This window comes from Antechinus flavipes, chromosome 5 (assembly GCF_016432865.1).
Source record: "Antechinus flavipes isolate AdamAnt ecotype Samford, QLD, Australia chromosome 5, AdamAnt_v2, whole genome shotgun sequence".
Lineage (NCBI taxonomy): Eukaryota > Metazoa > Chordata > Mammalia > Dasyuromorphia > Dasyuridae > Antechinus > Antechinus flavipes.
This window is the reverse complement of record NC_067402.1, coordinates 280,964,565-281,036,653: the sequence shown is the minus strand read 5'-3', so window position 1 is coordinate 281,036,653 and position 72,089 is coordinate 280,964,565. Positions and strand designations below refer to the sequence as shown.

The following is a 72,089-nucleotide window of genomic DNA, read 5'->3' as shown; positions in this document are numbered from 1 at the left end:
TCAAGAGAAACCTGGTTTCAATCTTGCCTCTGATTTCCTAACTCTGGGATCATGAGCCTCAGTTTCATCATTTTTAATTGGGCATGATAATGCTTGCAAAACTCACAGAGTTTTGGTGAAAATAAAATGAGATTCTATGTGTAAGTATTATTTAATATTATAATATGGATTACATCTAGCATTTCTGTAGTGCTTTAAAGTCAGCAAAGTCAACTCGTTTGAGCCTCACAATTATCCCTATTTTACAGATGAGGAAACTGAGGCAGACAGCAGCTAAATGGCTTGCCCAGAGTCACACAGTTATGAGGTCACTGAGTGAGGATTTGAACTCAGGTCTTCCTGACTTTTCCCTCAGCCCCTGGTGTTTCCTTCCTCCTCACTCTTTTCCCTTCTACAGCTATCCCTTTAATCTCTCCAAACTGCACACTTTGCTTTCATCCAAATTAGGCCCAATTTATTGTTGCGCTCATGCAGCCCCTGCCAAGTATTGTAAGAACTCAATTACATGCCATCTTCCCGGGATTTCATTATCTCAAAGCCTCTCAGCATGGCACAGAGCTGGGCTCGCTGTTACAGGATCTTAGTTCAGATTTCAGTACGGACTCCATGTTAAGTTCTCCAAACTCTTGTGGTCTGCCCCACGGTACTGGACCATCAAGAAGATTCCTGACTTCCTAGTCCCGACATTCCCATCTTCAGCATCCTGCACCCCTTTGGCAGCCATTCTCCTGAAGTCTACAGATCCCAACTCGGAATAATATTTTAAAATACATAAAAAATACAGAGGTTTCCGAAGGAAATCAATCATGTTGAAAAGAGGTAGAATTGTTTTTCACCCAAGTTCCCAGAACCCCTGAAACCTACCCATACACCCCCGGGTAGGAAGCCTGTCCTAGAGACCACCCTGTTTCTCCTTCTCAGGGACAGAGCATCATGGGCTTCTGAGTTCTCCTCTCTGGATGTGGTTCTTGTTCCGACACGGGAGGACATCTGTCTCAGGACATCTATCTATGGAACAAGTAGCCATGAGTGAGAAGTGAGAAAAAGAACCTGCTTGGCTGGAATCCCACTCCAGGTGCTTACTGGCTATGTGACAAGAGGTTACTCTGTGCCTCAGTTTCTTTGCTTGTGATTCATTCTGTAATCTTACTGAGGACTCGGTAATTTCAAAGGTCCCTTTCGTTTGGGAAGGGAGATACGCTTCAGGGAACTCTACTAGGAGACAGACAGACTCACCTGGGACTCCTCAATGAGAGTCTCTGAGTTAAGGGAAGGGGACGAGCACAGAACTTCAGCCTAACATGTGGGGAGCCTCCATCCATCTTTCCCCAAGATGCTTTTCGTTTGAGTGTTCTTTTTCTTATCTGTGATTTAGTTTGCTTAAGGAACTCCTTGGCAGTTGGGCAGCACCAGGTGCACAGGATCAAGAAGACGCCTCTTGAGCTCAAATCCATCCTCCCACAATCACTAGCTGTGTTTTCCTAGGCAAGTCCCTTCAGTCTGTATGCCTCAGTTTCCTCATCTGTCAAGTGAGCTGGAGAAGGAAATGGCAAATCACTCCAGCATCCTTGCCAAGAAAACCCCAAAGGGGGGTCACAGAGTTGGAAATAACTGAACAAGAGCAATTCTTCATCCTCCCGGGGATGACCCCGACAGAGCCTCAGCCTTCCTGGCCCAGTCATCATTTGTTTTAGCTGTTGAAGATCCAGTCTGACCCTGCCAGCTGCCCAGCAACCTGCCTGGGTGGAGATGTCCTGGGCGGAGACTAGATGTGCTGCCTAATCCCCCAGAATGAGAGGTGCCTTCCTCGTGGTATCCTCCTTTACAGGGCTCTGGCGTGGGAAAGGGCTTACTCAGAGAACTGGAATTTATTGAGTTCTACAGGGGTTATGTGGCCCACGAGCTGAGCATCCCCTCGCCCTCCTCCTCCCTCCAGGGGCCTCTTCTGCCTCCCTTCCTCCGTGATGAGTTCACCCTGAGTCTCCCCGTGGGGGCGGGAAAGGAAAGGGGTCTTGCCAGGCCTGACTGACTAACTCAGTGATGAAAGGAGGACTTGGACTCTCACATCCTTCATAAGGACTAAAAAAACACCTGCCCCTACTCCCAAAAAGCACCCTGTTTTGCGCGTCAATGGGGTGGAGGCCCAAGTAGCTTTGGATTTGGGAGGTCACTTTGGTTATTTACTTCCTACGTGGCCATGAGTTCTCTTTACCAGCACTGGACTGGTAAGAAGATTTCAGAACTCCTAGTCTCAGCATTCCCATCTTTTGGGTCCTGTACCCCTTTGGGGGCCATTCCAGTAAAGGCTACTCAGAATAACATTTTCAAATGCACCCCAAACACAGAGGTTTCCAAAGAAAGCCAATTATGTTGAAAAGAGGTGGAATTGTTTCTCATCTATATTCCCAGACCCCCTGAAATCTACCCATACACCTCCGGGTAGGAAGCCTGTCCTAGAGACCACTCTGTTTCTCCTTCTCTGGGGCAGAGCATCACGGGCTTCTGAGTTCTCATCTCTGGATGCTCCAACCCAGGAGGACATTTATTTCAGGAAAACCAACACAGGCTCCGCCATGTTGGAACTCTCTGGGATTTAGTGATAAGGGCTACATGGCCTTTATTGTCTCAGCTTTAAGTCTATAATTATGATTTTTTATGTTTGCAATTTTTATTTTATTTTTCCAAATACACACAAAGATAGTTTTCAACATTCATTTTTGTAAGACTTTGTGTTCCAAATTTTTCTCTCTTCCTCCCCAAGATGACAAGCCATCTGATATAGGTTAAATATATTTCTAGAGTACCAGTCTTGAAATCAGAAGGGCCTGAGTTCAAATCTAGCACCCTAGCATCTCTCTCTCAGCTCATCCCATAGCTTCCCCTGTGATAATCAGGGATTGGGCGGCTCCCCAGAGAAGGCGGGAAGGAGCCTGACATGAGCTGATTTCTTATCTCTGCCCTTCCAAACATCCTTCCCAGCATGCACTCACTTATTAGTCAATAAGTATTTATTAAGCACCTGCTTCATAAGGTTGCTATGAAAATCTAATGTTATAGAACTGAGGATTATTAATCAATAAGCATTTATTAAACACCTATTTCATAAGGTTGCTATGAAAATCTAATGTTATAGAACTATAAGGATTATTAGTCAATAAACATTTATCAAGCACCTATTTCATAAAATTGTTATAAAAATAACATAGAAAAATCTAATGTTATAGGACTATAAAGATTATTAGTCAATAAGCATTTATTAAGCTCCTACTTCATAAGGTTGCTATGAAAATCTAATGTTATAGAACTATGAGGATTATCTGTCAATAAATATTTATTAAGCACCTACTTCAGAAGATTATGATGAAAATCTAATGTTACAGAACTACAAGGGAGTCAACAAACATTTATTAAGCATCTATTTCATAAGATTATTATGAACATCTAACATTATAGAATTATGAGGATTATTAGTCAATTAGCATTTATTAACATCTACTTCATGAGGTTGTTATTAAAATCTATTATTATCAAAATATAAGGATTATTAGTCAATGAGCATTTATTAAGCACCTATAAGATTATTATGAAAATCTAATGTTATAGAACTATAAAGATGATTAGCCAATAAGCATTTATTAAGCACCTACTTCATAAGATTGTTATAAATCTTATAAGGTTGTTAGGAAAATCTAAAATTATAACACTATGAAGATTATTAGTCAATTAGCATTTATTAATTACCTACTTTATACAGTTGTTGTAAAAATCTAATTTCATAGAATTATGAGGATTATTATTCAATAAACATTTAGTAAGCACCTACTATGTGCCAAGTGCTATCCTAAGCAATGGGAATACAAATACAAAAAAAGAAAGTCAGTTCCTCTCATCAAGGCGGTGACTAAGTCCTCTATTCCAGAGTCTAGGTTGTCTTCTGCCCAGTCCCCACTTCCACTCTTCCATGTCCCATGTGAATAAACTCAAGTATTGGAAGACTGTACAAGTGACTTATAGTAGAGAAGTCCGGGCTATGCTGGGACTCACTATGCATAGACCCCAAATCCAAGATGTCCCTCTGGCTTATTTCATCAATTTATCCGTTCCTTGTAATAAACATAGAGAAGCAACATGGAGAGATGCAGAGAGTCAGCTTTGGAGGTAGAAGATCCACCACTGACATAACATCAGCTATGTGACCTCTGGCAAGATCCTCCCTCCCCGCCTCAGTTTTTTCTCCTGAAAATCAGAGGGATGAGACAAGACAACCTCAAAGTCTTTGCTCCTGTGATTTCTAGCCTCCTCGTTTCCACTCAGCTCCAATGCCACCATTTCCTCCTTTCTAAAGTACGATAACCATTACTTTCAAATGATCTGTGATCTTTAGCCATTTCAAGAAAAGGTTGATTTTCCCTAAAATTATCCCCCAAAGCATGGAGGATGTCTGACATCCCCTTTGAGCTCCAGATTCAGTGACTGTGATTTTCTACTTCCAGGCCTGGGGGAGCGGAAGGGGACTCCAATCTCAGGGGCTCCGAATAATAGCTCCCCGCCTCCATGGGACCTGGAGGGGAGGGAGGGCAGGGGTGCTGCATCCACACAAAGCATCCTGTGACTCCCCAATCCCCCAGCCCGGAGCCAAGGCCAAGTCACAGCCAGAGAGGTTTCCCTTGACACAAACATCCCCTTGTTCGGGGGTGAAAGTCCGGCTCCAAGATCTTTTCCTCACAGAGCAAACTTGACTCTAGAATCAAGTAGTTGAAGAGAGAACAAAGTGTTAGAAGCCACATCCCCTGCTCCTTCCCTCCTCTTAGCCCCAAATTGCGGGACAGGGAGAATGGGCCCATTGTCCAGGGATCCTGCTCTGGTCCCGAGGGAAAGGCAGATGGTGCTTCCCTCCAGGAATCCTCTGGATTCTAAGAATGGGCAAGCCTCGGCATTCCCAGGGGAAAACCGCCTGTGGAATCGAGCCTAAATCTGGCGAGCCCAATGGGAACGTTCTCCTCCCTTCCTGGGGTTCCTGCAGAGGACCAGGAATATCTCACCTGAGCTTCTCTGTGCCTTCTGCAGGTATAAGCTCTTCAGAGATGTGCTACCAACAAAGATGGGAGAGATCCCATCCCCGAGGTAAAAGTGACATTAACTTACAGATCACTAGACAGAACGGTGGGTCGCTTGCCTCAGTTTACCTTTTCAACCATTCTTTCCACAAGCATTTCTTAAATAAAAAGTGGTGTATTTAATCAGGAAAATCCAAGATTTGGAGTCAGAGAAGCTCTATTTAAATACGGCCTCTGTCACTTATAAGGTCCATGATCTTGGCTAGCTGTTGATCTGGACCTTCAATCCAGTGAGAAGCTTTCCAAAAAAGCTGTGTGCCAAAGAGATAGAGTCCAAATCCAGAGGGCCAGAGATGGGAGGGCTCTCCCTGGGAGTCAGAGTACTCCTCCCTGAAGCTGGCCAAGGAATAGACCTTTTGGTTGACTCAGAATGAATTTCATATAACCGTGGTACAATGGTCCTCAAAGTGCAAAGCAGCACTGGTTGGGGTAAGCAGGTCCAGTCCCAGGACAGTGGTTCTTCATGCTAGGTACGGCCAAAGGCTGAGACTGGGGGAACCAGCTCAGGGCTACTTCAACCTGGGGGAGACGTTAAGTGGACACCCACACACTAAACTTTGAGATGGTCCATGACCAAGTGTGTCCTCCAGAACAAGGAGGCAGTATGGTTTAGAAAGTAGAATGCAACCATTGGGATTCTCAATTTCCTGGCAAGTCACACTATGTTTGTAACAGCAGGTTAATTACCTACATTTACTATGAGAAAAAAAAATTTTATTATGAGAAGTCATACAAAATATATTTCTATTATTCATGTTGCAAAAAAGCAAGAAAAATTAAGGAAATCTAAAACAGTATGTTCCAATGTATTTTGAGAGTTCATCAGAGGTAGATAGCATTTTTCATGGAGTCCTTTGGAATCGTTACGGATCATGTCTCAATCAGAAAAGTAAGTCTTTCACAGTTGATCATCATTGTAGCATCGCTGTTACAATATCTAAAAGTCCTTTGGAATCATTATGGATCATGTCTCGATCAGAAAAGCTAAGTCTTTCACAGTTGATCATCATTGTAATATCGCTGTTACAATATCCAAGAGTCCTTTGGAATCATTATGGATCATGTCTGAATTAAAAAGCTAAATCTTTCACAGTTGATCATCATTGTAATATTGCTGTTAAAATATCTAAGAGTCCTTTGGAATCATTATGGATCATGTCTCGATCAGAAAAGCTAAGTCTTTCACAACTGATCATCACTGTAGTATCGCTGTTACTATATACAATGTTCTTCAGGTTCTGCTTATTTCACTTTGTATCATCAGTTGATATAAATCTTACCAATCACCTACATTTTAAAAAAAATCCAGCCCTCTGATTTCATGGTCATAGGGAATTCTGGGTGGGCTATCTTTCCTGTAATACAGAACTTGGATCTATCCGTGTCCTGTCACTCCCAAACATGTTATCTCTACTATGTGACTTCCCTGCCTCTCTTCTTAGGGGGATCTAGGGTCCCCAAAATTTTGCCATGTCCCCTTGAGTGGGATTTGAGGTACAGCTGGGGACCCCTCTTTGCTGGAGAACTACACTTTGAGATTAACCAAGATGAAGGGTAACTTGCCTTATCACCCTTGAGGTTCAGAAAGAACTTTTCCCAGGGTCATGTATGAGGAAACAGAAAATCCAGCCCTTAGGGGAAAAGATCTCGGAAGGACTGGGGAGGGTGAAGGTGAGGTTAATGGAGGAGAGATGAGAAGAGCCTACTGTCTCATCCGGAATGAGAAGAATGAATAATTGTGGCTTACTTCCATGTGCTTTCCCCTGCCCTGCCATGTCCCTCACGGTCCCACCCAGTTCCCACCGGCCCCCAGCTTCTCCCACCCGCTTCTAGCCTGCTCTGCTGACCTGGCAGCAAGCAAGAGCCTGACACACAGCGCAAGTATGTGGGGGAGAGCCCTCCCACCCACTCAGGTTTAGAGATGATGAGAATCACATGAGCCCCAGCTGCAGAGCCTATGGATTCCATTCTAGCCATGTGTCCCCACTCCCCGGAGGGGGCTGAGTGACACAGCCAGGCTCCGGGGCTGCCAAAGATTCAGGCTGGAGCTTGTTGTCCATGGACGGGACAGACTCGGATTAGGCAGGGCTGATCTTCTCAGGGCAGAGCCATAGACCTCAGAGCCAAAGGTTTTCTTTTAAAAATAGATCTTATAATGTAAATATGTATTCATATATTGGATTTAACATATAGTTTTACATGTTTAACAGATATTGGATCTAGGGGAAGGAGTGGAGGCAGAAGGAAAAATTGGAACACAAGCTTTTGCAAGGATTAATGCTGAAAAATTATCCGTGCATATCTTTTGAAAATTAAAAAGCTTTAAGAAAAAAATACAAAAAATAAATCAATAATAGATCTTGTTAATTTATTATTGACATTAATATTAATTACACGAATTAATATTATTAATAAATCTATTAATTTATACATAGAGATTCATCTCACAGCCAGGAAAACCTGGATTCAAGTCTTATCCTGTCTCAGTGATTGAAGTAACTCTGAAGCCAGCTGGCAAAGAGGGCATCAACCTGCATAAGTGAAGGGGTTTCCTCCTTTGGGAGCTCTCTATACCAATGAAATCATCCCTATCCCTATTGACACGAGCTCCTTATTTTTACAGAGAAGGAAACTGAGGCACAGAGAAGTGAGCTAATTGACCTATGTTTATACATTGGATCAGGAAAGATCTGGGAGGAGAACTGAGGTTCTTTTGTTTTAATTTTAAAACTCTTTCTTTTTACTACACTGCATTTGAAGACCCTTCTCTTGCCCAGTGCCTACAGACTTCTGATTCTCTGTGGCCCCATTTGGGTTTTGCTGGAGTCATTTCCTTCTTCTGCTCATTTTACAGATGAGTAAACTAAGGCAAATGGGGTTGAGTGACTTGTCCAAAGTCACGTAGCTAATAAGTGTCTGAAGCCAGATTGGACTCGGGTCTTCCTGATTCTAACCCTAGCGCTGGAGCCGCCCCACCTAACATTTTTAAAATGCTTGCTAAATTGAATTGAATTGCCTAAGAGTGCAGGTGGTTCCATGGCAAATGCATTACTTCCTTCTGGGAATTCATCCATACCCTTAGAGGGTGAGGGGACCTTCTTCTTGGCTCTTAGTTAAGGCAGGACCAATAAAGGCTGCTCTAACTATATATTCACATAGTCAGCCATGCCCATTAGAACAAGATATTATTCAATTGTCTGATCCAGGCCCTTGGAGAGTTTTATTTCATCAGTGTTGTACATAGAGTAGGTGCTGAATATGTCTGTTGAATGGAGAGTGTTAAGAGAAAGAAATCTTTTTTGTTTGTTTTTAAAAAAAAAAAAGAAATCTTAAAGGAATACAAAAAGAGGTTAAAAAAAAAATAGTCCCTGACCCCAAGGAGTTTACAATCTATGAGGGAAACAACAATCAATTAATAAACATTAAAGTGCTTATTATGTGCCAGGCACTGTGCAAGTATTTGCAAGTATTTATTTTACTTTACAAGTATTTTCTCATTTAATCACAACTACTCTTGGAAGTAAGTGCTATTAGTATCGCCATTTTACAGACAAGGAAACTGAGGCAGACAAAGAGGTTAAGTGACTTAACTCGGAGATCCTCTGGCTACATTTGAACTCAGGTCTATCCCAAGTCTCGTTCTAGCACTCTAACCACTGCACTACCTGATGCCTCAAAAATAAAATGATAAAGACCAAATTTAGACCCAAACAGGAAATAAGAGAATGTACCTTATTCTTTGTTTTTCCATAAAAGTGAGGGGGGCTATGAGTGTGAAACGTGACATATAAAATCAGGCTTATTTATATATCTATTAATTTTTCTATTTCTTTTCCCCTCCTCCTTTTAATCTTCTTCATTTTAAAAGATGGCTCCCTGGCAGATATGGGAGCAAAATGTGTTGGGAAATGTAGGTGACTAAAAAAAAAAAAAAAAAAAATCAATGCAACTATTTTTTTAAGAGAGAAAGGAGTTAGCTTAAAGTAAAGTCCTATCTCTGACATCTGCCAACTGGGTGACCTTCAAGATTTTGAAGGTCACCTTAATCCCTTGGTACCCCAAGCAGTATTCTTAAAGCAATAAATTATTGATAAATTGCTCATCTCTATCAATGGGAATAGTCCAATAGATTTATCTTCTTGAGTTCAAATGTGACCTCAGACACTTCCTAGCTGTGTGACTTTGAGCAGGTCATTTTAATCTTGTTTGCCTCAGTTTCCTCATTTGTAAAATGAACTGCAGAAAGAAAAGGCAGATGCTTCTAAGCAAGTCATTTCACCCTGTTTGCCTCAATTTCCTCATCTGTAAAATGAATTACAGAAGAAAATGACAAATCATTCAGTATTTTTGTTAAGAAAACCCCAAATGGGGTCACAAAGGATCAGCCATGACTTAAGCAACTCAGCAACAAAATCAGTGGAAAGAATCCCCTCACTGCGAGTTCTGTTCACTGATGAAAATTTGGTTGTAGATCAAACTTTCCTTTAAAGTGCTAACTGGCAAAAGATGTAAGGCTTAATTCCTTGCAGAGCTAATTATATTCTAAGAAGTGATTCCTGACAACCCTAAAAAGACCTTTTGGGCTCACAAGGAAGAGGGCTCCAAATTAGGAGACTTTTCCCTTAGATATACCCAAAGTCTCCTCCAATTAGATTGGCTCTATTATAGGGCCTGGTCTTTATTGCTCTCCCCCAGTCTCTACCTACCCTGAATTAAGTACAACTCCTGACAATTCTGTATTTACTTGTCTAAGCACATGTTGTTTCCCAACCTGCTTCTCCTCAGTAGAAAGTATATCCCTGGAAGGCAGATTTTTTTTGATTTTTTTTTTTTGTATCTCCATAGTACCTAGCCAATGTTTGGTATATAGTTGGTGCTTAATAAATGCTTATTTCGTTGAATTGAAACCTAGCCCAAGTCTCTCATTTTATAGATGGGGAAAATGAGGTCCAGGGAAAGTGACAGCTCCAAGTCACATAGTGAGCATGTAAGCTTGAGTTGGGTCTCTTACTGATCTCTCTGACCATCTCTTCTTTTAAACATTTGGGCAGTTACTTAGCTCAGGACCCCGGAAAGGTACATCCATTAAGGGCCCCTTCCTCCAGGAAGGGTAAATTGTTACCCAGCATAGTTGGGGAATGGGATGCTAGCACGAATGCCAGAACCCTAGTCGGGATCATACATTTAGGGGGTAGATGGGACTTTTCGGGTCACACAGACCAGAGTTTCTCCAACTTTTTCCCCTAGTGCCTTTTTCTTGCCTGAGAAATAGTTACCCAACTCCAGCTATATAGATATATGAAATTGGTACATCTAAATCAAAACTTTCTTTTATATAACAACCCTTCAAATATCAGAAATACAGCTCTCATTCATGGTCTCACCACCACCATCATAACAACAATATATAATAGCTAACATTCATCTAGCATCTCCTATGTGTCAAGCCTTGTGCTGAGTACTTTACAATTACTATCTCCTTTGATTTCCATAACAAAAATGGCTGGTGGCTGCTATCATGTCCATTTTACAGATGGGGAAGCTGAGGCAAAATGACGTGCTCAGAACCTAGCTAGTAAGTTTCTGAAGCCAGATCTGAACTCTAATCCCAATGCTCGATCCACTTCACCACCTAGCTGCCCTTGCCGATTACAGTCTTCACTTGATTCTTCTCTTCTCAAGTTAAACACCCCTAGTTTCTTTTCCAGACCCTTGTAGGGCTTGGTTTCCTGTTTCTGTATTTTGGATACACCCCATTCTGTCAAAGTTCTTCTGTTCTGGGGGCCTCAAGTACAAGGGTAAAATTAGACATTTTTAAAAGTTCTTGGGAGAAATCTCACAAATACTTTTGGAAGATGCTTTTATAAGTGATTATTTCTTTTTTGGCGTGTCCTCCCTTATACTTTTGTTGTTGGGAGTTAATTTTGTCAGAAATACAAAAGGTTTTTTCCTACAATAAGGAGAGGAAAGGAAAACACCAAAATGGTCTTCTCTTTGTCTTCCTTCCTCTTCCTCCTCCTCCTCCATCTCTTTGGTGAGAATGGAAAATTTTCTCCAGAATGTTTTGTAACGCTTCTCATTGTGGAAAGGTCAATGAACTCCTTGTAGCTGATTTCAGCTAGGGAATGATATTTTGTGATGGAAAAATATTCCCCCAGAGAAGCCCAGTATTTCAACTTCCTTTGGACATGGAAGCTCCAGCTGGCCGGACCAGGGTACTCCCCCAAAAGTCTCTAGGGACCAGGAATCAGAACCAGAAAATTAGGGAGGGAACCTAAGGGAAAGACTGGAGGACAGGACTGGAGTGTGGCCTCCCCTGGAGCAGCTGGGTAAATGGCAATACCCTTCCACGTTGACAGTCCCTTCTGCAGCCCAAATATCTGTGCCCATCATCCATGCAGGATGCCTAAGATTTCCAGCTCTCTCCGGGGTCTTGTTAAAGAGTATACTGAGAAGAACATAGGGTTTCATTTCAATCCTAGCCCTGGCATTATCTAGCTGGGTGATCCCAGGAAATCATCCCCAATTTCTGATTTTTATTTTCTCAGCTGTGAGAGAGAAAAGGGGGAGAGTAGAGAGAAAGAGAGAAGAGAGAGAGGGAGGGGGAGAGAGAGAGAGAGAGAGAGAGAGAGAGAGAGAGAGAGAGAGAGAGAGAGAGAGAGAAAGAGAGAAGAGAGAGAGAGAGAGAAGAGAGACAGAGAGACAGACACAGATAGAGAAACAGATAGACAGAGACAGAGACAGAGACATAGAGACAGACAGAGACATAGAGACAGAGACAGAGACAAAGAGACAGAGACAGACAGACAGACACACAGAGAGAGACAGACAGAGACAGAGGGGGGGGGGAGGGAGAGAAAGAGAGAGACAGAGATAGAGACAGGGAGAGAGAGAAAGAGAGAGAGAGAGAGAGAGAGAGAGAGAGAAGAGAGAGAGAGAGACAGAGACAGAGAGACAGACAGAGAGAGACAGAGACAGAGAGAGAGAGACAGAGAGAGAAGAGAGAGAGGAGAGAGAGAGAGAGAGAGAGAAGAGAGAGAGAGAGAGAGAGAGGAGAGAGAGAGAGAGAGAGAAAGGAAGAGAGAGGAAAGGGAGAGGAAGAGGAAAAGAAGGCAAGAGCAAGAAAATAATGTTTGCCTTGCCTACTTAGGATCATAAATCTAGAGCTGAAAGGAAGCCTAGAGACCATCATACAATATCCTCATTTTACAGAGAAGGAAACTGAGGTTGAGAAGTGTGAATTGAGTTGCCCAAAGCTATCTTTAATGATAAAGACAGTGCTAGACTAGAGAATCAGTAAGCCCCGAGTTCCAATTCTGCCTCAGATACTTAGATCCCTTTCCAGATCTAAATCTATGAACCCCTGGCCTCTGATTCCAAAGTTAGGGCATTTCCTACTAAGCTGCACCATTTTCTCTTTCATAGATTTATTGTAAATAAAATACTTTGTAAACTTTCAAGTACTAGGAAAAAATCACTAAGAAACCATGGCCATTTCACCTGGGCAGAATAACGGGAAGAGCGCTGAGCTAAGAGAGAGGAGAGCACTTTTCTGCCTCAGCCCCATCACTTAAACAACCTGTATAACCTGACTCTCTTTAACCTCAGTGCCTTCATTATTAAAGAGAAGAGGTGCATCTGAGAGACTGGCAAGGCATTTTCCAGCTTGAAAAGGCTGTTATAGATTAACAAAACTCTTTAAGAGCAGGGACTATTTGGTGGGAAAATGTTCTTGTCTTGGTTGTTTTCCTCAGTCTCTTAATTTATTCATTAACTGCCAAAATGGCATCTAGCAAATCTTGAGATTCAAGCTGATGAGTCCTGATGAGAGGCAAGATCTGAATCTCCTCCATAGAGGGAAGAGAGTAAGAAAGGAGGACTCCCCAAAAGAAGGAGAGATGGAAAACTGGACAAGTTTAAATAAAATAAAATAAAAAATTTTAAATCCTAACTTTCTTCTGAGCTTTGCAAACCATCAGCCTGCTAGGATTCCTATGACATGGATGTCGTCTCAGTGTTCACAGGGTCTCAGAGATACCCCATCATAAGCACTTATTAAAATGTTTGTTAACTGAATGACTATCGAGTATTATTTCCCTCCCCTCCATTATTGTATATTTATTTTGTATAGAACCTCTATTTACTTATGAGAGACATATAGAATGTAAGCCTCCTGAGGGCAGGATCTGTCTCCTTGTTGTCTTTATATCCCCAGCACCTAGCACAGTTCTAGGCTCATATAAACCTTTAAATCAATGATTGTGGATTGGTTGGCCCCAGTTCTTGGCGTAGAGTGGATTTCTAATAGATGTTTGTTGATTGATTGTAAGGAACAGAAATCCTCTGGGGTTCTTAAACTTTTTCCACTCACAATCCCTTTTCACCCAAGAAATTTTTACACAACCCCAGTTATGTAGATACATAAAGTTAGTATGAAAATCAACCATTTACTGATAATAAATCATAAAGAAATTAATTTTAAAACAAGTCTTGGGTATACATATAATTTTACCATTTATTAATGATGAAAGCAAATTTGCATATTAATGAATGGATGTGCTTGTTTATTTTTATATAATTAAAATCTTGTGAGCAGGCTGTTTTCAGAAAAGCCTGGAAAGACTTACCTGAACTGATGCTAAGTGAAAAGAGCAGAAGCAGGAGAACAATATACACAATAAAGACAAGATTATGTGATGACCAATTGTGATGGACATGGGTCTTTTCAACAATGAGGGGATTTGAGGCAATTCCAAGAGACTGGGGAGGGAAAGAACCATCTGTATTTAGAGAGAGAACTATGGCGTCTGAATGTGGATCACAAAACAGTATTTTCATCTTTTTTGCTGTTTGCTTGCTTGTTTTTTTTCTCTTTCTCCGTGTTCTTTTCCTTTTTTCATGATTTTTTTTGCATGACAAATATGGAAATATGTTTAAAAGAACTGCACATATTTAACCTATATCAGACTGCTTACTGCCTTGAGGAGGGGGGAGAAGAAAGGGAAAATTTTGGAACACAAGGTTTTGCAAAAATGAATATTGAAAAATATAAAATATCATTAAAAATTAAATTTTAGTGGAATATTTGACACGTTTTACTGTTGCCAAATTTTTCTAGATCCTCACATTCAGTTATAGGATCCCATATGGGCTGGCAAGCCACAGTTTAAGAAGCTTTGCTCTAGGCTAATGTCTAAAGGTAGCAGAGCTAACAGAAAATTTCCTGATAATAATCCCAGCAAACATCCTCGGGGCAGAACCAGAGCCAACAGGTAAAAATTACAGGAAAGTTGATTTCTGATGTCATCTGCAGATATTTAAAGACTATTCCCATAAGAACCCTCCCAATTCTAAAATTCTCTGACTGTGACTTCTTCCCATGAAGTCATCTTTTTCCCTAAATATTCCCAGTTCCCTTAACAGTTCCACATATGCTTCTAGCTGTTGCCACCATGTTCCTTTGGAGAAGTACTGTCTAGTTTATAAATATGTCCAAGACTGAATACAATATCCCAGGTAGAGTTTCACCCTTGTGGTACAATCACCTCCCTAGCAATGGACACAAAGTTCTCTTAATGCAACCTAAGATAGGATAGCCCTTCCATTTTATACTGTTTATTCATTCAAATTTAATTTACTCAAATTTAAAATGCCAAATCATCTTTAACTCTTTTCCTAGCTTATTCTAAGGTTGAGTGTTTGATAGTTTGAAAGCAAGTAAAGGACCTTGACCTGGGTCACTGCTAAATTTCATCCTATTCAATTTGACTTAAATGAGATAATGAGATATAAAAAATGAGAGATAAGTATAATGTACTTACTTAATATAATGCCCGGAACAGAGTTAAGTGCTATATGAGATTAGTTGTTATTGTTATTTTAACCTAACGAGATCTTTCTGGATTCTGATCGTGCCTCCAATGGGCTAGCTCTCCTTCCCATCCTTGGGTCATTCTTGGAGCTGATAAACACGACAGCCTCTATGTTATCAGTAAAAATATAAAGCAGTTCAGGGTAAGGGGTTGACACTGAACCAATCTATTTCAATCCTTCTATGGGTCAATCAATTCTGACCCTTCCTACATGTACCATTCCCTACCTGTATCACCCAGCTACCTGTGATGGATAGGAGATAGGATGTGCTGGATAGGATGCAAAGGAGAATGCACAAAGAAGGCATGAGGAAATGAGTTCTCCATCACCGGAAGTCTTCAGGTAGAAAGGAGACGATCCCTCGTCACAGATATTAGATGGGATTTTTATTTGGGCATGAGTTATACTGGATGCTCTGTGAGGTTCCTTCTCATCCCCAGAACTCTACGGTTTAAGCTTCATTTTTAAATCAGATAGAATTTGCAACTCAATGACTCAGCTCTTCTCAGCAACATAATGACCCAAGACAAGCACAAAAGACTCGCAAAGAAAAATGCTATCCATCCACAGATAAAGAACAGATGGATTCTGAAAGCAGATCGAAGCAGATTTTTCTCACATAGTTGACTTTCTCGTGTTTTTTTTTTTCCTTTTGATCTGTTTCTTCTTTCACAACTGTGACTAATGTGGAAATATGTTTTACGTGATAGCACATGTATAAAACTATATCAAATTGCCTACCATTTTCACAAAAGGGGAGGGAAAGGAAGGAGAAAAATTTGCTCAGAATCTTGTAAAATTGAATGCTAAAAATCTTCTTGACATGTAAATGGGGGGGAAACAAAATACTATTTTTTTTAAAAAAGACTTTGCAATACAACGCAATGTGTTACATGTGTAGACTGCTTGTGTCTTGAGCTCCTTTAAATCATGTTCAACCAAATGAGATAATGAATGTCAAACGTCAGCACATAAATATCGACGGTTATTATTATTCATCTTATTTTCCTTTTTAAAATAATCAAATAGGAATGGTCCTGAAACACTTGTGAGGAGGAGTATTGCATAGGATTGCGAACTGGTCTCAGGAGCAGGTACCCTTCAGTTTGAATCCTCTCTCTGACACATCCTCACCCCATAATCCTAAGCAACTCATTTCAGAGGCAGTTGGATGGTGCAGTGGATAGAGCTACCTGTGTAACCCTCTGTGCCTCAGTTTCTCCAACTGTAATAAAAGGATCTCCCGCCAGGGTTGTTGTGAAGATCAAATGAGATATCTGTAAAGCACAATGCTTGATAATTGTAGGCCCTACATAAATGCCGGCTATTATGAATTAACGGCTGAGTACTCCTGATACTCTAAGCTGTCATTGCAGAGAAGCTGCTGGTTTGTATTGGCAGAAAGTTCATAGATTTAGTGTTTTAGAAAGGACTTTAAGGGATATTGAGTCATTTTGCAGATGGGGAAACTGAGGCAGAGGGCTATTAAGTGATTGCTCCGGGTCACGAGGCAGGATTTTAACTCACTCCAGGTCAGTGCTCTGTCTCCTTCATTGGGAGTTCCCTGTATAGGTCTAGCCCACTCCCAAGTATTGGGATGTGTCATTTTCTTTTATTATGGGCTTGTAAACTCCCAGTATGGAAACTCTATCCACTAATACAGATGTTCAACTCATGTGCAACCCCTAGTCTTAGGGAGCTGCCAGGAGGGATTTGTACAGTCACATAGCAATTATGGGAGAGAAGCAGCTCTTGAAGCAGGTCTCTCCAAGGCTCAGACCCCTCTGTCCATTCACTCCTTTTATTACTGTTACTGGTGCTACAACATTGATTATTATTGGCGTTCATTGTCATTGCCCTATGATATTGATTATTTTTTTAATATATTTTACAGATAAATTTATTTTATTTCTAATTTCAAGAATAACAAGTATTTTATAATAAATTAGGATAAAAAAGATGATTGCTCACAAGACTTTAAATCTGTTATGTACAAGTTGCTCTTCCTTTTAAATATAAAGTTCTACGGTATTGATTATTATTGGCGTTCATTGGCACTGCCCTCCCGGCCTGGCTTGGCCAGGGCTCCTAACTGGAATCTGGGTTTCCCCCAGCCTCCTCCCCAGGATGAGCTGGGTGGGGCTGGCAGCAGCTCGAGGCTGGATGCTCTCCAGCTGTTCCTTAGCTCCCAGATCTCCACAGCTGGACGACAATTTCTAATTGTCGATTTCCACCCATAGGGCTTTGCTCTGGAGGAGCCTGCCATCTAGTGTCCGCCCAGGGCGTGAGCTTGGAGGCCACCCGCTGGGCTCTCTCAGACCCACCCAATGGGGGCCCTCACCCCTCTCCATTCCCAGCCCTTCTCTCTTCTTCCAGACGATGGACAGCCCCGTGCACGCCTCAGATTGGGGACCACGCACAGGAGCAAAGAGCTGCCAGCAGCTCTGGTGGTCTCCCAAATGAGAGCTCCTAGGGATGGGGCAGGGGGACAGGGGGCAGCTCCTTCACTCCGGATAGAGAGCAGGAAGGGGGAAATCCTGTGGGAACATGGTGGGGTTTTTCCTCTAGTGGCCAGTGCCGAGCAAGGGGCAGGCCAGAAGCCCAGTCTCAACGTGGCTGGAATGGCATCTTATCACCCCTTCTACTCCCTGCAGAGACTCCATCCCCTGCAGAGAAGAGCGTGGGAGTGGGGAGGAGCTGTAGAAAAGGGGAGAAGGAAGAGGACCCTCGTGATTCCGTTTGAGAGTCTCTGCAGGACCCCTTAGGACAAGTGCGCTCCATTCCCATCCTCCACCTCTCCCCCCCATCCCCATAAAATAGTATCCTCATTGTGCTCCGGGCCACAGTGGCCCATGATCCATTAACGTTAGAGGCAAACAAGTGGGCCTTGTCCCCCGTCCGGCCCCCACCCCACTGCCCTGACAGGGACTCTTCACCCCCTGTACTGAATGTGAACAGGGGTGTGTGTCTGTGTCTGTGTGTGTGTGCTCTGATACAGACATTAGTCAATGGAGACTTTTGTGTCTCTGTCTGAGGCCCTTCTCTCTCCCCCGGCTGCTTCTCATCTCTCCAGGCCATCTTTCTTGTCCTAGCCCCAACAGACACTCTCACACGAGCTCTGCCCTGCATGAAACACCACAGGATCCCAAAAAAAACCTGGGCAACCTCCAAGTTCTCCAAGGTCATCCCCATCTCCATAACTTCACAATAGGAGTCTCTTTGCATCTCCTCATTTGCCCACTATAAATTACACAGCAGAAAGAGTATAACCTGGGTCTAAATCCCATCCCTGACACTAACTACCAGGATGACAATGGGCGAGTCAATTAACTTTTCTCAGCCTTATCTTCCTGTTAAATGAGCAGGATGGGTCAGATGGCGAGGTCTCTAAAGTCCCTTAGAGCTGTAAATCAATCCATCATCCTCTGAAGTCACTCAGACCCTCTAGGGCTCAGTTTCCCTCTCTGTAAAACGGAGGTTTGTTATCTATAGCTTATGAGGTCTTTTCTCATAATCTTCCCCATTTCTGCTAAAATCCATAAATCCCAAGGACAGATGCAGCTGAGGTTTCCGCTTGGAAAACCTTCCCAATCTTTTGTCTATCCCCTCAAGGCTCAGCCTTCTGATAAATGTAAGTATGTCTGCAAACATGTACGTACATACATGGAATTCTCAAGTAAAAAGCCTGGTTGCCCTTAGCCACAAGAGAAAAATCATCCTTTTGCTTAATCTATCAACCTGTAGATTCTGAAACAAAACTGTAGGGAAGGAATCATTTGCAAACTGATAACCAGGAGTGAAGTGGTTCCCATCCTTTTGAAAGGCTGAGTGGGCAAAAGTCAGTTTTTGAGATACGTTTTTCCCCTGTCTAGGAACTATTTCTACATTTCATTCCCATTGCCATCAGGTAGATTGATATTTGACTAGAGCAGGAGTTCTTAATCCAAAGGGTGGCGTCTGTGGATTGATTTCAGGAAGATCTATGACCTCAGATGGGAAAAAATTGCATCTTTCACCATTTTCTTCCATTATTTAAAAACATGGTTCTTAGAAGGGTTGCTCTCTGAAATTATACACACATATAGGTTTATATAGATTTATATTGGTTCTTGTTGTTCAGTCACATGCAACTCTATGACCCCCATTTGGGATTTTTGTGGCAGATACAGGACTGGTTTGCCATTTCCTTTTCTGGCTCATTTTACAGATGAGGAAACTGAGGCAAACAGGGTGAAGGGACTGCCCAGAGTCACCCAACTGGTAAGTGTCTGAGGTCAGATCTGAATTCAGGAACATGATCTTCCTGACTCTCGGCACTCCATCCTTTGCACCACCTACCTGCTCATACAGATATGTAAGGGATTTGTTATTGTTGGGGACTTCTGTTCTTCTAGGAAGCCTCGAAAAGCACAGCTTGCTGAGTCTCCACGATCCGGAGCTCCTCCCCAGGGGAAGCTCTCACCGAAAGGCCAGCAGCCCAAGCCCCCAGCCAGAGCAGCCATCACACCTCCCAACCAACACCCAACAGGGTACCTTCCCCACCTCACAATCTTGGCCCCGGTGCAGAGACCAGGACCTTCTCAGCAAGGACTTGTGAGAGACTCCAAGCAGGTCAGTGCCTTTTCAAAGCCATCTCAAGTAGTGCTTTCGCGGGATAATAAGGAAAATAAGGCAGGAATAAGGCCTCAGGTAACTATTCTACCCTTTGGGAAATCCTAGGACCTAATAATTAATAACAGCTGTTCCCTGTAACCCCTATACCCTAAATCCCCCTAAACCTGCCCGCCTTGATTGTGTTACAAGTCAGGAATTGTAATTTGTATTACAATTTTAGGAATTAAGCAAAAGAAGACGTTTATGTGGGTTGGAACAATCAGGAAAAGTCTTATTCAGGAAATAGGAGTCGAGTTGATATTGGAGTTACCTAAAAAATTGAAGTTTAATCTTCTTTCTCTCTCCATCACCTTAAAAGCCTCCATTACTGCTCCAGGCCTGAGGAAATGATTCTTCCTTCCTCAAAACTCACTTTGCTCTGGCTTCTTGTAGTAGAAGCCATTCCGAATTAATAGTTATTTGTAGGAATGCTTTAGCTCCCTTATTGGAGAGCCCATAAGGTCCCTGAGAACAGGAACTATCTCTTTTATCACTGTCTGACCCTCACTGCCGAGCACAGTGCTCTGCAAATACAATTAATGAGTTGGTTGGTAAATTATTGAATCACAGTCCTGTTGGAGGCGGCCTTGGACCTCCATCTACACCAGGATAGGAACCTAGATGAACTCTTCCTTTCCTTTTCAGCAAATTCCAGTCTTTGGCTGGACAGCCTCAGCACTTCTGACAACCCATGGGGGAACCCCAGTGAAGATGAACCAGAACTGAGACCAAAGGAAGTCCTTTGTTAAAAAAAAAAAATTGTTAAAGATTCCCATCCATTAGGCTTACAAATTCTCCCCAGTCCTCCCCAGGCACAGGCCTTATTACACTGACCGATGGCATCCCAGAGGGGAGAGAGAAGGACGTGCAGTAGAATGAACTGGGAGCCGGAGACCCAGAATTCATGGCCTGGCATCTACCTGTGAGATTTACAATAAGCCCCTTCCCCAGATTTAGAACTAAAAGGGGATTTCCTGCCCCTTTTTTACAGGTGAACTAGTCCAGGCCCAGAGCAGGAAGGCCCTTGAGTCCCTAAGTAGCAAAGTAGGGATGGAAAAGCAGGTCTCCTGATTCTTTTCCCTGGACCTCAGTGTCCTGAGGTATAAAATGAAGGAAAGGGGTCGGACTCAATGGTCTTCAAGGTCCTTTCCCGTTCTGAATCAGGGAGCTGAGGAGCACCCGAAACATGTTTCCAGACTTGCAAGTCTGGACAGCCCACAATCTCCTTGCACTTTGGGAAGAGGAAGGACTCTTAAAGAAAACGCACTTAAGAACTTTTGTGTTTGCATCTATTGCAAGAACAAGCCTCCCACCAGAATCTGGGTCCCCTTCGAGAGCTGAGTCCCAAACCCAAGGAGTTCAGGAGCCCGATGTCTCACACACAGCCAGCCGGCACTGCTCTGGATCCCCAAGTCTCACCAAAGAAGGTAAGCCACTTTTTGTTGTTGTAAAAGTTTGGGGGCTTTGGAAGGTCCCGTAAGGGCCAATCCCTTATTAGCCACTACCAGTGGCATCTCATCCCCCATAAGAGGCAGTTGGGCGAAGACAAGGGCTCTGGAAAAGAAAAAGGGGGCCCAGGTTTGAATTCTGCTTCTACTTTCACCTGTCGCTTGAGATGAGCCATTTGACTTTTCTGGGCCTGAAGGCAGTGGGAGAGGGCAGTGTTGGGGGGACTTCACACGGCCCCTTCCAGCTCTTTATCAATGAGCCTGAGTTTACAGGTGAGGTGGAGAGGAGGCTTCCAACCTGGAGACATCCCCCAACTCCCAGGAGGCTGGGCAGTACCCACAATCCATCCCCAGGAGAGCCAGGTAGGAACGACCCCTTCCTGTTCTTCAAGCCCCACCAGCCCGTCTTCCAAGGTGGAGACCAGAGCCAAGGCTATTTTCCTCCACACACCCTGGCAGCTGGACCATTGGCCCAGACCACCCGGCCTCGACTCAAATCGGCCTCCACAGCCAGGCCATACTCTGGCCAAAGGTGTGGTGTGGCTGGGACCCGGTTAGTTGGCTTTGAAGGGCAGATTCTTGATTCACTGTGACTGGGCTGGAAGTTCTTTGGAGCCACAGCTGGTACTTTGGCCTCCCTCCCCACGTTCAATTCAGCATCAAAAAATGAGAAGCCCGGCTGATTCAGGAGCCCTCCCCTCGCACTCTGGCTAGGATTCCTTCCCGTGTCTGCAGTTATTGGCCATGGTCCTGGCTTAACACTGCTCCCACTGGCACCTAGTAATGGATGACACTCCCAGGATACTCTGGCTTTGGCTGGCACCGGCTGAACCCAAAACTAAATAAAACAAAATCCACATAAGAGGCTATTATCTAGTATGAAGGAGGGGAAGAATAACCCTAATACTTTTATTTTTTGAGTTGCCTCTGGGAGAATTTCTTCCCTTCCCTTTATTCACTCTGTCCTTTTGGTATAAACACAAGGGTTTAGGGGAGGCTGCAAAAGCAAGAACTGCCTGCCAGGACTTCTGAAGGTCACATCAAATGGCACACTTGTCGGTCTGCATCCCTCATTCTTAGCTCCAGTTAGCAACCAGCTGGCCCACTCTGCCCACCATGCCCTCAGGGGCAGCTCTCACCTAAAGAGTTAGGTGAATTGGGTGTTTATTTCCCATTTTACATTGCTCCCAAGGTTCCTCTCCATGCAACAATGCCCTGTTAAAAGGTCTAACGTTTAACACTTCCTAGCTGTGTGACCCTAGGCAAATAGCTGGACCCCAACTGCCTCAGCAAAAAATAAATAGATGAAATAAATAATAATTTAAAAAAAAAAAAAGGTCTAAGAAGATTTTAGCTTCCCTGTTGCCATATATTGGCTTAAACTTCATTTCCCAGGAGATGCTGATCATCAGTTTAATTACCTTTTGCTTCTTCCCTAACTCCTATCCTACTTCTCAATCCACTCATTCCACTGCTCCTTAGAGTGATGGGAATGGGAGAGGGCAAGGTCAAGAAATGATGCTCAAAGCAAGATGGTTAGCCTTTTTTTTTTTGGAGGAAGGATGAAGTTGTATGTAATTAGAAAACTGAGATTCTAAATCATCCTATGGATGCAAATGATACACCCCTCTCCCCATGGGTAATCAAATAAGCTGTACCATAACTGCTACATCCATTCTCTTCCAAACTATGTTTTCCCTAGTAGAATTTGTCATTCTCTCAGTAAAGAAAGGTAAACTTGACTATGACACGAAGTTCTCTGGGAAGAGAAGTGCTCTTGGGGGGAATATGAAGGGGATCTAAGGATTCCATTCCTAAACTAAAGGATAGCTAGGTTCAGAAATTGCCACCACCCTTGGTGATCAAATGCAAGGTTGTTGCCTCTGACAATATATGAGTCTGAAATCTGATTTCTTCCATCTGTCTCTCTTGGGATAGGTTAACCCTACAAATAACTTTTCGATCCCGTAGGAAGCTCATGCTGCCTAAGGAACGTGAGATGCCCAGGTGGGTAGTACCAAGGGTCCTTCACTCATTCATTCTGGTCAGCTTGGACACAGAAAATACAGGAAGCTTCCAGGCAGCCTGAGATGTCTTGCCTTAATTAAGATTGGTATAGGACATGGTATTCAAGCAGTCACACCATGACAGAATTTCACACTAAGCTCAGATGACTCAAAACATAAAGCGGCGATCCTAAAGAATGCTGGATGAGCCAAGATTAGCTCTGGGTAAATAAGAACTCACTTCAGAAGCTTCCTGCAGACATCACAAAACACTCTTGGGGCTCTTAAAAGCCACACAATAACTATCTATAGACCATACCTTGGCCCATCACTGGTGAAGCACATCTCTCCCTGAGGGTATATTCCCATCCATGCTGCCATTAACTGCTCTGTAATGATCTCATAAATGGGAATAATTCTTCCCTTGAGAGAGCCTAAACACACTTTGAAAACTGGATTCTCAAAACCAAGTTCATTGTCATTTTAGCCTATATATGTCACTCCCCCCCACCCTGCTTTCTTTAAGCAAATCTTAATCAGTATTGCTTTGAAAGCAGAAGAAAAAGACTGTATATTTGGATAACAAAGTCTCTACTTTCAGGTTCTGTTGGTGGGTTTTGTGTGTGAAATGTGTATATATGTATATGTGAGCATACATGTCTGTGTATTTCTTTTAAGAGTACAATCCAAGAATTTAAAGCTGATGTTCACTATATGTTTCACGTTTAACAAGAAATCCAAAAGTTGACTCTACTGAAGGTCACGTGGCTAGAAACAGAAGGAATCATTGCCATAGATTTTCCCCTGTACTTGAGGAAATATTCTTTTTCCTTTGAAATCCAAGACTATCTATTTACCTAACACCACGCTGGCTCAATATATTAAATCTAAAACCATTTACCTACATCACTTATGTTCAGGAATTTCACTCATTAGTTTAACAAATCCTTGTTAACTTCCTTGTTAAAATGCTCCCTAAGAAAAGACCAGGCTTGGGGCGTGGGGGGCTTCAGTGGCTTCTGCGTTCAGGCTATTTAGTCTTGTGTTTTGAAGTTTTTACTTTGCACTCCTTTACCGAGAAATACCTGATCCAATTGGGAGATGCCCTTTCTTACGAAATCGTAATAAATCCCTTTTTGCTTTTTCTTAAAAAAATAAATAAAACTTTAACTGTATCCAGAAAGCAGAGATCCTATCAAAAACATTCTACTTTTCAAGAAAAGGATCTCCCCTCTATTAACAAAACGCCCCAATTGATGCCAGAACATTGAATGGCATGGCCTCTTCACAGTCCTAAGCCAAATCTCTTTGAAATATTGTGTGACACTATAGTCCAATATCATATGAAGGTTAAAAAAAATGCAATGGAAAATTTAACATCTGGCTCTTTCCACCTATCCCAGAAATAGGTTTTCCAGAGAAATAAAGTTTTGTCACACTTCAAATAATAGGGGAAGTTTCAGCCTGTTGAGGGCCCTTCCAATGGGCAAGCTAAGATAGTTATGTTATAACCCATAAGCCTTATCAGTGAAGGAAATTAAAAGAGTATTAGGAAGAAAAGAGATTTCCTGTAAATATCAATGATGGAGTGAAACTACATGGGAAAAGTACTAAAGTGAGAGAGACACAGGCCAAAGAAAGTCAAGATTTTCCATTTCAAAGAGAACAGTTCTGAACCGGAGAAACAAGTGGGGAATGTGAAAAGCAAGCCATGATGGCCATATTCCATCGGCAGCAGGCCACGGGAGCCTGCCCCAGCTGGCATTTCAAACAAGCTGTTAGCCACCGGCGAGGTGGGAAACTTTTCACTAGACACATACCTGAGTCAATCAGAGGTTCCAGTAAGCAGATAAAATTTGTCTGCCAAGGTCCATGATATAAAAGGAGCAAGGCCCACGGCTAATTCAGGAGGTCCCACATCTGTCTCAGTTCCTGTTGTCCAAACCCTGCATGGATTTTGAGATGATGCTCGAACCACAAGGCAGACCCAGTGTCTCTAATGGCTTGTTGGAGAAAAGTCACATCCCCAAGAGCATCGTCTCCCAGAGAATGCTATCCTTTATTCCAGTCTAGGAAGCAGCTTGGGTTTATGGGGGGCAGGTTTCTGGTGACCAGTGAATTGAGGGACAGGGAGATGGGAGGACAGAAAAGGGAAATCACTTAAAAACTCAATGCTAGCTATTTAAGTCAGTTATGTCAGTGAGCAAGGAGGGACTTTTCCGGGGGACAACATTGCCATCGGTTTAGCCAGGGCCTTGATAAAGCTCTCCAAGGTGTTTCTGTCTTTCCTTCTGAATGTTCTAAAGGGAGCTCAGGTTGGGGATAACAAGCTTTTTACAAGGCCACTGCTGGCATTAAGAGTGGTGATGCTGTCCCGATATTCAGATTCTAATACAAGAGCAGCCTTTTGGATATGGGTGAGGAGTAAGATGGGAGAAAACCAAGGCCAACCAGTGCGCTGACAAAGGGCACAATGCATAAAGGGCACAAAGAAGCCCTTGTGCCCTCCCAGAGCAGAACCAGCAAGCAGCGGCGGCGGATGACAGTATGGACACACACGGGTCTTGTTTTCAGACAGCTTCGCACTGGAAGAGGGGGAAGGGTCCAGGGAAGAGCCCAACGTGCTGGAGGAGCCAGCTGGGAAATGTTTCTTTAGGGTCCCCTCGCCTTGACCCTAGCAGCTCACCACCACTGAATGTGTCTATGAAAAGAACAGCAATTTTCTTCAGAGAGCAGCTCCTATCTTTTCACCCAGAAGAGTTCGGAACACCAAGCACTGGGATCTGCAGACTCTTTCTAAACCTTGTTTAAATTGACTTACATTTGCAACCAGCTAGTGTACTCTGCTTTTGTTACCCCGTGAGAAGGGAGACACCAAGGAAACAAGGGAAACTATTCCCCTGACATCCTCCATCTAATTTTCTTATCTGAAGTGATTTCATATGGATTGGAACACACGCTCAAGTCCTATGCTCCTACCGGGAAGATACAGGACAGCAGTGGGTGCCAGCCAGTCTTAGTCTATGGGGCTGCTTAGCAGGAGGAGGAGGAGGACAGCCACTGGGAGAGGGAGGCCTGGAGGCCAGCTGAAGAATGAGGCGTGTTTAGTCTAGACAAGACTCTGAAGGAGGGAGTTGACCACTCCATGGACTGTTATGTAGGGGGTCTCCTGGTCCTGCTGAGTCCCAGCAGAAATGGGTGGAAATTAGAGATGGATTTCCTAATGAGAGCTGTCTAAAAATGAAATGGGATGCCTTGAAATAATGGCTTCTTCCTCCTGGAGAGCTGAAGCTGAGGGTATATGAGCCTTCATCAAGTACAGGATTATTCCTGAACAGGGAAGACTTGACAGGGTGATCCTGTGTGAGAGATCCTGGGATCCCGTCTCATGCAGGTGTGCTCTGCGGGCCTGCTGGCCACACACACCTAACCCATCTTCCCTGCTTCCTCAGGTATCCAAGGGGCATTTAGTATGCAGCCATGAAAACACCGTGAAGGAATTAACCCCTAGCACTTCAATGAACTCTGCACTCTGACCCACGTGAAAGGAACACGGCAGAGTGCGTCTAATCATAAACTCAGGCCACAATGGAGATGTTGGTCTGAGTGACCGTGGGGCTGGAGACACGGTGACTGTCACCGAGGGCCCCCAGCATCACCATCACCTCAAGGACCAGACTTCAAAAACCTACAGTACCAGGACCATCCCCTTTAGTTTGAAACCTTTGCTGCTTGCAATGGTCTCGACATGGTCTTCAGAAATCACGTTACAGTTTGAGAACTGTTTAAGTGACTGGCTCTAAAAAGCATGTTGGTAAATAAAATACAGAACATTTCCTTTCTTTCCTCCTTGAGGGGTGAGCCTCAAAGGAAGAACCCAGTTACCTAAACTGCATTCAAAGCCTATCTGTTTAATCAGATACAATGGAAAGACATGTAACATATAACACCAATCCCCTAGCTACATGTGGAAAAACACTATTGGTCTAGTTTATCCCCTGTAAAGGTCTTTTTAAAAGGCCTTAATTTATAGCAAAAACAGGATACCAACTGTTTCTCTCACCCTTCCCCCCGCCACTGCTCTACACGCAGAAGAAACAAAAGGAGGAAGCCAGCATAGGCAATATCCCAGAGACCCTTTCTAGAGACCCTAACCTTATGCTGATTCAGATTTTCAATGCTGGTCACACTGTGCATATTTCTATGCAGCTGTTTGTGTTTAGCCTTTTCTCTTGTAAGAAAAATAAAAATCTTGAATTTTGTGTCTTTGTGGGCTTAAAAACCACAGGGCATTTCCATGTAACACTTGTTGCCCCTGAGGCAGTTGGGGGTAAGTGAGTTGCCCAGGGTCTCACAGCCAGGACGTGCTAAGTGTCTGAGGCCAGATCAGAACTCAGGTCCTCCTGACTGCGGGGCGGGTGCTCTGTCCACGGCGCCCCCTCGCTGCCTGCACAATTGTTGAAAAGCAGCACATCACCCGTTACACACCAAGGTGTTCAAAGACAGCCAGGAAATTGGTTTTCAGGAACAAATCACTCATCAGCCATTCATCGCACGCACCCCCTAAGAGACAAGATTCCATCCACCTTGCAGGACTCCTCCAGAGCCCAACACCCCGGAGAAGCGTTTCTGCTAGGTAACGAGGCCCAAGCCGGGTTGGGAAGGTCTCCTAAGTATTTATTATACATCCTTCTGTAAGAAAAGTCAGAGCAGACATGTTACTTTGCATGTTAAGCTGTCTATCTGATGCAGCACGTTGTAACTTCGACACCCTGCTGAGAACGGGGAAGAGAGAACGGGGAGCCCCAGCCGCCTCTTCTTCTTGAGTCGCAGCCCTTTCTCAGGGAAGCCTTCGGCAAACCCGGCAGTCCAATTGCACTCTCCGTAGGAAACTTGAGGCAGGTCTAGTCAAAGGGCCCAGGAGTGCACAACCACAATAAAACACTAGGGACACGCAGCCTCAAGGAGATGACATTGTTGGTTTAAGGGAAAAATAAAACAGAACCTAAAGCAAGCTCAAATAAGCTTAAAACCATCATATGAAGGAGAGGCGGATGTCAGTTGGCCGACCACGGCTGGGTCTAAAGGGAAACCGGTCACTGGGGCCCCCTCTCCCTGGTAGGACAGGATTGGGCCCTGGAAATGGGCCCATTGGATCGAAATGGGGTCTGAACGGGGAAAACTGGCCAGGGGCTTCCCCAGGCCCGGGGATGAGTGAATTGATTGGGTCCCCAGCATAAGGAAGCACTGGTCTCTCATCAAATTCACCGCCAATAATCCCTGGGGGATACATGGGGTTGGGAGGAAAGGGACTCGGGTAGAATGGGCCAGGATGGAATGGAGTGGGGTGTGGCGGAGGAGGCAGGAACATGGCGTGCCTCCATCTCAGGGCATCTTTCCTCTGTTTTTGCTTCCTGTAGAGCTGAACAAAGACAGCAGAGTAGAGTGAGGGGTGAGAGACTGATCTGGATTTTTTTCTGAGTATAACTAGTTTTCAAGGTACAGATTCACCTATACTAATTTTTTCTGGGAGAAATCCCCTTCCTCTTTCTCCCTACCCAAGGGAAAGAGCCCTAAGCATGGGTCCAAATGCAGCGTGATCAAATTAACAGCCATTTCTGAAGGGCCCAACTTCCCAAGCAAGGACAGGAGCAGAGTCCGAGAGGCTCACGCTTTAGGGCTGCAGCCCAGAAACTGCCGCGCTCTTTACAGACACACACACACACACACTCACCCCATGTATACGACACCCATGTGTACACACACACACACACACACACTGACAGCAGAGACCAAACCCAGCATGGGTCCCAGGGCTGACTGCATCTCTCCCGTGCCCTTAGGTAAGGCCTTCCAGGCGCCCTAGGAACTGCTCCTCCTGACAAGGGCCCCCCTTTCATCCGGGATCAGCTCATCACCACCAAGCAGCTGAGCCGGCTGACTCGCTAAGCGCTGACCCTTCCTCCCTGCTCTAGACAACAGCCATCAAAGTGTATTGAAAGGCACCTACTTCTTTCCAATCAGTGTCTCGAGGTCTGACAGCGCAATCTACAAAAAGAGACAAATGTCTAAGTTAATGACCACATCACCGCATCGGTCCAAGGGCCAGGGAGGGGCTGTTGCGATCACCCACCAAGCTGACACCTCCTGTTCTCAAGCCCAGGCGGGCCCTGCCTCCAGGACCCAGGACCGAGGAAGGGGCAGAGCTGCATGAGGTCACACGGCCCGGCCCGGCTGGCTCCCTCCTCGGCGAGCTCTCAGGCCTGGGCCCCCCGAGCACGCTTCAGCACTGGCGCCTCCTAAACGAGGCCTTGTGCTCCCCCAGAGGGGCGGCTATCGAGGCCCTTCCCTGGCTCAGGGACGCTCATGAGCTCCTCACACAGGCTCTGTGTCATGGAACGAACGTGGAAGCCGCCCCTGCTGAAAAGCTTCTCTCCCGGAGCGGCGCTCCCGTCCCCTTGTCCCTCAGGCTGTCTCCCAGGGAAGTCTCACTCTCAGAAATGGCCGCATCCCCCACGTCCTGAGGGGAGCAAGGGCTCGGCCCCCTCACCAACTCTGCCCCAGGATACCCTGGGAGTCATTCAGTCTCCCCAGATTGAGGTAAAGGCTGCTGGAACCCTTAGAAAACACTGGGTATTGGGACTGAGCTCAAGGGACCTGAAGAGAAAGACTTCAGGAAAGTATGTGGCAGCAAGTCCAGGAACAAGCCGTTGCCCACGGCTGAAGCTGCCGCCCGGTGCCACTCAATGCTCTCATGGCCCCTCTCTCGTCTCCCCCAGCCCAACCCCCTGGAGCCCAGGGGGCCCAAGCCGTCATTTCAGCAGTGCCAGGACCTCCCTCCAACAGCAACTGAACACAAGCACGGGCAGCGCCACAGCCACAATGGGATAAAGCCCCAGGGCAGCGTGGCCCGCTCACCATCACTTCCAATGCCTCTCAACACTGCCCATGCTGGAAATCTCATCTGGACGAGTTTATATGAGTTGCACTTTAAAAGTACCCAGGGATTCTTAGAGTTAGTGGTGAGGAAGGGTTACATTCTAGGCACAGTGGGGATTTCCTGGACCAGAGAGGAGATTCTATTCCTTCCCTTCTAGGGAATCTGGCTGCAACATTCATTTTAAAAAATGAGCCATATGTGTTTAGGGGAATAGTGGAATTAGGTGAGAAGTGGGAGCTCTCAGGACATCTGCAAAGCAACACAAAGGCCAGACTCTTTCTGGTCTAATTCATGCTATCAGTTACAATCAATTAATTTTAAAACGCTTTGAGGAAAACAACCAAAGGACACCACTAAAAACTCTTGGCAAATCCTACTCAATTAAGACTTCAAATGGAGATGGGGAAAACTAGGTCTCTTTTGTCATTAATTAGAACGCTCTGAAAATCACCTCGAAAATCCCGTAAGTACATAAACCTCCACAGGAGTTGGTCATTTGAAGCAATGAAAAGGTCACGACAAACTGCAGACAGAGACAGGACCGAACGGACGTCTAAGAGCCGGAAAATCCGCAGTTTTAATTCCAATGGAAGAACGATTAAACCGAACACATCGGGCAGGTTTAAAGCTAGAAGAGAGAAGAGAAATGAGTCACTGATGCTGTGGCACTAAGATCTCCCAATGACCCCACCCCCATCCCAGCTGCCCTCCAGAATGGGAATTAAATTATACAATTGCCCCTTCCTAACCCATAGTAAACCTTTCATTCCTGCACATATCTACCCAGAAGGGATCATCTGGCACACACTCAACAAAGCAGTATTAACAGCGGTCAGAGGCCATTACAACATTCCCAAACAGCTAGAAGATAATTCCTTCGAGAGTTTTTAACAAGAGGGCTTCACGTGTCTCCAAACAGACTCACTTTGCAGATGAGTTGCAAAGGCCTTCACTAATGGGAATGGTCTATATAACAGGACTAGCTCCTGTGGAAAACTTAAATTCTCACGGGATTTTAGAGATAATTTTCATAGCATTCTTTTTAATAACAAAGAGAACTCATTCTCCCATTTGAAGTCTTAATTGAGTGTCCAGAATTTTAAACAGTTTTCTTTAGTTGTTTTCCCTAAAGTGTTTTAAAACTGGGTCATCACCAAAAAGATGACTTAGCTTTTGGCCTGTTCTGCAAATGTCCTGAGAAATCCCTCTTTTAGAGTTTCAGATCGGGTGCTCCCTTCGAGGAGCTTCCAAGCCCTTCTAATGAAGGAAACGGAAAGGATGCTGAGGAGCTAAACATCCATCACACTGAACTCTGAAATGGAGCATCAAGGCTTTTTCCCTAGATTTATTTGAGACCAGTACAAGTAAAACCCCTGCTTGGTGTAAACTCTTTAAGAAATATTGCAGGGTTTTTTTGGTTCTAATGATATTTGAACATGCTGCTTACATACACACACACACACACACACACACACACACACACACACACACACACACACACACTGTTATTCACACATATACATGTACTTTAAAAATAGGCCACTTTTTACAATTTGAAGAGATTATAATTCAGAAATGCTGATATAATGAAACAGAATAACAAAAGCAAACCTAAGAGAAGTGAAACTCTTTACACCTTCATGGAAAGGTGAATGTGTGAAAAAAAGAAAGCGTTCTAAGTGAAAGCAAACAGCTGATGATTTCCTCAAGATGAGAAGCAGTCTGAAGGGAGGAAGGAAGGCCGGCCCCAGGGTCAGACCACCCAGCTCTAAGAGCTGTTGCCAACACAGCCAGACTCTCAGTCCGTGGGGAATAACTGGGCCACAAGCCTCTCAAATTCGAGGACTCGGCAATCCCATACTTTCCAGTTTCCAGTACAGTGTCCCACAGTAAAAATGAAAGGAAAAAGAAACCCCCATGGGTCCTTTCCCACCTTTCCGAGGGCCAGGTGCCATGTGGCTTCCCCAGGAATCCTTCCCTGGCCTCTCCTCTGACCTCACGGTCCACTTCTCTACTCCCATCTCGCTCTCAGCCTGGGCCACGAAAGCCTTCTGCCGCCGCTCCCTCCAGTCCTTCCTCCACGAGGCTGACCTTCCTACAGCCCGGGTCTGACCATGTCACTCACATTCACCCGACCTATGGGCCCCCACTAGCTCCAGGAACAAACCAAAAATCCTCTCTGGCTTTTCAAGCCCTCTGGCATCTTCCATTTAGCCCCTCACCGTGCCTCCCGTTCCGCACCCCAGAGACGCTGGCTTCCCCATGGTCCTCCCACACGACACCCGACATCTCCCAACTCCAGACATGTCTCTCCTTTCTCATTTCGCCCTCGGAGCTCCCCTGGCCTCCCTCAGGTCCTCCCTTTCCCAATTCCACTATGCTGACGTCCGAGCCATAGCCCTGTCTGCACGATGTCTCCCCCAGGAGTCTCCTCGGGGCTAAGCCCAGGCCTGGCCCAGAACGGAGACCAGAGAGAGAGGCCCTGGGCGGCCTGGCCTGACCACACGTGGACGCCCCCACACCGGACGACACTGCCCAGTCACTGCTGGCCCCTCACACACAACAGGGCCCGGTGCCGCTCACCTTGCCGAGCAAAAGCCAGAAGGGGATAGACCAGCTGGTCTTTGAAAAGGCGGGACAGCTTCTGCAGGTCTTTGTATTTCCGGGCCACATTTTCCTCAGCTGAAACAAAAGACAAAACACAAAGCTGTGACACCAGTGGCCCGACACTCTGAGAAGCGGCTTCTTAATTCAACGGTTTGAGAGGTCGGCTCTTATTTACAAACCATTAAAGCCCCCATCTGAACAAACACCCATTCCTCCCAGCACAGGAAGGAGGCCTCCCCCAAGCCCAGGACTGGGAGGGCGCAGCAGCCAGGTCCAAAAAGCGAGCCCCGCCACGCCTAAACCCCATGGTGGCGGCAGCGGTGATGGCGGCGATCCACACGCTGCGAGGGGCCAAGAGTTCTTATAGGCACATCATGGGCAAGAATCAGGAACCACATAGGCCACGTTCCTGACGTCACCAACCACTGACACTGAAATCTAATGCAAATAACTTCACGTGTGGTTTCTTAATTGTGGGTAGGGGTAAGGAAAATAGAACCTAGAACTCAAAAATTTTAAAAACAAAAGCAAAAAAAAAAAAATTTCTTTTGAATGTAACTGGATTAAAAATACTAAATAATTAAATCAAACATTAAAAAAATTTGAAAATAACTTAAAATAAATAAATCTAATACAAAAGCATAACATAAAAATCTAGAGGTCATGGTCTCTCATTTAAATGTGAATTCATGGTTTTCTAACATAGCCTGTGGAAGAAAATACTGTCTCACACTTCAAGATGTAGCTGGAGATTTCAAATTGGCCATAAATAATGGCACCATTCACATGGGAAGGACTATGCCAATTAAAGACTTATGAGACTGTTATCAATAATTAATGAATTTGTAGAGCAGTAAAAATCCATTATAAAAAATCTCTTGACCAAAAATAATAGCCTATAAACAGATTTTTAAAAGTCATTTGTCAGAATTAAATGGTTTGCAGTTGAAACAGATTATGAATGACTGCTCCATTATTCACCTTCCCTCTGTTCCCTATCAATACCTATGTCCCTATTTAAAAGTACCCAAATCAGGTATCGGAATGTGACATTCCTTCTGCAACAACGTTCAGTTCGGTCAGTTTAGGCTTGAAATACATTGAAATGATTGGCCTAGCAGTCTAAAAGTCCAGAATTCCCCCTGAGGAAAGTTCATATTTAAATCTGTCCTGCATCATATTTGTTGATGTTTATACAACTTCCACCTGCAATATTTTGGAAGGGAAAATATTATAGACTCAACATTCTCTCATAGAGGCCCTAACCACAACCTGCACAATATCTACATTTCATGGGATATGCCACAGTCTGACAAGACTTTCATATACACAGGCCTTGCCCCTATTTTTATCCCAAGCCAATACTTACAAGAACGTCCCGATCCAATTCCCACCAATTCAAGCAAATTTGTGGCTTTATAAACTCAGCCCCATCGTTAACATTCCATAAGAAATACCATAATTAGCTTAGATGTTTAATGACCAACCCAACCCTAAAGTGTCTCCAGAAGCAGCCCCAAGGGACCCTTTCTAGAAGGTCATGAGGAATGCCACCCTGTAAAATACCACCTCCAGGTGAGGGCCGGACACCACACCCGTCCAGCGCTTGGATGGAGCAGAGTCCACACCAAGTAAATCTCAGCTCCGCTTGTGCTCACGCACTCCTCAGCAGGAGCATCATTCAGGCTTTTCCAAGCATATCAATATAACTACTGGTAAAACTGGTATTCTTGACAGCAAAGGTTTAAATAGATGCAAAAACCATTAAGGCTTTCTTTCCATTGAGGAGCTTTTTTTTTCTAATATCTCCTCTTTGGCTGTTAAAAATGTTCTTATATTGTGTCTTATACTATACAGTTATGTCTTCCACCTCACAGGGGAGACGGGCAGAGCACCCCTGAAAACTGGAAAATCCACCAAAAATGTTTTACTCTTCTCTTTGTACCAGAGAAGTCTGAATTTTTTCCTTTTCTTTTATGAGGTTTTTACAGAACCATACTGTAAAATCTAGGTTAGCATTACACAATATTTTACATGTATTTTATGTATTTCTGAGTCTAAAGTTTTTTGTGTCATCTTGCGTGTGACCCTTTGCTTGTCATCTGCTTAAAACTCCAAGTTCCCATTTTATTTCTGCTGAGTCACAATATATAGCATGAGGAAAATCATGATGTGGAAGGATTAACTGTATACCTATCTATTCAATAAACTCCAGTGATCCCCTACTGCCTCTACAACTGATATAAACTCTCCTACTGACAAACAAAGTCTTCACAACCTGATCCTTCCATATCTCTGTCATATTCTCAGGCAGTCTGGCCTAGCAGATACCCCTCCAACACATGTGCCATCTCCCATACCCACACCTTCACCCTAGCTGGCCCCTGTACCCTGACTGCTGGCCCCCAATGCCTCTACCTCTCACATCATATGTATATTTTAAGACTTAGCTCAAGGAAGTTTAGTGATTCAAGGCAATCCAGTAAACTTTGGATGGAAAATGCTATCTGCATCCAGAGTGACTATGGAAACTGAATATAAATCAATACATGCTATGTTCACTTTTTTTCCTTTTTCTTCTGTTTTCTTTTTCTCATAAATTTTCCTTTTTGTTATGATTTTTCTCTCCCAACATGATTCATAAAGAAAAAGTAGGGGCAGCTAGGTGGCGCAGTGAATAGAGCACCAGCCCTGAAGTCGGGAGGACTTGAATTCAAATCTGGCCTTGACATTTAACCCTTTCTAGCTGTATGACCCTGGGCAAGTCACTTAACCCCAATGGCCTCAGCAAAAATAAACAAAAAAAATAAATAAATATTAGATTATTTAGTGCTCTTAAGGGATAGGGAAATAACTTTTTTTTTTTAATTTAAAGTTTTTATTCACAGAAACCAGATTTTTCAAGTATGGAAGAAAAGAATGACCATGAATAAGGATTCCTTTATCCCTCCTGCACTTCATCAAGGCAACTTGGGATGGAAAAGGGGTGAACAAAGACATATGTGGGGAAGGAGGGAAAGAAGGAATCCCATCATCAAAACCTTTTCATGCTTTTAGAAATCAATCTTTCTCCTCAATCGTTTTCTAAATCTTTTTTTTTTTTTACTAGTTTAGTCATATGTATGATTTTTTCCCCCAAACACCACACTGCTGGGTTACTCCCAACTGCCCAAAGCTTCATCCCAAGATCTGATTTTTAAATGACTCACAAAGCTGAATTACCTTGTTCATGGGGGCAAATAAAAGACTCTGGCAACAGCTGTAATCTTTTCACACTCCTAATCTCATTGTTGATTTTCAATGTAGCTGCAAAATTGGAGAAAAAAAAGTGAGATTATACTAGGTTCATGTCTGCTTTCTTTTTTTGATTAATTCTTCTGTGTCTTTGTCTACACTATATTCTTCTTCTTAAAGGACACAAATTATACACAATGAATTGTTGTAAACCATTAACCTGTTCTTTAACCAATGAGCCATCAAGTTTAAATCAGCCTTCTCATGAAGTGAAGCCCCTGGAAAACACCATGATAAAATATAGTAAGAGTCTTTATATGTAAGCCTAGGAAATATTGCCAACAGCAGCTTGTTAGCAATTGAAACAAATGCAGCAAGGCTAACAGGCTAACGGGAGGGAGGCAGCTCAGCACAATGAAGTCATTATTTCTGACAAGGTCACTAATAACTTGGTTTGTTTTTGACTTAACCTCTGGCAGTGAGTCCCAGAGCCTGCTCCTGAGATGAATGCCACAGTGCTTCCCAGCCCAGGGACCCAAGTGATCAGCAGTCCTGCCCCTGCCCAAGGCCCCGTTCTAGTCACATACACAAAGGGACATTTCATCCCATCCATGAAAAGGCCCACTGATGGGCTCCTGTGCGGGCACACATGGCTGCTTTTCAGAATTCAGAACCAGCCCCGAAATGTCTGCCTCTTGTGAAAGTCTGCTTGGGCCTGAGAAGTCCCAAAGGACAACGGCACAAGTTACAGATGCCCAAATATCAGAAGACAGCTTCACTTCCACCTGGAGCCAATTTCTGTCTTACAAATGGCCTCCAAGACTGCGGTTGAAGAACCTCTCTGAAGACACCAAGTCAAAAACGTCAGCCGGACACTGACCACACGAGGCCTTGAGCCTTTCTCAGTGGCAGTCGCTGAGACTCCGTGTGCCAGGAGGCCTCCTCAAAAGCAGGAGATGCAGGAGCCCAGACCTCGCGGGCCAGGCTGTCGGAACGCTTACTCCTTGGAACCGCGAGACGCCACCAAAGCAATTAGCCAAATTTCAGATGACTGCATGTAATAATTCAAATGGAATTTGCTGATTTCATTCAAAATATCTAGAATTACCTTAGAAGGGACTCGGGAATAAAGGATGAGGAGGTAACGATATATCACTATGGTCCCTTTTATCATCAATCCTTGAATCTAAGAATTCAGGTCTAGACTGGACTATATGGGACCTCTGAGTTCCCATTCAACTCTGAGAATCAGATACTACTGAATTGTTGAATAAGAACTAAACTGTTGTCCAAAGTGTGGCCATTCCAATTTTGGCTGACAAACTGGTCAGTGAAAATTTTTGAGTCCCCAAAATACCAAAATCAAAGGTTAGAGAAAGTTCTCAAAAGGATCAGTGGCCCTTACAACACTGTCCACAGGCCACTAGCGGATATGAAGAGCTGCAGATAGTTGTTGGATTGTACCACAAAATATCAGGGTGGAATTTTTTTAGGTGCCAGAAGTAAGGAAAAAAATCCTAGCCATAAAGAATTCATCTGTTCTGAATGACTTTGCTGCAAAAGAACTTTCCCAACTGCTCTTCCCAGGTATGAGGCCCTGATCTAGTGATACTCTTACTACCAAACTGAAGAAGTAGTAAATGGACAGGATCTTACCTAGCTCAGCGTGACCCCCCATGACGGGAGATAAGCACACACCTGAGCCTCCAGCCTTGCTCCTTTGCCATATCATACCTACTGAGCTCTCTCCTCTAAGATTATCCCACACACACAATCAAGCTCCTTTCCTCTCCAGAAAGAGGAAAAGGCCTTTGTCTAGCAATACTGAGAGGCTAAGTCACCCCCCAGAGAGAGGCTCCACCCCAGGGTGCTGTCTCGGGTAATCGTGCTCCTTGGACTCACCCACAGCACCACATCTCCCGGTCGGTCTGATCCTGCCCACACGAGCCACAGCAAAAGTGACAAAAGTGAAGATGATTTACACTTCTGGAGTGTTTAAGAATCAAAAGTGCTTTGCATTTTGCAGACGAGGAAACCAAGGCCGAGGGGAGCAAAGGGACTGAATGGTGCCGGCCTAACAGAAATGGCACGTCTGGCCAGGTGGGCGAGCCCGTTACAGAGCAACCCCAGGCGGAAGCCAACCATTTACCATTTATGACGACAAGACTCCCCAGAGGCACACACGTGAGAGCAGCGGTGCCGTCTTCGCAGAGAGGATGCGTGTACTGCAACTTATAGACGCCTCCCGAGCGCCACTTCTCGGGCATGGACACGGCTTTCGCTTCCGTCCCCTGGGCGCAAAAAGAAGGATCACATACACAGAGGCGAAAGGTTACAGACAAGCCAATGAACATCTCCAGAAGCTCAGAGAGTCTCAAGAATAACCCCATTAGTCCCATTTTCTCCCATCCCAAATCAGGTCATCTGTTTTGTAAAAGCAGAGGGGGAAAAACCAAAGATTTTTTAAAAATTTGCTTCAAATGCTCATGAGTCAATAGAACAAAACCTCCTTCTATATTCCAATGACACTTGATTATCCTGTTACCGGTGAGAGAAACAGCATAAGAAATAAGAACACTATGGAAAAAAAGGTTACCAAATGATGTCCGGCAGGATCAGCAACCCAAAGCGCCGATCCCAAACCTTTGTTTTTCCCCAGCCACATGTGCAGCTACAGGACTGAGGGCCAAGAAGGCCCTCGGACAAATGGGCTTGAAAAGAGGCCCAACGAGGGGAAGAGTTCCCCGTGGGGAGCAGGGGGCTGCAGCAGATCGCACCTCCTAAGCCCGTGGCTCCCCCTAGCCTGGGCAAGTCTCTGCCATACAACTGCTGTCAGTGGGACCCCAGCTTTTACTAGGGACCTGCTCCTGCAAGCCGACAACTGGGCTGCCCTGGACCCTGGGACTGTGGGGAACAGATGCATCCAGGGTGGCTCCTCCTGCAGCGAGTTGCCCCTCGCTGGTTCTTGCCCAGAATCAGGCAGAGCCACCTGAGAGAGCCACGTATGAGGGAGGGGTGGCAAAGAGACAGCCGAGGAAGAGTGGAAGGGAAGGAAGCATGTGGAGGAAAGGAGGAAAGATAACTTCTGGGTATCTAAAGCCAAGGAGTCTCACTGGCCCCTCCCGGGGCCCAGAGGGACCGGCTCCCTTCCTGTGCTGGGCACAAAGCCCCTCGGGCCCAGCGGGGGGGAAGAGGGGGACAACCCAGCTGAGTCTTCTCGACACAGAGAAAGGACCGGTGGGCAGGGGGGCCTCCTGCCCTCCCTGCCACTGGTTCCAGCGTCCTTCCTGAAGAGGAGCAGCTCTGCCCCCGCTCCCAAACTTCCCAGTCCCCTTAGTGAGCACACACACACACACACACACACACACCACCAGGGCAATGATCACAGCCCCTTGCTAACACTTCCATGGCACCCAGGGCCCAGATACCCTGGCTAGGACACAGTCTGACCTCTCACTTTCCTGGTCACTTCACAGACCACACAGCGCCAGGAGACAAGATAAAAGGTCGTTTTTAAAGAGCCATTAAGTGAGACTGGTGGAGGGGCAGGACTTCCACACCGCATCGGGGTCAGGGTCCGGGGCCCAGCCAGCCCCAGCCCAGGACTTACCAAAGGGGTGTAGCCAGACTCCAGCATCAGCAGATGCACCAGGACAATGAGGGCATCGTTGGCACTACCGCACTCGGCCGAGTGGTACAGCGTCTCCAGGGAATGTGGCACTTGCCCATCCACAGCTTCACTGCACAGCATTGGCTCCGTGGGATAGGACCCCGGACCCTCCTCCATATCCACATCCTCCCGAATTAACCCAGAATCAAAATCTAGATGGGATCCCGGCTGAAAGAGAGAAGAACACACCCTGCAATGAACACGGCCCTGTGCACGGTCCCACACTGGGCTCCAGGCCTGGCACAGAGACCCACGGGGGAGGGGCCGAAGCCTGGAGACTAACACTGGCCATCCCACCCGCTCGGCGCCTCCGAGAGCACTTTCAAAGACTCTCAGAGAGCCAAGGGAGATCCCCGGTTCCTTGTCGAGCTCAGGCTGTGAGATTTTCTTCCTCTCCTAATAAATGCTCCCTGACCGACCCCTGCCTCCCGGCCAGCCTCAGTGCTCCCCTCTAGGACCACACCCTTTCCCTTGCCAAGGTGCACCCTTTGTGTGCCCCTTGAGTCCCACCCCGTCCTACTACCCCATCTCTCACCTTGCCACCCTTCATACTACCGCCCTGTGAATCTCTACTTTCTTAGAGAAAAGCATGGCCTGTTTCCTCTCCCATTCCCATGTTTCCCTTGCAATTCCCTTCAGCTCCGTCCTCTGCCCCGACCAGACCAGAATCTAACCCACACAGGAGGAGGCAAGGTCTGGACATGCCAAAGGTCACGGACACAGGGAAGGGGTCAACAGAGGCTCCTGACAGGCAGCCGGCGAGCACTCTACACCAAGCCAAGCCGCCCGCTTGTTTCCAACGTCCTCATTCCCTATTTGGATGAAGGCATAGCTGGAGTGCTTCTCAGATAAGCAGAAATGATGGGGCTTGTTGTGTGAGACCAAATTAGAATCAACAGTACCTGGATGCGCTGAGATGTTGGGCTAAAGCTAAGGATCTAAGAGAAATGAATGTGATGCTGTGTTCCCAAAAAGGACAAGCACAGGAGTGGGGAGGGCCTCTGGGTCTTAGTGCACTACCGGTTCAATCAGGAGCCAGCTGATGGAAGCCAACGGTGGGAGAACACGGGCGGGAAGGGGAGACCTTCCTGGGGCAGCCTCGGCTGTGCCCGGTTCTAAGCTCTGCCTTTGAGAAGGGGCAGCTACGCCAGAAGGAGGGGGGGGTAGGCGCCCTGCTCAATCAGGCCACGTACTGGCCGGCTTCACATAGGGGATCACCTGACCCCCCCTTACTGATCCTTCTGAACACTGTCTGCTGTCTACAGGCAAGGAGGGGAGGGGAAGGCCCCTCTGGGACGGTCCAAGTCCAGGATCACGCTGCAGGAAAAGCAGAGCTCTCCGGTGCTGAGGCCGCAGGGCACCGGGCCAAGCATTAGGCAAAGGCCCGGCCCCCAGGGCGTACACCTTCTCCTGAGCTAAGAGAACAGCCACGAGGTTCAGTGAACACCAGGGAATGAGGGTGGAGAAAGCGTCCCGGGGGGCCAGGAGAAGCTTCATACCAGAAGAGGCCCCTGGCCAGTCACCAGAGTAGCCAAACTCCAAGGAGGAGGAGAGGAGGGGAGCAGCCCAATCTGGGAAACAGCAAGGAGACGGCTTTGGCTACACCGGAGAGCGTGTAAAGGAGAGAATACAAGGAGGTCTGAAAAGGAAGTCGGGCCCGGTGGGAAAGTTATGCGTTTGACCCTAAAGAGCGCAGGGAGAGAACAGATTTTTGGGAAAGAAGACAATAGTGGCAATTGTATGGAAGAAGGGTTAGCTCTCTAGAAGAGAGAGGCTGATGGCGTAGGAAGCCTTCTCGTTTGGAAGGTGACCCCAACAGCCCAAGCAGGTCAGCAGCCATGCAGGTAAGGAGGAAGGGGCAGGCGCCAAAGCCACAGGAGGGAAGAACCGACACGAGAAGGCCAATGGAAGGGGGCGAAGCCCAGGCTGCAGAGCTGCAGGACCACAAGGAGAGCGGCGGCCGCCAGGCACAGGAAGGTGGAGAAGGGGGGAGAGCAGGGGGAGGAGCCGCAGGGGGCACGTCCGGGCGGAGCGCCCGGCAGAGGTCGGGGAGAGATGAGGGCTGAGCCCCCGTGTACCCCGACAGGCCCAGAGCGGGCCTCCAGGAACCTCTGAGGTGAGGATCCAGCAAGGGATGAGCAGCCAAAGGCCGACAAAACTGGTGGAGAACGGGGCCAGGAGGGAGGCTCTAAGAAGAGAAGGGCCGGGGAGAACGGGACCAGAAATGGGAAACGCAGACAAGGGAGATGTCCAAGTACGAGCATCCCATCTGGATGGCATACTTAGAACGAGGGTTTAAGGGAACAGTCTGAGCTAGACGGGCAGACGGCCAAGGGAACCACTGTCCGTAACAAATGAGGACGGAGGGTGAGGGGCCGAGAGCTGATCCCCGGGAAGCACGAGCCCCGGGGCGGTCTCTGACCAGCCAGCCCCTCCACGGCTGAGGCTTCACAACGAGCAGCTGCTGAGCTCGGCTCGGATGCCGATCGAGGGCCAAGCCGCCTCCTTGGGTGCTTCCTGGGCCTTACCACGTTCTCTGCCCTCGGGTCACCAGGCTGGCCCGCCTGAGAAAGGCTGGGATCGCTGGGCTCTCCTTCGCCTTGCCGGCTGGACTGACTCTCGCTGGTGGCCAAGGAGGAATGACTGGGATTACTCTGGGAGGAGGGATGGGCTGCCTCTGAAGACAGTGCTCTGGAAGATTCTTCAACAGCCTCCTCAAGAATCAAGCAGATTAAGTCCCCAGAAACAACTCCATAGGAAGCCAAGGTCTTCTCATCTTCGGTGAGGGCATCCTTGCTGTTCAGTGTCACTGCAAACTGGGTTTCAGAACTGCCAAAACAAAATGGATACGGACGGTTAAGGCCAGAGCTTTAATTATGCATCAGAATCACAACAAACGTGTGGCGTGACCACCAGCGGGCAAGCGAACAAAAACCGACCCCGAGACCAGGAGCTGCCAAAAGCCTGGCTCGCATCCCTAAGGACTGCAGTCCTAGTTTTACCATGTCCTGATCCTGTCACGGACAACCTTCAGAAAGTTCATGGCATCAGTGACATCACAACATTAGCAAAATGGGGCCACGGGTTTGATCGGCAGCTTTGTTTCCTCCGGCCCCAGGAAAGAATGCATCTCTAACCTGGGCAGACGTTATTTGCAGGTGCACGCCATTAATCACCAAAAGGGCTTAGGGAGAACGTGCACATGTTGAGTATTCATCATCCCTGCCAGACAAATAACTCCAGATATGTGCCCTGCTGATGGTGAGTCAGGAGAAAACCAGGCGGCCAAGAGCCCACTGTGGGCCCGAGAACCTGCTCTGTGAGAGGCTAGCAATCCCAATCACAGCTCCATCACGCATGACAAGACCTTGGGAAGACACCACCAACACTGTTGTGAAGAATAACTTTTAAAAGCAATTTGTTAAGGTGACAGGAAAAGATAATGATAAATGTTGGAGGGGATGTAGGGGAACTGGAACACTAATACATTGTTGGTGGAACTGTGAACTATCCTGCCATTCTGAAGAGCAATTTGGAACTAAGACCAAAGGGCTATCAGACTGTGCATACCCTTTGATCCAGAAGTGTTTCTACTGGATCCTGCATCCCAAGGAGATCATAAAAAGGGAAAAAGGGGTACCCATATGTGCAAAAACATTTGTAGTGGCTCTTTCAGTGGTAGCAAAGAATTGGAAAATGAATAGATGCCCATCACTTGGGAAATGGCTGAATAAATTTATGGTATATGAAGGTAATGGAATATTATTATTGTTCTATAGAAAATGATGAACAAGCTGATTATAGAGAGACCTGGAAAGATTTACACAAACTGATGGGGAGTGAAACAAGCAAAATCAAGAACACACCGCGCACAATAACAGCAAGAATGTGTGATGATCAACTATGAAAGACTTGGTTGTTCTCAGTGATCCAAAGCAATCCCAATACACTTTGGATAGAAAACATTATCTGTATCCCAAAAGACAACTATGGAGACCAAATGTAAATCAATACATGCTACGTTCACTTCTCTTTTCTGTTTTCTTTTTTCTTCTCATGGTTTTTCCCTTTTGTTCTGATTTTTCTCTCCTATCATGAGTCATAAAGAAATGTGTATTTAAAAAATTAACATACACATGTAACCAGAAAAAAATAAAACAATAAATAAAAAGAATTTTAACAAACCCCAATGGGCAAACTCATGATGCCTTCTGATGATGAGGCAACCAATTTCTATGAGAGTTAACTGGTGATTTAAAAACTACCTTGTCAGATTCTGTGGAAATCATTTTCCCTCTTCATAGAGCTTCATTTCCCAAAATGCTAAAGAAAATTAGCTTTTGATCTCTCTTATTTAAATATCTTTATATCTCATCATCAGTTACAGGATGCTAAGTTGTATAGCTAGTGATACAGAAATTTTAGAATGGAATTAAATGGTTGGAAATTACTCTTGGTTGTCAGAAAACAAGTGACTATGCTTCTATCTGCAAAATGCTTCTGTAAACAAAATGCAGAAAACCTGCCAGCTGCTCAAATAATGATGGTGCCAACTTTGGCATAAATAGGAAAAACAACTCCAAAAGAACCAACAGTCCAATGGATGCCTTTGGATGACTTGTCTCCTTTTGTTCACTGGAAAATATCAAAGTAGAACAGTACCTACTACAGTGAAGTACTGTTAGCAATAAACAACTCTTTGCCAAATATAAATTATACTCCTCTCCCACCTCCTTTTAGAGTAAAGCTTTATTCATTTTCAGTTCAACAAACATTTTTATGTTCTACCCTCAAAGAGCTTACTTTTTATAGTGCAGAAGGGGAACTCATATGGATAAATGTTAAGGTAATTTTAAAGAGAGGGAAAGCACTACCTATTGGAGGAGGGAAAGAGTTTTTGGTTGTTGGAAATCTGGGGGCAGGGAAATTATTAGAACTGTGTTTACTAAAAACAAAAACAGATATTTAAGCTGGACAAGAGGCCTGATTTGGGGAGTGGGAAGTTCTAATATATCCTAAAGGCTTTTAAAGGAACATAATCTTTGCAGGGATTGGTGAGGAAGAATATGGGAGAAAAGGGGACTTTTGACTGTGTTCCAAGTCACATATTTTTTTCAATGTATAGATGACTGATTTTACTAACTGTTTTCTTCTTCCTCTTTTTGTTATAAGAGAAGGCTTTCCAAGAAAGAATTGGGAGAGAGACACAAGAGGAAATCTAAGCCATGAAAAAAATATATCAATAAAAGTCTAATTTTACACAATAGATGGAAATCTAACTATTCAGACTTGCTCCAACATAGAACCACATACAACCACAGGATTCTGGCTCTGAAACTAAAAAGGAGGCTGTTTAGAGAGGCAACACTGGACAACTAGTCCAGCCCTCTGTCCCCAAGTCTACATCCTTCAACTGCACCACCCTGTCCCCATCATTATCAGCAGCACCAGAGATCCTGGCACTCATTGAAAGAGCCCTAATTTGCCTCCTACATTTCAGATGCTTTAAAAAGAAAAACAGAATACACAAACTAGCCTTTTTTATCTGTATTCCATTCAATTATTAAAGGGAAAAAATATGTTAAAGTATCTTTTCTTTCACAAGCAGTTTTTTTCCCTCACTGATTTAACAATAAAAAAAGAACAGAAAAGTGAAAGTAACTAGTTTGTTTATAAGTCAGGCTGTGAAACCGAATATGGTACTTTCAGAAGGGCCCTGCCCAGCTTCTTAACAAGAGAGTCTAAATATGAAAGCATCTGGGGGTACTGATAGTGATAACCAAAAAGAAAAAAAATAAACCACTAAAAGGTTAATCATCACTTTATGTCCTTTTTCAAAATATTTAAAGGCATCATTTGCACTCAACACATTAGGTCTGTGTGCATGTGCCAGAACATTTCCCTAGTTTCTCTTTTGAAATATCATTACCTGGATCCAACAAATTAAAACTATGACAAGTTCATCACTTTAGTATCATTTTACTGGAGTCCCCAGAAATTATTGGATAGACTATACTCAAAAAAAGGGGGGAGGGCAGTATTTATGAAGTTAACAAAAAGGTTTTCTTTAGTTTGTGTTAAAAAAAAAAAAAAAACACCTCAGAATAGAAAGGTTACCACTTTTTTCTTGATTCAAATTTAAAGGAAAGGGATACTGACCCTTGCTCTGCTTCTGGGGCAATGATCACCAGCCTCATCTGCATTCCTCACCTCAAAATTGGAGCCTCGACCCAAGCAAAAGGATCCCAGTAGTTTCCAAGTCCCTGAAAGAAACAGCCCCTAAACCAGGAAACTAGCAGAATCTGAAACATTAATTACTGGGCATCCTTCAGGCTCTGAGTTTCCTTTCTATAATACCACCAAGAACTAGATGAATTTCTACTGGTAACAAATCCTGAACAGCTCAACCTGCACAGTAATACACACCATTAAGCCTCAGCATATTTATGGCTTCAGGAAAAGCGAGATGACAGAATCTGAACTTCTTTGGAGAAAGCAATACACTCTGGTGTGCAATACAAGTAGCATACGCTCATGCAGGTGTGCAACATACCCAGCCACAAAACACAGGGAAGCCATTCGGTTGTGCAAAAAGCCCCATACTCAAAACTGAGGACCTACGTTTGGATGTGCACAAGCACTCAGGTGCAAAGCTGCAGACACACCCACATGGGCAGTCATTAGCAAACACTCAAGCGTGCAAACATCCATGAGAACTGGGCCGCCTACACACGTTGGGGTGCATTGGGCTGCAGACACACTGGATACAAAGTCACTAGCAAACACTCAAATGTGCAAACATGAGAACTGGGCCGCCTACACACGTTGGGGTGCACTGGGCTGCAGACACACTAGACACAAAGTAACTAGCAAACACTCAAATGTGCAAACATGAGAACTGGGCCGCCTACACACGTTGGGATGAATTGGGCTGCAGGCACACCGGGCACAAAGTCACTAGCAAACACTCAAGTGTGCAAACATCCATGAGAACTGGAGCGCCTACACACGGTGGGGTGCATTGGGCTGCAGACACACTGGGCACAAAGTAACTAGCAAACACTCAAGTGTGCAAACATGAGAACTGGGCCGCCTACACAAGTCGGGGTGCACAGGGCTGCAGACACACCGGACACAAAGTAACTAGCAAACACTCAAGTGTGCAAACATGAGAATTGGAGCGCCTACACAAGTCGGGGTGCATTGGGCTGCAGACACACCGGGCACAAAGTCACTAGCAAACACTCAAGTGTGCAAACATGAGAACTGGGCCGCCTACACACGTTGGGGTGCACTGGGCTGCAGACACATCGGACACAAAGTAACTAGCAAACACTCAAGCGTGCAAACATGAGAATGGGAGCGCCTACACAAGTCGGGGTGCATTGGGCTGCAGACACACCGGGCACAAAGTCACTAGCAAATACTCAAATGTGCAAACATGAGAACTGGGCCGCCTACACACGTTGGGGTGCATTGGGCTGCAGACACACTGGACACAAAGTAGCAAACACTCAAGTGTGCAAACATCCATGAGAACTGGAGTGCCTACACACGTCGGGGTGCACAGGGCTGCAGACACACTGGACACAAAGTAACTAGCAAACACTCAAGTGTGCAAACATGAGAATTGGAGCGCCTACACACGTCGGGGTGCACAGGGCTGCACACATCCACGTGGGCACAAAGTCACTAGCAAACACTCAAGTGTGCAAAAGACCAGGGAGGCAAATCCCCGGTACACGCTCAGGGTAGCACTCGGTGCGGAAAGCCAAGCTGCACGCGCCCACCCACGCTCCCTCGGCAGTTCCCAGGATGCCCCCGATCCCGTCCCGTTTGGTCCGCAGCCGCGAGCACCCCCACGCATGCGCCCCTTCCTCTCCCTCGCCCTGCCCCCGGCCCCCGCAAGAGCATCCCCACGCATGCGCTTCTTCCCTCGCGGCTTCCCTCCCCTCTTCGGCGGTGGCAGCAGCAGCACCTGTAGCCCCAGGCGGGGAGCAGGGCCTGGCGCAGGTGCGCGCGCAACTCCCCGAGCGTCGGTTCCTCGGCCGGCAGCTCCAGCGGCGCCGTCCGCTTCCGGACGCGGACCCGCAGCTTCATGGCGCCGGGGCCCTTTCTCGCTCTTCGGGCCGCTGCGGTGCCGGGACAGGGATAAGGACCGGAAAGCCGCTGCCGCCGTCTCCTCCTCCTCCTCAGCCGCCTCGTCAGCCGCCCGCCTCGGTCCGGGGCACGGGAGCTCCGCCCCGCCCCCGCCCCCTCCCATGAGGGCGCCCCCTGCTGTCGGGCCGCCGACCCCGGGCGCCTGGGGGAGTGGCGGGGCCGCTGCGGCCGCGGCCCCGAGAGCGCGCGCGCGCAGCAGAGCGACGTCGCCGGGCTGCGTGCGCGTTCCCGAGAGCAGGCGGGAGGAAGCGAGCCGCTCCGAAGGGCACTGCGCAAGCGCGAACCATCCCCTGCGAGTTCCTGCTGATACAGTTGCCCGGAGTCCCGAGCGGCGACTCGAGGACGGGCTCCGTCTTTACCTCTTTTTGCACTCCCAGGATTACGTGCCATTGTCCAGCCTGCAGGAGGCGCTTAATAACTGCTAATAGAATAAAGCACTTCGATCCAAATCCCACTTTGACTCCAGAAGCTTCTAGATGGCTTCGAAGAGCCAAGTTCAAATCCAGCCTCACATCTCTAGATAGTCCTGAACAAGTCACCGAGGTTCCGGTCTACCCCAGTTACTTTATATGCAAAAAGGAGATAATATCGGCAGCTCTGTCTCTCCCCCCACCCCAGTCGTGGTGAGGAGCAAAGGAGGTCATATTTGTAAAATACTTTGCTACCTAAATGCTAGCCTTTATTATTCACCTCTGGGACTTCGTTTCCTCATCCATCAAACGAGAGCATGGAATTAAATTATTTTGTGGGGTCCCATCTAGCGCAAAATGTGATTCCACAAGGGAGCCCATTTCTACTTTTGAAGGATTCTAATTGGGGGGAGGGGGTGTCAGGAAAGGTCTCTTGAAAAAGACAGTATTGAAAACAGCCTTTAAAGTGGGAGTGGGGGCTGGATTTGGAGTGGATTCTCGTATTTAGCTTAGAGGAGAAGATTTTCGGGGGCATATGATAACTGTAATCAACTATGATATTTTCTGAACCTATAATACAAAAAAGAGCATTTCCATATACATCGCAAGACAACCTCCCAAAATCTCTATATGAAACCAAAAATTTGTATTTCACAAGAGTTTCTTACTGTAGTTGGTCCAGCCCTTTTGGAAACTATAAACCTCAACTGCACATCCTCTACTCCTCGAACCTTCTATTAGGACTATATATTTCAAAGAAATCAAGAAAAGAGGAAAAGGACCCATATGTGGAGAAATATTTATAGTAATATTTTGCATAGTCGCAAAAACATACCCATCAATAGGGAAATGGTTGAGCAAATTAAGGTATATGAATGTATAAATGATGAAATGATAGTTTCAGAGAAAGTTGTAAACACATCTTGGAAATGTTGAAGAGGAAGCGAGTAGAACAGGAGAACAATTTATACCATAACAACTCTGTTATAGTCTTCATGTTGAAAAACTTAAGAATTCTGATCATGTCGAGGGATGTAGGATGAAGCATATTAGCTGTTTCTTAATAAAGGGATAATGGACTCACAGTTTAGAATCAAATACATTTTTGGTTAGGGAAAATGTGGGGATTTGTTTGGTTAAACTATGCTTATTATATAATTTGAGATTATTTTGGAGGAAAAGCTGAAAAGAAGGGAGCTAATGATAGAGTTTCCCCCCAAAAAAGGCATTGCAGCATTTTTTTAAACAAAGAGGAGAATAAAAGGATGTTCATAAGGAAATAGAAAAACAAGACAGCTTGGAAAGTAACATTTTGAAATGATTACATACTTAAAAAAAAAAGTTTCACGATCCTTTTTTAAAATCTTCATATACAAAAATGTTCTTTTTTGATATTTGCTAAGTAATTTTAAAAATTAGGATAGCAAAGTTAAGAATGATGATTTATTTATTGTAATAAGATTTCTCTGTACATTTTATGTTGTCCTATAAGCAGATTTAAAACCATTGTAATAAAATTTCTACCTATAGGTGGCAATACCTGCATTGTCCACTTTTCCATTGCTCTCCTTGATTTTACTTGGAAATAAATGAATAAGTACAGGGTAAAGAGGAGAGTGTAATTTGAAGCCACAGTAATGTTACATTATTATTATTAATTACATTATTATAGTATTATTTTCTATCATATTTTGTGTAAATTATACAGATTTACATTATATTTTATATTCTATTTTATTGTTACATTAATTATTGATAATAATACATAGAATAGTGATAATAGCTATTATTTATATCACACATTTATGGTCACACATTATGCTAAACAATTTTACAAATATTATCTCATTTGATCCTGCCAACAACCCTGGAAAGTAGATACTATTATCTCCTTTTTGCAGTTAAGGATGAACTGAATTTAGAAATCAAAATGATACATAAATTTGTCACTCGGTAGAAAAATTTGCACATACAATAATTAATGAGCAACTTCACTTCAAAATTCTCCCTTTTTGCGTCTTTCCTTCAAAGCCTAATAAAGCAGAATGGTGACTTCCTGGAGACTTGTATTCTGACAACTGGTATCGAAGTCTTTCCATTTAACTTGTTTGTGTGACTTTGGGTAAGTCAATTTACTTCTTAGTAGCTCTATTTCTTCAACCTGTATTTACTCCACAGGATTGTTGTGAGTATCAAATGAAATGCATTCTCTTATCACATAATTCTGTATGTTAGCCTTAATTACAGTCTTCCCCTAAGGTTGCATCATGACATGGCTGTGACCTTGAAACTTTGATCTGCCATTGGAACACAAACAATGACAAATTCTAGGAAATGAAAAGATACTGAATATGAGTCTAGTGTTCAATTATCTGTCTGTTGTCCAAGAATCAGCCTATAACACTGGTTCTGGGATCAGAAAACGTGAGTTCAAATCTTTCCTCTGAAACTGTGAAAACCTAGGAAAATCACTTTCATTCTAGATCTTCGATTGTTCATCTATAAAATGAAGGGGCTGGGTTGGAAGGCCTCTGAGCTCCTGTCCAGTTGATCTAAAATCTTATGACGAGCCTCAGTTTCCTCATCTGTAAAATTATGAGATTAGACTTGGTCCCTGTGGTTCCTTTCTATTCTGGAACTAGAATTGTATAATCATCAGGTTGTTTTACTGTGTAATGCGTTTTCTGACCATAGTCGTGCTTTAGGGCCATCTGTAGGATCACAGAAGGGGTCTGTGAGGGAAGAGATCACCCTTACAAACGAAGTCATCATCTTTGAAGAACAGAAGGGAATGATGTCCCCAATGACTCCTGATATTTTTGTCTTCTCTCCTTTACCATATTGTAAGTTCCATGAGATAAGGGCCTGTCTTGTTTTACCTAATGTGTTCCATTTCATATAATACTAACATTTATAGAATGCTTTAAGATTTGTAAAGCATTAAATACATAATATATATGCACATGTATATGTATAAATAAATATAAATGTAGATATGTATCATATAGAGACAGAGAGATGAGCAAGAGAAAGAAAGAGAAAAAGGAAAGAAGGAGGAAGGGAGAAAGAAATTTGAATCTTACAACAACTCTGAAGGATAGAGAAGGTATCTTTATCTTGAAGATGAGGAAACCGAGTCTGGGAGGAATTAATTGACTTCAGGGTCAAAAAACTAGTAAGTGTCTGAAGTTGGATTTAAATTCAGCCCTACCTGACTCCATAGCCAATGCTTTGTCCATCATGCCACCTAGCTAGATATTTAATATGAATTCTGGTTGAACTGAACTGAATTATAAGGAATGATTCCCTCTAAGGTCCTTCAGAACTGTTGAGTAGCTACTTGAAAGTTGGGTACATTTTTTTTTCCAAAGGTATTGAAAGTGTCTTTGAGAATTGATTGCCTCCAGGGACTGAGGTTAAAATTATTGTTATAGCTTCCTGTTAAGTGGAGTATAAAAGGATCCGGACAGGAGGGGCTAGGAAGCTCTCCCAACTGCTTTGTTTGGACCATAGACTAGCAGCAAGACTGGGAAGCCCAGCTTAAGAGCTGGATAAACATCCCTTCTTCCCTGCTCTGAACATCCTTCCCTGGCTACGGCTAAATAGATCTCTTGTTAACTGTTAGAGGGATTACAAGTATCTTATGTCATTCCACTTTGGCATTAGTAGACCAACCCAATCAAGGCCAGTTTATTTCCAGAAATAAAACAGAAACCTTCACATGCACCCATGTTATCACTGCTCCCCTCATCCCAGCTTCAGAAACTCCTGATCTGTGAACCACACAAGAGACTCATTCTTAACCCTGAAGGTTGGATGAGTCTTGGGTCTGGCTCTTTTCTTATAGCTTCACAGCATTTCTCAGAGGACTAAGAGTCACTGTTTGTGACATTATCTCGCTGGTGATGAGACAAAACAGTCTTTGAGAACCTCGAAGGCCTTTTAGCCCAACACAAACTTGAAATAGCCTACAAAGGATACCACAAACTAAAATGGAGGCTTTAGAAGTTGGCCAAGAGCCTTCTGAAGTCTTTTGAAAGGCTGAATTCTAAATTAATGTCACAAATTAATGGTTCTTTCCAGGAATACTCATGAGCCTAAAGGAATAAAAAAGATGTAATTTCCAGGAAAATTCTTAATAGAACTTCACTGGATCATATCCAAGCCTCTTTTCTTTTTTAAGATTTTAAAACATTTCTATTCTTATTTGTAAATTGAAATGTTCGTGTGTCTTGATTATTGATAAATATGTAATAAAGATTAATAAATTTATTTTTAGAAAAAAAATTACAAAAAACAGTCCAAGAATCTTAGAGTAAATATACAAAAGTTCTAAAGAGAGAAGGGCTACCATGGCATAGAGTTGTCCACAAAGGTGCCACTTTGGTCTTTATAATGGCACGTTCCAACTCAGAATCCTAGAATTAAAAGGAAACTCAGAGACTACCTGAGACAAGAATTCCCTAATCTGTGGTGGTCACACACACTTGAAGACCGCCAGTGTGGCGGAGCCCCTACCTCCCTAGGAAATTCATTGCACTTTGGAAGAACTTTCATTGTCAAGCTCCTTGAGAGTAAGGATTGTTTCATTCTTTACACTGACACTTGGGCAAAACCTTAGCATAATAAGGCCAGGTTCTCTTCCCCCCCTCCCCGCAACCTAGGCCACTGCTAGTCATTTTGACCCCCACTGGACCCAGATGGCTCTGGAGGAAAGAACGGGGCTATTGATGTAGCACAGTTCTGCCTCACTTAAATCCAATGCACTTGCAAGTCAAGACATCCTCCTCCTGATGTCATTGGTCCTCATCCAAAATGAAAGACAAAAGAAAACAAGAATCTGATGCCTATGGCACCTGGCACAGTACCTGGCATATAGTAGGAACTTAACAAATATTTGTTGATTGATTAATTAAGAAGGTGGGTTTTTTCCCTGACATTAAACCAAAATTTGTTTTGTTTTGTAATTTCTACCCATTGTTCCTGGTTCTGGGGCCAAAGAAAACAATTCTAATCCCTCTTTCACATACAGCTCGTAGGGTATTTGAAAGTACTATGTAATTTCTCCCTTACAGCCCACCCCCTTGTCTTCATTCTGTTTACTCCTGGGCTTGGTTCACCAATGCACTAAAGTGTGAGATGAACAAACCTATGGACTAATTCAATGTATTGCCCATCATACTGTGCCATAGTCTATAAAATAAATCATTCTTTATCCATTTTATTTTTCTTTGGGTAGATTTTTAGTAATGACATTGATTTCAATTATCCCCAGTTAGTGGAGTTAGTGAAATCACAACACAAGTACCTTCTATTAGGGTTGTTTGCCTTTTTATATATCCTGGCTCCCCTTTTGTCAATATAGTAAAATTTATAGAAGCCATAAGCCTTCTCAGAATAATGCCTCTAAATATATAAAGCATAATCCATAAGATTACAAAGGAAACCTTAGATGAATGAAGAGAAAGATGTTGTTTTTCCATGTGCCCTCAAGACCTATCCGCAGTCTCCAGATTGAGAAACCCTCATCTAAAGGAATCTAAAAGATCTGATCTAAAGTCTGGAATACTGTGTTCAATTCTAAGTGCTCCTATAAAGTATAGGAAAGACATCGAAAACCTCCCTCAATCTTCTCCTTCCTCTCTCTTTCCCTCCCTAAACACATATACAATGAATAGGACTAATTAGATTTCTCTAATCTAGGTCAAGTATTCCTAGACATAGAGGTGTGTTTTTCAAAAAGATTCTTCCTTTTCCTTGGTGTTAAAATCTACAAAGGCAGATGGATGACTTAGTGGACCTGGAATCAAGAAGATGTGAGTTCATATGTGACTGCAGATACTTACTAGCTGACTGATCCTGAATAAATCACTTTACTTATGTCAGTCTTGCCTTCCTCAATTGTAAAATGGGAATTATAACAGCAAGTATTTCCTAGAGTTTTTGTGAGAAGGACTCTTAATAAGTGCTTGTTTCTTTCCTACATGTTGAAGTGGATTTATTTTCTTATTTTTCTTAGGTTGTCTCTTAGTTTACTCTTTTTAAGGCTGAAGAATCTTAATTTCATTAACCTTTCATCATATAATAGATCTTTTCTTGCATTTGAAAAGTCACATAGAAGAAGGATGATATTTGTTTCACCTAAGTATAATTGAGTAATGGAGTGAAAGTTGCAAAGAGGTATATTTCAGTTCCATTCAAAGAAAGCTTTCTAATGGTTAGAGTCATACATAGTAGGAATAATCTGCCTTAAAATATAGTAAGTTGCCCATTAATGGAGGTATCAGGCTTGGTATCTGGAAGAGCCAAGTTCAAAGCCCACCTCAATTAATAGCTACATGATGCTCGGCAAGTCACTTTACCTCTGTCTACCTCAGTTTCCTCATTCGTAAAATGGGGATAACAATAGCACCCATCACACGGGTTCTTGAAAGGATCGAACAAAATAGAGATGTAACTTTGAAAATCTTAAGATGCCTTTGATTCAGCAGTGTCTCTATTGGATCTATATCCCAAAGAGATTATAAAAGAGGGGAAAAGACCCATGTGGGCAAAAATGTTAGTAGCAGCCCTTTTTTGTGATGGCAAGAAATTGGAAATTGAGTGGATGCCCAATGACTGAATAAGTTATGGTATATGAATGTAATAGACCATTATTGTTCTATAAGAAATAATGAGCAGATTGATTACAGAAAAGTCTGGAAAGACTTACATGAACTGATACTAAGTGAAGTGAGCAAAACCAAGAGAACATTGAACATAGTAATAATAAAATTATGTGATGATCAACTATGACAGACTTAACTCATCTCAGTAGTGGGATGATACAAGGCAATTCTAATAGATAGAAAATGTCATCTGCATCTAGAGAAAGGACTATGAAGTCTGAATAAAGATCAAAATATACTACTTTCGCTTTTTTTGTTTGCTTCTTCTTGTGGTTTTTCCCTTTTGTTCTGGTTTTTCTTTCACAACATGACTAATATGGAAATATATTTAAAATGATTGTAATATGTATAACTTATACCAAATTATTTGTTTTCTTGGGGAGGGGAGAAGTATAGGAGGAAGAGAAAAAAATTGAACTCAAAATCTTACAAAAATAAATGTCGAAAGTTATCTTTACATGTAATTGGAAAAATAAAATACTATTGAATTTAAAAAAGGAAAAAAATCTTAAGATGTTATACAAATGTTAGCTATTATTATTAAAATGGAGATGGGATGACCATTTGTCAAGGATATATAATCAGATTTCTGTTCAGGTTCAGATTAGATTTAGTTCCTTCAAAACTCAGAAATTCTGTAGTCTACTCTAAGTAACTCTAAGGAATCTTGGAAATAACTTGCATCAACCCCCTCCATTTACAAATGAGGAAACTAAGGATCATATAAATAAATTGTCTATGACTATATAGCTCATAAGTAGCAATGTGTTAGCCAAATTTGAGGTTTCAAAGAACAAAGACAGCCTCATACTAGATTGCTATAACTTCAGGGCTAAGGAAACATGTCAATTCAAGGAAATTCTCTTACCAGAACCAGTATAAGAGGACATGTACAAATTTGTTCTGCCAGGCAGAAAGGTAATATGTATCCTCATCTATCAAAGGGATTCTGAAAAGGATGTATGTATATGAAAAACAAAAGCCTGGTACTCAGATGTGAGGGCCTATGAAGTTTTATACTGAGATGGTCAAGAGAAATGCTGCTTCTTGCAACTCTACTAATCTCGGATTGGTAGGATGATACCCAACTCAACAGCTGGCAGGATAGGGTGGATACCCATGAATATTCATCACTCACTCCACTTTCTCTCTTTGCATGCATCATCTTCTCTGGGTGGAGAGACCTGCCTGCAGGATTCAAATCAGGAATGAAAATAAGATGGAAATTATATGCAGGTATGATATCTACATACATGAAAACAAGTTTTCGTTTCTACATTATCACATCTGAGGATTACCTCAGTCATTTTTCACCTTAAAAATAAAAATAGTTGCCAGTTAAATGGTTACCAGTTAAAAAATCAATAGTTGCCATGGTGATGGCATTTAGTCTACAATTAGATGAATATTTCTATGAATGTATTAGCCATCAAACACTTGGTTTTACCGAGTCTACCAAGGAAGTGCCCTCCCTCCCCTTCTATAGTGCCTACTTGTTGCATAAGGCTGCCACTCATTCCTATTAATTCATGTGATTCAAACCACCCTGTTCAATTTTTGCATTCACATAAAGCACTTTTCTAAATAGGATCATGGACTTAGGACCAAAAGGGACTTTAGAAGCCACTTAGTACAAATCCCTCATTTTACAGAAGAGGAAACTGAGGCATAAGGAAATGAAAATGCTTGCCCAGGTAATCACACAGGCAATAAGAGGCAGAACTGAAATCAGAACTGAAGGCCTCTAATTCTGTATCCAGTCCTCTTTATGCTAGATAGTTCCTGCCAAGGGTTTTTATTTTTTTCTTGTGCCAAATACCCCATGTACAGTTTGGTAAAGCCTATAGACTGCTTCTTAAATGTTTTTGAATATATAAAATAAAGTACATCAGATTATAAAAGATATTGATTATGTAGAAACACAGTTAATTAAAATACTCATGGTCACAGACAGCAGGGTACAAACTCTTGCCTTAGCCCACTCTATCAACAGAAGGGGACTAAATTGAAGGTGAAGATTGACTCAGTGGAGTCAATTCCAGAGCCAATTGCTCTTGTATGCCAGTTGTATGACCTAAGCCAAGATATTGCCTCCTCTCTGAGCCTCCATTTTTCATCTATAAAAGGAAGTGGTTGGACCAAACAGCCTTTAGTCTCTCCCAGCCATCTCCAGCAGGCCTGATCTATATCTGTATAGCCACTGGACCCAGGTGGCTCTGGAGGGGAAAGGGATGCAAGTAACTTTACACAGTTCTTTCTCACTTCAATACAGTTCATTTCCATGTCACAAAGGACAAACAACAACAGAAGCCCAGTTCATCCTCTCCTCTTAGGAGTCATAGCTCATAAACCTTATTTGGCGTCTATAGACAAAATGAGGGCTGCTTCATTACCTTCCATGGGACATTTATTTTGATAAATCAAGTTTTTTTAAAATATAAAAACCAATTAATTTTGTGTTGATGATCCCTTAATAAATTTGGGACACCCCTGGAATTACTAGAAGACAGCCCAGATGTTCACCAAATGGAGATTTTATGAGTCCCTCCCTCAAGGAAGAGGGAGGTTGCAATGAATGGAAACAGGAGGGAGAGAAGTGCTTCCTTGTGGAAGGAGCATTTGTTTCTGAGGCTGGGCAGGTCCAAAGGGAGGGTAATCTGTCTTGGAGCAGAGGCAGAGAGGGAAAGGTGATTCTGCTGTTTTTTTGGAGTCTCACATGGAGCAAGTCTTCCTCAGTGATCAATACAGTCTAGGCTGCTGGTCAGAAATCAGAGCCTGTTTTACATAGGTGGAAACAAAGAATCAGGGAGGGAACCCTTCCTTACTTGTCCAAAGTTACACACTTAAGAAGTATAGAAGACAGGATCTGAACCTTGCACGTTTGATTCTGAAGCCAATCCTGTCAAGAAGAAACTGAATGACCACTTGCTGGTAATGGATGTTGATCTGAAAAGAACCTTATGGGTCCTGGAATACAGCATCCTTGTTTAAAAAAAAAAAAAAAAGAAATAGGAGCAGAGGAAATTTAAGTAAGGTACCCAACCTCACTTAAGCAGAGCTTAACACAACTACAATTTGAACTCAGCTCCTATGATTCTAAGTGCTAACCTCCCAGATTCCCACTGCACTAAAGAAAAGTTCTTGTCACCTCCCAAAGGAAAGATGCTTGAAAGAAACTGAGCAGCAGCAGACAACAGCACTTGTAATATTCAATAGCAGTACAATTTAGCAGCAGCACCAGCAGCAGTAGCAATAGTAACAGGAGGGGTCAACAGCAATTAGCAGCAATTAACAGCAGTCATAATAATAGCAGTAGTAGACAGCAGTAGGAGTAACAGTAATAGGAGTGGTAGTAGTAGCTGCTGTCAGCAGCAGTAGCAGTAGCAGTAGCAAGTAGCAAAAATCATAGTAATAACAGGAGCAGCAGCAGCAGCAACAGTCAATAGTCAACAGCAGTAATAATAGTAACAGTAAAAGCAGCAGCAGCAGTAGTCGTAGTGCAGTAACAGCATCTATAGCAGTTGTAACAGTAGCAATAATAATGAGCAGCAATCAACAGCAGTCATAATAATAGGAGTAGTAGGCAGAAGTAGGAGTAACAGTAATAGGAGTGGTAGTAGTAGCTGCTGTCAACAGCAGTAGCAGCAGCAGTAGCAAGTAGCAAAAATCATAGTAATAACAGGAGCAGGAGCAGCAGCAGCAGCAACAGTCAGTAGTCAACAGCAGTAATAATAGTAACAGTAAAAGCAGCAGTAGCAAGTAGCAAAAATCATAGTAATAACAGGAGCAGGAGCAGCAGCAGCAGCAACAGTCAGTAGTCAACAGCAGTAATAATAGTAACAGTAAAAGCAGCAGCAGCAGTAGTCGTAGTGCAGTAACAGCAGTCTATAGCAGTTGTAACAGTAACAATAATAATGAGCAGCAATCAACAGCAGTCAGCAGCAGTAGCAATAGCAGTCAGAAGTAGTCAGCAGCAGTTAGCAATTGTCATAGTAGGAACAGCAGCAGCAATATTAATAGTCATAGTAGAAGTAGTAGGTAGCAGCAAACAGCAGCAGTCAGCAGCAGAAGTAGTCAGCAGTTGCAGCAGCAGCAGCACCAATCAATAAAAGTCAGCAGCAGCATTAGCAACAGTATAGTAGCAGCAATAATAATAGCAATAGTAGGAGCAGTAGCAGCAATAGTCAGCAGCAGCAGCAATAATAGTAGGAGCAATAAATAGTCCCCAGAGGATATTTGGCTTTTGCTTTCCTCAGGATTCTAAGGTTTATTAGAAGTTGTAGGAATTTTTAGCACTATCACTTCCAAATTCTACTAGTATGAAGAGTGCACTCAACCAGTTAGCATCTTTCAATTCATCAATTAACCAGTTAGCATCAATTAGCTTTCAAAAAGTGACACTCAAAAAGCGACATTCACTTAGGTTTCACAAGAGCCAAAGTACATTTCCCCAAAAACTCTGTAATATACTCTCCTCCAAGTGAAGTAGGCCCAGACTTAGGGAGCATGCAGAGCAAAGTGGTACCATAATTCCTGACTCAATACAAGTCCATTTTTTCCTTCAGAAAGTCCTCATCAAGTTTCCCAGAGACATATTTACTGGCCTCTGTGGGCCTGGGCCTATTAGAGTCCTGAAGTCCTCAATATATCTAGTTGTTGGAGGTTTTTTTCCCTGCTGCTGATAGCGACTCATCAGCCACTGCTGCTCTGAGAGGCTTTGACCTTCTACCACCTAAGATTCAAATCTTTTCTCCCTTTCAAAATTTGAAAACTCTTCTTCTGGTCAAAGGCAGGGGAAATAGACTTCATTTTACACCTAACTCCTCTCTCAAGCAATTCTCACTCAGGGAATAGCTGGAATTGCTCCTTTGGTTGTTGGAATTTCATTTTTGAAGAGAACCAGTGACATCAGTTTTGACTCGTGGATGAATTAGATGGTGAGACAGAGTTGCACAAAGTCATCACTCATTCTCTCTTCCAGTTATGAAAGTCCAGGAGCAAGATGACTAGTGATGGCCCAAAGTACCCAGCTCTCTATAAGCCCTCCAGGTCTGAGAAACAAAGCAGGTTAAAATTTCCTTCTTGATCAGTACTGATTGGGATTGGGTCCATAAACTAATAATAATAGCCCATATTTCAATACTACTTTAGAATTACAAAGAAAATTCCTCACAACAACTCAATAAGATATGAAATGCAAGTGTTATTATTATTTTTCCCATTTAAGTGTAAGGAAACTGAAGCTCAATGATTGTAGGTGACTTTAAATGTCTGAGATCATAAAGCAAGTTAGAATCAGAGCTAGGATTCAAATTTGTCACCCAAATCCAAACCAATGCTCTTCCATATCAATACATCATAACAAATAACTATCTTCCACATAGGGAAATCTTATTATTCTCAAGACTAATGTGATAAAGACCTACCTATCTTGTTTATTTACAGCATCTTTTAATATTTCATAATTGTCATTGTATTTACATTGTTTTTTTTGATGTTTTAATTAAGGATGTGTCTGTGTGCCACTGAGACTAATTCATTGTCAACCATTATTGCATGGTTACTTTCTATCTTATATTAGCAAAGATTAATCACCAAATGTTTTACCTAACCTGCTTCTCCTTAAGTGAAAACTTTTCTTGCTGCTAAATTTCCCTCCCAATTAATCTAAAACTTTGCCCATAGTTTGCCCAATTTCTTCTTAAAGAGGATTACTTTAATATATGGGCTAGATTAGAAGAGTCCTGACATCCTTTCCAAATTTCCAATTCTGTGATTCTTATGAATTGATCAATTTATTAATAGCCAGCATTTATATAGGACTTCAAGACTTGCCAAAAATGTTATCTCATTTGGTCCTCACAACACTGATAGGTAGATGTTTTATTAACTATCATTTTACATAGGAGAAAACTGAGAGGCACCTTACTCAGTGTTTTCCCATAATAAATCATTTAGTAAATGTTTGTTTATGCATTAATTTTCATCACAGCAGAACATCTAGCAACTAAATACATGTTGATTGAGATTAATTATACCTCTGTTCTTGGAGTTCTTGTCCATCTCTTGGAAGTAGGCTGGCATAAATTCAATTTTTGCCTAGTTTACCTTTCTATCTTGTTACATAGTGTGTATATGATAAATATTGATTGGCTTGAACTGAATGAAATTAACAAAACTAAGTGTCCTCTGCTTATCATGCTGAGTCAAAATGTTTTAATGAAGACATCCTATGACATCAAATAATCACCTATCTCAAATAGAATTAAAGAAATACTGAGTGAGGAAGTTACACAATAATTGACAAGCCCACAGTACTCATCCCAAGGAATGTTGCTTTAGGAAGTCCTTATAAAAAATTCTAGTGAGGTTTTGTTCCTTATAAATAAATAAATTATAATGGCACCCATGCTCACATCCCTTTCAAATAAGATCTAGATGTCATATTTTATGTTTCAGAGCTAATTTCATTAAAAGTCCAGATGATGTTTAAGATGTATTTTTGTAGATGATCAATCAAATGATCCATAATCATTGATTAAGCACCAACTATGTACTAGATATTATGCTGGGTATTAGAGATATAAAGACAAAAATAACCTAGTCTCTGCATTGAAGAAATTTCCATTCTACTAGAAGGAATATAATATGTGCAAAAAGAGTGATGGAAAATCTGCCTGGAAAGGAGGGCTAGAAACAGTTGTAAAGTGTTTTAAATGCCAGACAAAGAAGTTCCTGTTTTTAGCCCCAAGACAATGGGGAGTCACTGAAGCTTCTCAGGAAAGCGATCTGGCTTAGCGAAATGGATTTTGGGAACATCTGTTGTGTGAAGAATAGATGGGAGTGAAGAAGGAGCTGAGGCAGAGAGACTGTTACATTGGTCCAAGATATGAAAATAAGATAATTAGTACCTGGACAAATGAGATTGTGAAGTAAGTAAAGATAAGGCAGATGAAAAATGTGCCAGAGATGAAATCCATAAGAACAGGCAATTGATTATGTATGGGGGAGAGAGAGACAATCAAAATTTGAAGATTGGGTGATTATAACCATGAGGGTATCTTCAATATGTGACAAAAAGTTCTAGCGATATTATTTCTATGTAATTAATCATTTTATTAATAAGGCTAACATTTTTAAATAAAAAGTCAGGCGCTCTCGAATACCCAAGACAATCATGATGGCAGGTTCACAGCTTATATGCCCTTCAAAGAGAGATGTTCTTAAGGGTGGCAATCAGCTCTAAATGGTTAACTATTAATGAAAGAATGAGATACTACACTGAGTAGCTGAACTTATTCTAATGAACTTTGTTTATATCATTTACTTCTAAGTTACCCCCAGTCTTAGACAAGCTATTCAAAGAGTTTATTCCCACCCAAACCTGAATGGAGCACCATGGGCTGGGCTCTGAAGAAGATTGTTTAAAAAAATTAATCCAGTCTCAGTAGCATATTTCCAGAGATTGGACCTTAAAATGAGGACTATAGAAAAAGGGAGGAACTCTAGATCTCTCCAAATCATTGGTTATTAATAATAATTTCTCTGAGTAGACATAGGAAAATTAGGAGAAAATAGGGGATTTAGGGAAAAAGATAATAAATCTATTTTGAACATTCTGATTTCAAAAGGCCTATTGGCCTTTTGTGGTGGGACATTGGTGAGAATCTTGAACAGGTCTTGTGATACCGACAGTGTTTCAAGTCACATGAGAACTAGGGAATGTTGCTGGACAGTAGGCCTGAAATGTAGGCAGATAGAGCACAAAAGGATCTTTGTGTATGCACAGTGGAAGACTTTGCTCTGAGGTCATGACCCCTGGCATCTTCACTGGCATATGAAAAACACTGAGCAAAGGGCAGAAGGAGGCCCTTGTCAACTCATATTCTTGCCGTTTTATTTTAATTTATTATATTTGTTTGTTTTATTTTTTCACTTTCATTTTTTAAAATTTATTTTTTCTTTCCCTCTCCTACTGAAAACAGAAAATAAAATCCTTGTATCAAATATCTTGCTCTGTGTTTGACAACGATACGCACCCTTACAATCTGAGTAAACCTACTTTTTATACTCTTTGCTTGTGTGTCAGTCCACAAGCTTTTATTAAGGACTTTCTATGTAGCAGGCACTATGCTAATACATAAGAGAAACAAAGAAAGGCAAAATACCGTCTCTGTTTTTTAAGCTTTCTTAATAAATATTTTATTTTTCCTAATTACATATAAAAAGTTTTTAACATTAATCTTTTAAAATTTGAGTTCCAAATTCTTTCCCTCCAGCCTTCCCTTCCCCATTCCCTGAGATGGTAAGAAATTTGATAAAGATTATACAAATTTAATGATGGAAAATATATTTCTATATTAGTTATATTGTAAAAAAGACATAAAAAGGTGTGCTTCAAACTGCATTAAGACTCCAGTGATTCCTTTTCTGGAAATGTAATAGGTTTTTTTATCATAAATCCCTTTTTTATCATAAAAAAGATAGAATTGTCTTGGATTATATACAGCTGAGAACAGCCAAGTCATTCACGGTTGATCATTTTTACAATATTGCTGTGTATAATGTTCCCCTAGTTCTGCTCACTTCACTTTGCATCAGTTTATGTAAGTTTTTCTAGGTTGTTCTGATAACATCCTACTTGTCATTTCTTATAGTACAAGAGTATTTCATCAACAATCACATACCATAACTTCAGTCATTCCCCAGTTGATGAGCATCCCCTCAATTTCCAATTCTTTGCCACCAAAAAAAGTTGCTATAAATATTTTTGTATGAATAGGTCCTTTTCCCTTTTGTGGTACACAGACCTAATAAAGATGTTGTACATTTTGTTATATATAATAAATGCCATATTTATATAAATATATAAATAAATATAAAAAATAAAATAATAAAGATGTGCACAAACAGTATGCATGGTTTTATTGCCCTTTGGACATAGTTCCAAATTGTTCTACAGAATGGTTGAATTAGTTCACAGCTCCACCACTGATACATTAGAGTCCCAATTTTTCTATATCCCTTCCAACATTTGCCATTTTCATTTTCTGTCAAATAAACTACTCTTATAGATATGATATGATATCTCAGAGTTGTTTTGATTTGCATTTCTCTAATCAATAGTGGCTTAACTCATTTTTTCATACAGCTATAGATAGCTTTGACTTCATCTGAAAATTGCTTGTTCATACTCCTTGATCATTTATCCTTGAATTCTCATAAATTTCACTCAATTCTATATATATTTGAGAAATGTGGCCTTTGTCAGAGATATTTTCTATAAAATAAATTTTCCCAGCTTTCTGCTTTCCTTCTAATCTTCATTGCATTGGTTTTGTTTAAACAAAAAATTAACAAAATCAAAATTATCCATTTTACATTTCATAATGCACTCTCTCTCATTTGGCCATAAATTCTTTCCTTTTCCATAGATCTGACAAGTAAAACATTCCCTGCTCTCCTAATTTATTCATGGTATCCCTCTTTATATCTAAATCATGTACCTATTTTCACCTTATTATATTAAATATTAGTTTTTCCTTTTTTCTGCCATAGTTTTTTTTTTTTAGTTTTCCCAGTCAAAAAGTGAATTTTTGTCAGTCCCCACTCTTGAAGAGCTCACAGCTAATGAGAGAAACACAGATACACAATTATATATAAATAGTTTATATAAGGATAAACTGGAGGTAATCAACGGAGGGAAGACAGTGGTATTAAAAGGGCTTGGGAAAAGCTTCTGGTAGAAGGTGGGATTTTATTTTAAGAGGCACACTCAAACACCTGGATTGAAGACAACAGTCAGTCAGCTTCCTAAGAAAGAAATTCAAATAGATGCTTTCTAGGGGAGGGGGAGGGGGAAAGAAGGGAGGAAAAAAATTGGAACACAAGATTTTGCAAGGTAAATGTTGAAAATTATTTATGCCCATATTTTGAAAATAAAAAAAAACTTAAAAAAAAAGAAATTTAAGTAGAAATGATCAACAATCAACTGGAGATACAAGCCTAGAGCTTGGGAAAGAGATGGGAGCTAGATATGGCGATTAGAGAGTCATTTGCATAAAGATGATACTGTTGTTAAATACATAAGAGTTTCTGAATCATCTAGCACCAGTGCCCTAACCAGAAGAACCAGTGACCTGCCCAGTAAAGAAACCCCCATCCAGATTCCAGGCACACAGATAGATCAAGTGCTGCAAGAAACCTCACATGTCATTTAATCTAAACCTGATTTCTCAGATAAAGAAACTAGTCCCAAGAATTTAAATTATTTATTATTAGGGAATAGCAGAGTCAAGATTTGAATTCAGATCCACTGACCCCACTTTCTATGATTCTATAGTAACCAGTGTCATTTAAGAACCCTTATGTTCAAAGTACTAGAAGCTCCTTGTAATTAACCTGGCGAAGGGACTTAATTCCTTTCTCAAGGTGCATGTGTGTTTTCCAGGGAGATGATTAGAAAGGTAGTATTGTCTGTTCAGCCAGTTAGAGTATAGTTTTTCATGCATACTGTCATTGCTTAATTGCAATGAAGTAATTATTTATTGTATTTTGAAAGAGGCTTTAAAAAAATCCACCCCAGAGATGATTCAGACCAATAATTATCTTGGCTCTATTACTGCTGAGTTTCAGGCACAAAGTGTTGAACTTACTGGCTTCAAAGGAGAAGGGGAGACAGGAGCCAGCTAGGGCTGAAGGGCTGCTGTCCAGCGTCTCCCTGCTTAAGGTAAGACTCATTGGAACAACCTGTCACCCTCATTCAGTGCGTGTCCCTTGCAAGCCCTCATCCCTAGAGACAAATTGTAAATTATTATGATTGTGTGTGTGTGTGTGTGTGTGTGTGTGTGTGTGTGTGTGTGTAGTTTTTCTCCCTTTCCCAAAAGCTGCTTAAATAAGAGGCACAGTGAAAATTGTGAACATCTGTAAGACCTACCACCAGTAGGGAAAAAAAAATGTAGTTAGCATATTTATTTCATTAGATTCCCATTGTTAAGATAATGTCAAGGAAGCGGATCAGTATTCCTTACATCTTGTAGCCAGGAAGTATTCGTGCACTCCTGGACTTATTCCATCTGGTAGAGGAGGATAATAGATTGCCCCTAAAATCCTTTGCCACTCTAGAATTCTGAGATGTTCTCACTTTAGTGAGGGAACCAAAGTGCCATGTTTAGCTGAAATAAAAAAGCTAAGCAATCTCCTACAACTGGTATAGTGGAGTCTTAGCCATTGAGAATTGTGAGTCATATGGTCTAGCTTAAGCAAAAAATAAAACTCATCCCTGTCTTATTTGCCTCAGTTCTCTAAATTGGTCAGACTTAGTTGTGTGGGGATTGGAGGGAAAAGTTTAACCTGAATATTCTAATTCATTATGTTATCTGAACCTGATTTTTAAGATCTGAAATTTTATAGAATTTTTCACCTAAACAGAATCCTTAGAAATATTATCCATTTTCAATAATGGGGGGAGGGGGCAAGTGGGGTGGAGAAAAGACCTTGATTCAAGCCCTTACCTCTGCCTCTAACTAGTCAAACTAAGCTAATTGACTTTGTGTTTTCATTTCTTTATCTCTAAAGTGAGTGTCTGTGCTCTGTTCACCTTGATGGGGTTGTTGTAAGAAGCTAGTGAGATGGAGGGCTGTGATAGGACTTTGTAAACTGTAAACTGTGATTGAAATATAAAGGATTCTTACTATTGATCATTTGATTTCTCTTGAATTAGACTTCTTAGCAAGATAGAGATTTCTAAATGATAACTTGTATAGGCTTGGTGATATCCTTACTCCTCAGACCTATATGAACCAAACGGTACAAGGGAGAGAGCCATGAGTCTGGAATCAAAGGACTTGGTTTCAAATAGCATTTCATTATCTACTACCTTGGGACTTTGGGAAAGTCATCGTATCTCAGGGTCTCAGTTTTCTGAAGGGTCACTGGAGTAGATGATCTCTTTTGTCTCCTCCAACTCTTAATTGTATAATCCCATGATCCTTAAGGTCCATTCCAATCTTAAATGCTCCAATCTATGACGTACTCAATGATGTCAAATGATAAACTCAATGCAGATATAAGACTTCAAGAAAAGTACTATACTTATAAATATCTGAGTTCAAATCCTAGTTCTGTTTAATCTTGGGGAAGTCACTATATTACATTAGTAAACATTACACAAAGTTATTGGATTTCTATACTTTCTTCCAATTCTCACTATGAAGAACAAGAATAATTACCATTTTTAATCACTTGAAGATTTGAAAAATGCTTTACAAATATTATCTCATTTGATTCACTTAGAAGCCCTAGGAGATAGTAATAATAGTATTATCTCCTTTTTCTCCAATTTTATAGATGGAGAAACTGAGACTGGAAGACAAGTGGCCAAATAGCAGAGACAGGATTTGAACTCAGTCTTTCCTGAACCCATGTCTAGTTTTCTCTTTCCCATATTATCTAGAATACTTCGTCCCCCATGAATAGAACCAAAAAGTTTATTTGGGGGGATATTTTTACAAAGTTGTATTGTATCTGACAACTTCAAGTGGACATTTCTTTTTCCTGATTATTGACTTGAATCAGTTAAATATAATTTAAGTTATACTGGAAATACAGAAAATCATAAATTTTAAAAAAGTCAATTTTGCTTTGGCATATGAGCATGCCTACTATATATCTTGTACCTATGGAGGACAATAGACATTTTGTACTTTTAAGACTTCTAACTTTTGCAAGAGTACCTTCCCTAACACAGAATAACCAACTGGAAGAATTTCAAATTCATGTTGGGTTCTTCCTTACAGAGAACCAGCTCTGCCCTTGCTTGTTAGCTAGTTAAATGGTCTAAATTTTTAATAGTCATCTGCTCTTTACATAGAACGGTTCTTTTTCTCCCCTTACTCATTAATTATCACTTTATCCAAACATTTTAACTGAAAGTTATATACAGACTCTCCCTTTAATCCCTAGTAATTTCATGTGCTCATAAATTTCCAAGAGAAAAACATCCTCCTTGGCTTCAGATTTTCATTCTTAGAACAACTTCTAACTGACACATTTAAAGAATTCTGGGAAAATTCCTACTGTCATTTTGAATATAGGAAATACTGCTTTTTTAAATATTAAATTAATTTGAAAACTCTTGCCATGCCCATCAAACTTAAATGTATTTGACTTCAAAAATTAAAAAAAATCTTCAGTCAACTCTTAATTTCAAGCTGAAGTGTTTAACCTTTTTTGGATCAGAGGCCTTCTCCATGGAGTTGGATGAAGCCTGCAGGCCTCTTCTCAGAATCATACTTTTAAATAATTAAAAGAAATGTTAAATTTCAGTGAGAGATTAATGAAAATAAAGATATTATTTTTTTCCATCTGAGTCTACAGACACTCCCCCTGAAATCTACCCACATGTGGTTCGTAGACTCCTGGTTAAGAATCCCTAAATTTTAAGCTTACCCCTGTGTACAGTACCACACATTCTCTGAATTAAAATGAAAGTCCTAGCATATAAGAGAAATTTTGCAAACACTGGAAATGTAAGCAGTGAATATATGTGTGACTTGACTTTCTTGTTTCACTGTGGACAAAGAAAAATTTGCATAATGTATTCATTTTTCCCATCTAGAGTCTCCTAGTTGGTTAAAACAAAAAGACTTCAGAAAGCCTATAGACAAACCCTTTCTGGGATACAGAAAGAGGGAAAGATTTATATGAGGTAAACTAGTAACATCGCGATAAAATCAGAACTAGATGTCAGATTCGTCAGATCCACCAAGATCCAGGTTAATGTTCTTTACTCAGCACAAATTTCTCTTCTTCCCTTTCTTTTTGTTTATTATGACCTCCTCTAACTTCCTCTTCCTTTCTTTCCCTCCCTTCAGAACAGCTCAAAAAATTCCCAACAAAATTGTCTTCTTCTTTCCCTCCTTTTCTACTTGGTAGATTGGAAATGGATTTTAAAAAGTGGGAGGTAGTAGGTAGCCAGATGGCTTCCTATGATAAGGAAACACCAGAAGCTATCCTGGAACATCATCACCTCATTTATCAAGTGATTGGGGGCATTTTAAGAAGTGCAAGCCTTAATCCATTAAAAGTAGATAATGAGGTGCTTATGGAAGAGCTTCTCATTCATCAACATGAGAACACTTGGTCTTATTAAAAAAAGAGGGGGAGATGTAAGGGTTAAAAACTCTCTAGGAGCAAGGAATGCAGTTCAAGGCATGTGGGAAAACCTGAGGGATGAGAGGCACAGTGTGTGTGTGGCCTAGCCATGCAGTCAATGGAAGGGCAGTTAAGAGTAATTCTAAGGGGAGCTACAAGGTTAGAGTAGCATTAAGGAACATTACAATTACAGCCATCTTTTCATCCCAAAACCATTTAAAATGCTTATTTGTAGATTCTTAGAACTGGAACTTTAATAGTTCATCTAGTGAACTGCTATCAGTCCATTTTTATGGACAAAGAAATGGGACAGTAAGTGATTTGCTCGAGGTTATTAAAGGACTATCTATCCATTTCTCTTCCACTGCCCAGTCTTGTCTCAATTTTTCTTTATCTTAGAGCATTCTCATTTACCTGTGAATACTGATCCCTTCTCTAACTTCCTCCATCATCCCATTCCCCTCATTGCTTTGATCCATGCATTCCCATCTCATGTCTGATTCCTTTCTTCCTCATCTTCCACCCCCATATCTAAGCACTCCTCCCACCATGCTTAGATGCTGCCCTTCCTATCTAGAACCACCCAGTGCCAAAGTTGATTCTTCATTGCTTATTGTGGTGATCATGACTTCACTTCTTTTGACTTTAAGGGTCATAAGATTATTTGTTTGTATAGGTCATGTGACTTGTCAGTCAGGATTCACATTTTCATCTTTTGCCTTCAAAAGGTCTCTTCCACCACCTCATTTCCCTGGAATTCCAGGGATGCCATTTCTAAATATAGTTATTTAGTCTCTCTTTTTATCATCCCTCTTCCCAATCCCTCTTCCCAGGTCTTCTCTTGAGACATACCCTAAGTCAAGAAGAATATTTCTAAATCTCTTTTGGGGTCATGGACCTCTTTGACCATATAGTGAAGTCAATGAATTCCTTCTCAGAATAATGCTTCTAAATACATAAAATAAAATATATAGAATTACAAAGAAAATCAATTCTAGCGAAATACATGTATCTAAATTTTAAAAAGGACAAATACAAGTTCATAGATTCCAGGTAAAAACCCTTGACTTACATAATTTTTCCATTTACATTGAAGTCTCTATGGTTTTTAATTGCATTGTTATCATATTTCAGTACCCATGTCAATCAATTAATCAATAATCATTTATAAAGCATTATAGTAGAGAAAGAGCAAATGTCTACCCACAAGCAACTTCACCTGCCTTCCCATGGCCTTTGTGGCTTTATGTTCTAAATGTTGACATAGTTTAACTTAAGGCACAAAATTGTTTTAATTGTATCAAGAAAGAAGCAAATCTGAAGAAAAGGAAAATCAATTATTATGTGCAAATTTGCTAAATTGACAGAACTGATTTTCTCAGATCCAAAAGGTTCATGTCACTTGTGGGTCTTATAAATGTTGCCTTTTAAGAGTTGGGCCTCTGCTATAGTAGATAGAATATTATATGTAGAACTCTAGCTAGGTCACCCCTAACTCCTAACTCTGAATATAATAAATGCTATGAATCAGCTAGGGAGCACCATGGAAAGGGTATTAGATTTAGAGTCAAGAAGACCTAAGTTCAGTTTGGATCTCAGACATTTACCAGATATATGACCCTGGGCATTTAACTTCTGTCATCTTCATTTATAAAATGGAAATAATATTAGTGCCTACTTCACACAGTTATTAAGAGAATAAAATGAAAAGATATTTGTAAAGTGCATTACAAAACTATATAAATACTAGCTATTATCATCATCATCATTATTATACTCACCTACATTTTGGTACTCATTTCTCTGAAAAAAAATCTCCCAATTTTAGCTGATCTCAATAAACTCCAATCATTTACTTGTTAATTGTCAGATTTTTATTACTACCATAGCACCTCTCTGAGTACCAAGCTTTTGGGGTACAAAGACAAAGACAAAATTTAAAGAGTTCCTATTCTTAAGAAATTTATATTCAACTGGGAAATAGAGTCTTCCCTCCTAACAAAGAAATAGAATTTTAAAAAATATATTGGTTTATTGGGAAAAATTTGTCTTATTACACTCAGTTAATTCACTATTTCTGCTAAAATAAGGAAACTATACTCTTTTCTTAGACCTCTGAAGTTATCATTGGTCAATGCAGTGATCAGATTTCTAAAATACTGATATTTTCCTTTATGGCATTATAATCACTATGTAAATTATTCTCCTGGTTCTGCTTGTGTTACTCTACATCTATTCATAGAAGTCTTCCCAAGTTCCTCTGTCTACTTCATATCCATTCTTTATTATAGGGCAATTCTATCCCTTTACATTTATATATCACAGTTTGTTCAGCCATCCCCCGAGTAAGAGGCATTCATTTGGTTAAAGTTTGTGGTTGTTGCTGTTGTTTTGGGGAGCAGATAGATGGCCCAAAGTACCTGACTTGAAGTCATCTTCATAAGTCCAAATCCAGCTTTCTAGGCTATGTGATCCTGGGCACTTAACCCTACTTGACTCTGTTTCCTCATCAAATGAACTGGAGAAGGAAATGGCCAACCACTTCAAGGTCTTTGCCAGAAAACCTCAAATGGACCACAAAGATTTAGCTGTGACTAAAATAACTGAACAACGGGGACTTTGATCTTCAGGGTATGCCTAATAGTGGAATTAGCTAAGTCCAAATGTCAGAGGAGCTTAGGCTCATAGATCCAAAGCTGGGAGGGCTTTCAGAGGTCATCTAGTCTAGCTTCCCCATATTACAAGTGAAGAAATTGAAGCCCATAGAGGTTAAATGGTTTGACCAAGGCCACACAAGCAATGAATATTATAGGGAGGAGAACCTGGATCATAGAGTCTAGATTCAATGCACTTTCCATTGTTCTGTTTTCTCCATTCACTGCCCCACAATGACTGCTTAAGTATCTCCCGCGATCTATTTTCTACCTCAAAAAAACACCTTTTCTCTTTCAGCCTTAAGGCAGCTTCTTCATCTTCCATATCCATGAATTTTTCCATGACTAATCAAAGCAAAGACCTTCCTCTACTCCCTGCCTTTATCTAAATACCCAGCTCCCACGACTTCCTCTTCACTTACCACCCCCTCAAAGTGTTTTGCTTATTAATTTAATGTGTATTTGTTATGTGGCTGTGTAGTAGCATCCCTTGCC

General features: G+C 42.5%; 1 protein-coding gene across 2 annotated transcripts; it reads right to left on the bottom strand.

Annotated features, from left to right (window-relative positions):
* Nucleotides 1-27,753: 27,753 nt before the first annotated feature.
* Nucleotides 27,754-47,803, bottom strand: FBXO7 (F-box protein 7). Of its 2 annotated transcripts, none has more exons than XM_051961530.1 (9): nucleotides 47,527-47,803; nucleotides 42,077-42,377; nucleotides 39,489-39,716; nucleotides 38,028-38,169; nucleotides 35,867-35,950; nucleotides 32,621-32,719; nucleotides 30,489-30,665; nucleotides 29,108-29,145; nucleotides 27,754-28,519 (listed from the first exon to the last, which is right to left on the bottom strand). In XM_051961530.1, the coding sequence occupies exons 1-9, from the start codon at nucleotides 47,646-47,648 to the stop codon at nucleotides 28,133-28,135; spliced, it is 1,578 nt and encodes a 525-aa protein (XP_051817490.1). In that variant the 5' UTR covers nucleotides 47,649-47,803; the 3' UTR covers nucleotides 27,754-28,132. The 2 variants fall into 2 exon arrangements, with proteins under 2 accessions (XP_051817490.1, XP_051817492.1); XM_051961532.1 differs by lacking the exon at nucleotides 47,527-47,803 and adding an exon at nucleotides 45,708-45,766.
* Between the last annotated feature and the right edge of the window lie 24,286 nt (nucleotides 47,804-72,089).

What these genes read in the sequence shown, in the direction of transcription:
- FBXO7 (XM_051961530.1), bottom strand. Translation starts at nt 47,648, where the DNA reads ATGAAGCTGCGGGTCCGCGTCCGGAAGCGGACGGCGCCGCTGGAGCTG. An exon ending in ACCCGAGGGCAGAGAACGTG is followed by an intron (nt 39,717 to 42,076) that starts GTAAGGCCCAGG and finishes TCTCTCTTTCAG; the next exon opens with CCGGGATCCCATCTAGATTT. An exon ending in GTACTTACGGGATTTTCGAG is followed by an intron (nt 29,146 to 30,488) that starts GTGATTTTCAGA and finishes CTCTTTTTGTAG; the next exon opens with ATTGCGCTGTCAGACCTCGA.